General features: G+C 36.4%; 5 protein-coding genes and 1 long non-coding RNA gene across 9 annotated transcripts in view; 3 read left to right on the top strand and 3 right to left on the bottom strand.

The window, feature by feature from the left end:
* emb (embigin) overlaps positions 1-1,112 on the bottom strand; it is a 4,713-nt gene extending 3,601 nt beyond the window's left edge. Inside the window, exons 1-4 of the mRNA XM_060883930.1 lie at positions 983-1,112; positions 645-707; positions 261-450; positions 1-5 (exon numbers count right to left, since the gene is read on the bottom strand). The exon at positions 1-5 is cut by the window's left edge and continues 84 nt beyond it. Coding sequence (XP_060739913.1) covers positions 1-5; positions 261-450; positions 645-707; positions 983-1,085 — 361 coding nt within the window. The 5' untranslated portion in view covers positions 1,086-1,112. The remainder of the gene's footprint in view (positions 6-260; positions 451-644; positions 708-982) is intronic.
* Positions 997-2,596, top strand: LOC132855163 (uncharacterized). Its single transcript, XR_009649293.1, has 3 exons — positions 997-1,134; positions 1,226-1,358; positions 2,104-2,596. It is a non-coding gene; the product is annotated as an uncharacterized LOC132855163 (long non-coding RNA).
* Positions 2,597-15,669: 13,073 nt separating this feature from the next.
* malt1 (MALT paracaspase 1) lies at positions 15,670-31,223 on the bottom strand. Of its 2 annotated transcripts, XM_060883102.1 has the most exons (17): positions 30,745-31,223; positions 30,498-30,661; positions 29,265-29,392; positions 28,523-28,670; positions 27,751-27,929; positions 27,423-27,519; positions 27,241-27,294; positions 26,358-26,381; positions 26,229-26,252; positions 25,426-25,629; positions 25,120-25,297; positions 24,821-24,892; positions 24,583-24,710; positions 23,208-23,357; positions 22,891-23,045; positions 22,696-22,815; positions 15,670-16,438 (listed from the first exon to the last, which is right to left on the bottom strand). In XM_060883102.1, the coding sequence occupies exons 1-17, from the start codon at positions 30,903-30,905 to the stop codon at positions 15,983-15,985; spliced, it is 2,442 nt and encodes an 813-aa protein (XP_060739085.1). In that variant the 5' UTR covers positions 30,906-31,223; the 3' UTR covers positions 15,670-15,982. The 2 variants fall into 2 exon arrangements, with proteins under 2 accessions (XP_060739085.1, XP_060739086.1); XM_060883103.1 differs by lacking the exon at positions 27,241-27,294.
* A 2,638-nt stretch (positions 31,224-33,861) lies between these two features.
* On the top strand, positions 33,862-45,036 carry prlrb (prolactin receptor b). Of its 2 annotated transcripts, XM_060883344.1 has the most exons (9): positions 33,862-33,994; positions 37,150-37,321; positions 38,406-38,538; positions 39,025-39,194; positions 40,749-40,930; positions 41,097-41,238; positions 41,647-41,743; positions 42,252-42,321; positions 43,082-45,036. In XM_060883344.1, exons 2-9 carry the CDS (start codon positions 37,255-37,257, stop codon positions 43,769-43,771), a joined length of 1,551 nt encoding a protein of 516 aa, XP_060739327.1. In that variant the 5' UTR covers positions 33,862-33,994; positions 37,150-37,254; the 3' UTR covers positions 43,772-45,036. The 2 variants fall into 2 exon arrangements, with proteins under 2 accessions (XP_060739327.1, XP_060739328.1); XM_060883345.1 differs by lacking the exon at positions 33,862-33,994 and having other exon boundaries at positions 37,211-37,321; positions 38,357-38,538.
* A 520-nt stretch (positions 45,037-45,556) lies between these two features.
* Positions 45,557-53,928, bottom strand: LOC132854714 (selenocysteine insertion sequence-binding protein 2-like). Of its 2 annotated transcripts, XM_060883291.1 has the most exons (18): positions 53,777-53,927; positions 53,207-53,305; positions 52,935-53,121; positions 52,677-52,746; positions 52,363-52,562; positions 52,194-52,284; positions 51,988-52,112; positions 51,297-51,437; positions 51,054-51,137; positions 50,876-50,986; positions 50,029-50,152; positions 49,008-49,174; positions 48,748-48,907; positions 48,464-48,608; positions 48,117-48,337; positions 47,655-47,809; positions 47,188-47,356; positions 45,557-46,879 (listed from the first exon to the last, which is right to left on the bottom strand). In XM_060883291.1, the coding sequence occupies exons 2-18, from the start codon at positions 53,224-53,226 to the stop codon at positions 46,752-46,754; spliced, it is 2,298 nt and encodes a 765-aa protein (XP_060739274.1). In that variant the 5' UTR covers positions 53,227-53,305; positions 53,777-53,927; the 3' UTR covers positions 45,557-46,751. The 2 variants fall into 2 exon arrangements, with proteins under 2 accessions (XP_060739274.1, XP_060739275.1); XM_060883292.1 differs by lacking the exon at positions 50,876-50,986 and having other exon boundaries at positions 53,777-53,928.
* A 2,250-nt stretch (positions 53,929-56,178) lies between these two features.
* ptrh1 (peptidyl-tRNA hydrolase 1 homolog) lies at positions 56,179-60,203 on the top strand. The gene is made up of 5 exons (XM_060883267.1): positions 56,179-56,514; positions 57,215-57,434; positions 57,605-57,704; positions 59,237-59,282; positions 59,376-60,203. The coding sequence occupies exons 1-5, from the start codon at positions 56,398-56,400 to the stop codon at positions 59,655-59,657; spliced, it is 765 nt and encodes a 254-aa protein (XP_060739250.1). The 5' UTR covers positions 56,179-56,397; the 3' UTR covers positions 59,658-60,203.
* The last annotated feature ends 3,137 nt before the right edge of the window (positions 60,204-63,340 follow it).

Raw genomic sequence — 63,340 nt, forward strand, 5'->3', positions numbered from 1 at the left:
TAAAGCTGAAAGAAATTAGCGTGATAATATAGAACTGGTATTGATCATTTCAAATATAGGGCAGTTCTGTGTAATCTGAACTAATCTGACAAAAATTTTTCTTGATTACTTTCAATCAATATTTATTATCCAAAATCACCGTTACAATCACCTGTACGGTGCTCAAAACAATAAACAAGTTTATAGCGATGTGACTACATTTGATTAATACAGTAAACTACCCAGAAGCCTTTTGTTTGAAGAGGTCAATTCATACTTACATCTTTTTAAGGATATAATGTTCATTGTGCCTGTAAATAGATTGTTGGGAGTTTTCAATTTCATCTTCATCTTTTCTCCAAAAGCCCGTTATATTTGAGTGTTGACTAGGAATGTCAGTCAGGTTACACAAAAGCTCTATGTTTTGGGGTTTCAGGATTTCCAGCTCTTGAACAGTGACATGACTTTGACCTGTGTGTTGAAAGATTACTGACTTATAAGCAACAACATTTAAAAAATAATGAAAGATAATGAACATTTAATACCATGTTACTATGCTGAATATAAAGGTCTATACAATTACATTACTTAGTAAACATTTAAGTCAAGTGTTATTTGAAATTTCTAGATTTAACATGTGCATAAAACATGATAAACTAGTTTACCTTTATGTACTATAGTCCTACGTGATGTTATAGCATCGTCAGTCACTGGAGAGAAGGTGGTCTCTTTATTTATTAAAAAGACAGACAAAACGTAAAGATGTAACAGATTAAGTATTCACTTCATTGTGACTCATATTTCATAATCAGTTGCAGATTAATGAATATAAATTATTACAATAAAAATATCATCCTTTAATTCTAAATGTAAAAAAAATATATAGACATATCTGTTCACATACTTTTAACCTACTCCATATAGAAGGTCATTGATACTAAAGCTAAACATCCTTCCTTAGTCATAATGTAGATAGAATAAATTATATAGGAAATACAAATACCTGTGTTCACACCTTGCCAGTAGAGAAAAACAAGAAACAAAAGCATAGCATTTACATAACAGCTTTCCTTGTCTCTCCTCTGTGTTTGTCCAGACTGAGGCATTTCAGTGCTTCCTTGTCCGAAGCAGGGCCTGCGAGACTACTGCACCTCTGTATGTGCGTGCACACGCGCACACGCGCACACACACACACACACACACACACTACCTACCTCTCTCACACTCCTCCCCCCTCTCTCTGCAGCCATGGTGACTCGGCAGCAGTGGGATCTGCTTGTTTTAAATGAATCATGAGGATGGAGGCAGCCAGCCACAGCCCAGCTTGTATCAAATGATCCTGCAGCAAGCCCACGTCACGTAGCCTACTGCTGAAAAGAGTGAGTTCGTGTTAAAGAACAAGTGTGTTGTGGAAGGCCTGTGGGGAATAATGGAGCATAATTACAGTCCAGTGGTGTAGTCGGGGCCATACGCACGTATACAGCGTATGCTTACTTTTTCCCCAGGGCTGTTTGCATATAACGACTTCTATGGCTTAAAATTAGCGTATACCCTCGGTATACCCACTTGTTTTGCTGCTTAAAACGTCCATAATTTACCCTCGTCTTTTCTTCCCCTTTAACTGCATCGCAAAACTTCGTTGTAATTGGTTCATTGTTATTTGAATTCCGCCCCCTTTCCCCGCCCCCTACAGCTGTCGTGTACCAGCTTCACCGAGCGTTTACTGGGAGGAGAGTTTACTTCATCAACAGAAGCTGGTGTCATGCTGAAGCACCGAGTCAATAACTCCTGAGCTAAACGCTCCTATTACACAAATAACACCTCTTTTTCACCGTAGTAATGTAGAGAGGCAGCTACAACCCAATTTTCCTCAAAATCAGCTTTCCTCCGCGGTGGACAAAATACATAAGTCTCTATATGCAGACGACTGAGAAACAGATTCCAAGGGACCGTCTGCAAAGTGCAAAACCCGAAAAGCGAATATTAAAAAACAGTCAATAACTTCACTGTAATAGAAATTGTAATACACTGTCACCAAATTCAGCTCACACATCACTGATGTCCTGATAGTTATACTACAACACTTACTTTGAGAAACCTTGCTTTTTGTTTATTTTTATTCAGGGTTCCCACGCGTCCTGGAAAACCTGGAAATTCTGGAAAATTAATGACCAATGTTCCAGTCCTGGAAAACACATGGAAAATGAAAGAAAACATAAACTGTCCTGGAAAAAATCTTGTTGTCCTGGAAAATTATTATTTTTAAATGTTCTTGATCATTTAAAGATCATCTTGATCATTTAAAAATTAGTAACAGAAAGCGCTCTCTTCAGGGACGCTGGGTTTTGACGGGTTTTTTGTTATGCTGTTTAATCTCGCTGTGACGGATGACGCTGTCTTGTGTTGGCGGTTTCCGGTGCTAGGAATGGTTTAAGTGCTCGAATGTTTTCAGCAAATGGTGACGGGTAAGCAGGTTATATTAACCTTGTTAATCTGAATATCATGTGCAAGGGGAATGCACAGCAAACTAAAGCATGCATGACGGCATTGGCCTGAGAAAGGAAAGGGTATTAATATATGCGGTCTTTTTATTTTATAAATGTTGAAATTTCATTCACATGACAAATTGTCTTTAAAAGTATAGTTAAGTAATAGCCATAAAGTGTACGTTGTTTTTCTTCTGGAGAGAAGTACATATTACTTTAGGCAGTGAATCTGTGATCCTTTTTTTTTTTTTTTTTGCTAAATTTGAAATGTCCTGGAAAAGTCCTGGAAAATGATCTCTGAAAAAGAGTGGGAACAATGTTTGCATTATAAACAATATACAACAATATACATTTCACTGTGATGCAAACCTCAATGTGTAAATCAGCTTTTGTCAAACATATGTGATCCTGCTGCTTATATAAGAGCTATTACAGATATTGTTAAACTCTGTGGTCTCTGTACTTGCTTTAGCTCAATGCACAATGCACAATACCAAGGGATATATCTGCTCGGTATTTGTGCTTCTGTCATCTTAAGGCATTTTATGTGGACCCATTTTGTGCAGGTTCCACACTGAATCTATAAGGGGGGAAATATGTAAATTATATTTATAAAATATTTGCTTTAGGAATCCTGTAATGCATAAACATATTGAAATATTTAATTACTTTAAATTTATCCATACACTCCCTGACAAAAGTCTTGTTGCCTATCTAAGTTGTAGGAACAACAAATAATAACTTGACTTCTAGTCAATCATTTGGAATCAGAAGTGGCTTATATGAAAGGCAAAGGCCTCTAGATTAAGCTTATTTTATCATGCCTTGATTTTTAATTATTTAATTAGGACAGAAAGGTGGAGGCTGAAGTATGAGAAGGAGCACCATCCTGCTGAAGAGTTTGCCCTCTCCTGTGGTATTTAATGGGCAGCAAGAATGTCTTGATACCTCCCGCACGCCCCCATACTGAATGTAACCCCAAACAATGATTTTTCCTCCACTGAACTTGACTGTTTTCTGTGTGAATCTTGGGTCCATGCGGGTTCCAATAGGTCTTCTGCAGTATTTGTGATGATTGGGATGCAGTTCAATAGATGATTCATCAAAAAATCAACCTTATGCCACTTTTCCACAGTCCATGTTACAATAGATAGAAAAAATGTTTGGAACATACTGTAACTGAACAAACAATGCATAATTGAATGTCAAAATAGTTTTTATATAAGTGTATGAGTGCATTATGGTAGACCTTTACGTTAGCATCGCAAAGGTTGTGGGTTCGATTCCCAGGGAACACAGATACTGATAAAATGTATGTAACTCAAATGCAATGTGAGTTTCTTTGGATAAAAGTGTCTGCTAAAGGCATTAATGTTAATGTCATGTAAATGCAAACACTGAATTCTGTGTGTTGTTTTTGCTTTTCTTGTTTTGGCAGCGTGGCAGGGAACAGGGGGTTTATGAGGTGGGCGGGGGTAGTAGTATACCCCTTTTTTTTGAGGACCACACCACTGGTCTTGATACATTTTGTTTCATTTTCTAAAGAGGGCGGCCAAAGAGAATAGAAATGACCTGGATTATTTTCATGCTTTTAATTAATTCTTCCTGTATTGTGTTATTGAGAATTATTAATTTTGACATATTTCATTAGGAGTTCTAAACAGTTTAAATATCATTGTTTTGACTTAATATGACACAACATAATATAAAAAATACATTTACTTAACTTATTTATGCCTTACTCGTGGTTCCACACTATAAGTCTGTTTTCAGCCGTGTTAGAAATTTTCTTGCATAGTTGAACAAATATTCAGTTTTTATTTTTCCTCAGTTAAAAAAAACTTGTTAGTCTGCACTTGTCTGTAACAATTTTGTTTTATAAGTTTAATAAGTGCATATTTTATTGACGTTTTCTGTCCACAATAAACAATGTTTTTGCACAATTGTCTGTATGGTGTATATTGATTTGGTAGAATGTTAACTGTGCAGGAACAATTTAGGTAATTTCTTTCAATAAATACAAATCAATATTATATATGTTAGTTCAACTTGATTAAATAGACATTTTAATGTAAATGAGCTACATGCATAATCTAGATTTGAATTTAAAACAAGAAAAAAAATATTTTTTATTTTTTAAGTAATTTAGTTGCTTAAACTCACAACATTGTGTACATTTTACAAATACTTTGTTGTTAGTTTTATTTAAAACCTATCCAAGTTGAATTTACTTAAAAACTGTGATGCAAAAATGGTTCCTACATACTGTAGTTTAAAATCCAACACATTTTTTTACACTGTAAGCACGACATTCACATAACTTAGTACTTAAAAAAACAGCAAACAGAAATAAAATATGAATTAGAACAATTATGAACAATTAAGAATAGAATAAACAGAACAAATATAATATACTAAAAGATTAATAAGGGCATATTTTATTAAAGTTTTCTGTCCAAAATAAACAATGTTTATGCACAAATGTCTGTATGGTGTATATTGATTTGGTAGAATGTTAACTGTGCAGGAGCAATTTAGGTAATTTCTTTCAGCAATTACAAATTAATATTATATATTATGTTAGTTCAACTTGATTAAATTTTTTATGTAACTGTGTCTAACATTCACCATGAGATGAATTTTTGAGCGTTTATTCTTACAACATATGCGTCTCACCCACAGCACGTCACTTCTTCCTTGTTCTACTGCACATCATTCAAATCAGCTCGTAATAGCGCCACAGGCGCAGCCAATAGGAAGCGCGCTCACATTAACGCAGGATTTAACTTTAACAACCCTCGAACTTATCACCTTATATATACTGCTGAAAAAATGAAGGGCACACTTCTATTACACACCGGATCTCGATAAACCAAATATACAAGCAAAAACTAAATACTTCACTAATCACAAAATCGTCTGTCTGAAATGTTAAAACTAAATATCCTCAAAAACAAATTCTTCTTCACTATGTTGACCTACAATTTACTACACAGCATGAAATCACTTTATGATTGTCGCAGTCTCTTGTTTCACTCTGATTGGACAGATCCAAGCGAGTACTTATTCAATATTTCTGAATGACGTCAGAAATTCTGCGCGTCCACTTGTTTGCATTTAAATTTAAACTCCAGAGGTCCGCGAGTGCTTAAGAGTTTCAGTATAAACGCTTTACACTGATCCTACACTGACTTTAAAGGCTTCTGAAAATGAGTGGAAACGTCGATTCAACAGAAGGAGCCGAGATATCAGGTACTTTTATATGATATAGTCAGATATCAGAAATAATCCGATCGTGTTTCTTTTGTTTTTTAATTTATTTTCCACTCAGGAGGCGAGAAAACTCAGGAGAGCTGCTGCTAGCTTGTTGATGATGACAATTTTTGAGTTCTTAATATATACTTAATATATTCTTTCTTTCTTTCTTTCTTTCTTTCTTTCTTTCTTTCTTTCTTTCTTTATTTCTTTATTTATTTATTTATTTTACAAATCATTTGTTAATGAAGATGGATGACTGTGTTAGATAGCCGCCCTGCTAACCAGTTAGCGCTAGAGATCAACTGTCACAATCTAGTTAGCAATTGTCTAGCTGTATAAACATCTATAGTTCAATAACACTGAGCTCCTATCTGTTGTTTACAAATCATTTAGCTGGGATGGAAGTCCGGATCAACCGAAGAAACTTTCCCATCAACTTGTGGCATTTGGTGAATGATCCTCAGATTTGTTCAATCTGCTGGGATGACAGTGGGGAAGGAATCCTGATCTGTCCAGAGGCCTTCAAAGCTGAAGTGCTGTCTAAAGCCAACAAGGAGAAGATCTTCAGAACAACTAATTTCATCAATTTTGTTCGTCAGCTAAACCTGTATGGCTTCAGGAAAGTTTGCCCTGACTATAAGATCTCATTGACAGAAGTGAGCTTCATACAGCACTATTTTAACCCCAACTTCAAACGGGCCAACCCGGAGCTTCTGGCGAAGCTAAAGAGACTCACAACTTCCAACAGGACCAAGCTTGCCACTGGGCAAGAGATCTCCAACCACCCAAGTACTTTTCATCCAGTGCTGAATTCACCTGACATCTCTGCTGTGGTCGGTCAGTAGATGTTCAGAACAAGCTATAATTTATTCTTTCATTTATATATTATTCATCTTTAGTAACTACTTTACTCTGGTCAGTTTCAAAGTGGCTCCAGAGCCTATCAAAATAAAACTGGGTGCTCTGATTGGGATGCCAGCCCATCACACACATACACAGCAATATGCTATTCATTAGCAAAACCAATTCATTTCCTGGCATGTACTGTAGGGGGAGGATGTAGGAGGTCTGAAATCTAAGTACATTAGAGGGAAGGAAATTGGGTATCACGTTTATTTTAAAACCTGATATTTCACCTTGACAGAAGTCCAGAAGATGGACACCAGGAGCTGCATTGTATTGTAATATTGTTTCAGAATAACGTATTAGTGAGATGTGGTTAACATGTTACTCAACACTGAGCCCTTTGTCAACCTTCATTGTTTTGTGTTCGTTTTGTTGCAGAGAACCATTGCTGTATCCCAGGCTATTTGGATTCCAACATGCCCTGCTCCCAACAAGAAGTTGCCTCCTCCGCGCATTGTGGCTATTATCCTGTGAGAGCTGAGAAACTTTTTTAATTTTACAATAAGCTACAATAAGGTTTGGTAGGAATGTAAACTTTAAACCTTAATGTGTGCTATAACACAGAACCACTTATTGTCCAGGAATCATTTAGCCACCTCCAGTACACTGGCCAGGATCCCAACTGGCAGTCAGCTGATGTCCAGGACGACTTATTTAGCCACTTTCTGTACACTGTCCAGGATCCAGATCCCAGGAAGAGTCACATGAACCTGGACACTGTATTCAATGCAGAAGATGAAATGCAGGTCAGGTTATACAGAAAGTATTAAAATACAGTTAATTCAGATTAGATGATCCTCCCTCATTAACACCCACCTGTGCTAATAGTCTGTGTGTGTGTGTTTGTGTGTTTTCTCCCTATTCAGGCTGCTGATTTCTTCACTCTGCTTGACTTGTGAAGACAGTTAAATATAATTAATTATTGATATTATATATATTTTTACATTTATTAAATAATTCTAATCATTAAGCCAACTCTTGTATTATTCTGAATCATTTCTTTAATAAAAAAAGACATGAATATACCAATAGCTCTTGCAGAGGCATTTATTATATCCAATGCAATGTGATATTTGTATGAATTTAAAATTTGTACTTCAGTCTAATCATCAATCAATATCAACTATTGATATTTAAGAATAACTATTTTTTTTAAAAATTGCATGTATTGATCATTCTTTTTAGATTTAAATATAAATTTAGTGGTACTTTGACAAGTATTATTTTAATGCAAATTTGACTTAGCAATAAATTCTAACCATATCTTAAAGGTGAATGTATGAAACAATGCACAGAAAAGTGGGGCCTGATGCACGAAATGTAAATAAATGATTTATTCAACAAAGTAATTTATTTTTTGTAACTTCTATACACTTATTTGGTAAAGATTTGGAAATAAGTTATGAACAACGTTCTAATATTTAACAAAAGATCTGAAACAAGAATCAATGCAGAAGAATACTGAATATGCACAGTTTTGCCTAAGAACTATATATGCTGATGGTGGTGTAGAATATGCATGAAGCTTTAAACAGTGCCCTAGAGGTTTAACTTCTAGAAACTGGTCAGTCATTGCAATGTGCTCTAAGCGGACATCATTTGGATGACATTGAAATTATTTTCCTGCACACAGAGCAGTAAAAGAGAGACAGTAATGAATCTTGTAGTTGTAGTTGAGCTCCACACACAGCAGTTCTTCCTTCCTCTGCTGCTCAGTCTAACAGTACACTGTAAAAAGTCATTTGTTCTCTCAACAACTATAAAGTGATATGATGGGGTGCTGTTGAGCAGCCAATGGAGTAAGTCGTGTGATTTGAGACTCCTGCAGAGTTTATTGTAATTGTTATTTTATATCGCAATTTAGATTATCTTTTTGATATATTTACACCTAGGATATTTTGTTAAAGCCTTTTTAAGCCACTTGGACATATTATCATGGCTGGTAATACATCTAAAACCCCTGCCACAGTGACCCAACAACTGAGGCCTGCTACACAGGTAGCGACCCTGGACCCTGGGGCTCCGTCTTCACCCCGCAGCTCCACTGAAGCGAGAACTGCTGTCCGTTAAAGCAAGACATTGCTGAGATTTTTAAAACCAAACCTCGAGCGGCACCGGATGATGATTTGTCCACAATTAGAGCTGATCTACAGTCGGTAAAAACACAGCTGGTGAATGATAAGGCCGCTTCAGACGCAGAGTTGGCCGCACTCAGAGGTACAGTGGGAGAAATGGGGGATTCTCTCTCCGTCTGTACTGATGATGTAGCAGAGCTTAAAAACAAACTCGCACATTTAACCACAGAGTTTGTTTCGCTGCATTAATATGCATTTACATTAATAGAATTGCCTACTGTTCAGTATTAAGACTCTGTGGGAGTTATCTATCTCTGCTACAGCTTAGTCTCAGGCTATTCTCCGAGTTGATGTCACAATCCCGTGGCATCAATGTTTTTTCTCTCTTGTTTTTGTATAGTTGTCTCCCTTTTGGAGACTTTTTTTTCTTTCTTCTATTCCTTTTTTGACTTTTTTTCTTTTTTTTTTCTTCGGGGTGTGTATATATTCATGGGTCTGCGTGTGTGTGTATTGGGGCGGTGGGCCTGGCCATTTGGTACAATTCATGTGTACTTAAATGAGTACTGTTAAGGTGAATTCCGGTAATCCTGGTGTAGGCCCATCTGTTCGTTTCACTAGCTGGAATATACGTGGCATGAGTAAGCCATCTAAACGTGGTAAAATTTTTAGCCATTTGAAACGGCTTAATTCCGACATAGTGTTTTTGCAAGAAACTCATCTCAAATCTAAAGATCATTATAGGCTGCAGGCTTCTTGGATAGGGCATGTCTTTCATTCTAACTTTAGCTCTAAATCAAGAGGAGTTGCTATTTTGATCAGTAAAAATATTCAGTTTCTACCTACTGATGTTATTGCTGATAGAAATGACAGATACCTTATGGTTGTAGGCATGTTAATGCAAACAAAGGTGCTGTTGGTAAATGTCTATGCACCTAACTTTGATGATGTTGAATTCGCCAACAGATTACTTAGTAATATACCTCATATAAATTCTCATTTGTTGATTTTTGAAGGTGATTTGAATTGTGTACTTGACCCAGTGCTAGATAGATCTAGTTCACGACCAATATCTCAGTCAGCTATGTCAAAATCCTTTTCTGACTTTATGAATCAGAATGGGCTGGTTGACCCTTGGGGAGTTCGTAATCCTTTAATTAAAAAATTCTCCTTTTTCTCTCAGGTTCACCAGACATACTCAAGAATAGATTATTTATTCATAGATTACAGCTTGAACTCGTCCGTTGCTGCCATTGATTACTCAAGTATTTTAATATCAGATCATGCACCACTATTTCTGGATATTCAGCTGTCCACACAGAGATCTACCCCACCTGGAGATTTAATTCTCTATTGTTGGCAGATAACACATTTTGTGAATTTCTGGCTAATTCTATTGATGAGTTTCTCCTTTTTAATCAGAACGAACTTACATCATCATCTTTACTTTGGGAGTCACTGAAGGCTTTCCTTAGGGGGCAGATTATTTCATACTCTTCACATTATAATAAAAACATAAGGCCAAGCTTACAGAACTCACTTCTGCTATTGGTATCCTTGACCAAGAGTGTGCATCCAATCCCTCCCCAGAACTCTTTAAGAAACGTCTTAACCTTAAGACAGAATTTGATCTTATCTCCACTAGGGAAGTAGAGCGATTGTTATTGCAGACACTTACTATGAACATGGGGATAAAGCGAATCGACTATTGGCTCACCAACTGAAACGTCAATCTGCCTCACGTTTGATACCTAAAATTAATAATAATGTTAATGTAATTGTAACAGACCCAGTAGAAATTAATGCCACGTTCAAATCATTTTATACCTCTTTGTATAAATCTGAATTTCCGGCTGATACTGCTATTATGAATCAGTTTTTGGACAACCTTGAAAACCCTACCATTGAGTCTGACCATGTACAAGAACTAGATGCCCCACTCTCCCTGGAAGAAATAAAATTCTCAATTAAAGCGATGCAGTCCAATAAAGCCCCGGGACCTGATGGGTATCCTGTTGAGTTCTTCAAAAAATTTGTTAATAAATTAGCACCTCTACTTTTGTCAGTGTTTAATGAATCCTTGGAAAATGGTTTGCTCCCAACTACTATGACCCAAGCTTCGATAGCTCTTCTTTTGAAGAGTGACAAAGATCCAACTTTGTGTGGTTCCTATAGGCCTCTATCTTTGTTAAATGCTGATGTTAAAGTTCTGGCAAAAACTATAGCTCTGCACCTAGACAGAGTGTTGCCCAGCATTATTTCTGAGGAGCAAAACGGTTTTATTAAGGGACGTCATTTATTTTTTAATACTCGCACTCTTTTAAATATTATTCATACAGTACATTCCGAGACGGTACCTGAGATTGTGATTTCAGTGGATGACGAAAAAGCATTTGATAGGGTAGAGTGGGAGTATTTATTTGCTGTATTAAAAAAAAATGGTTTTGGTAATAAATTTATTAGTTGGGTAAAATTACTTTATACATCACCTCAAGCTAGCATTCAAACAATGTGCGCTCAGAGTATTTTCCATTGAAACATGGGACACGTCAGGGCTGCCTTCTCTCTCCATCTTTATTTGCCTTGGCATTGAACCATTGGCCATTTCATTACGATCCTCTACTTCATTTAAAGGCATCACTAGGACTGGCATCGAACACAGACTATCATTGTATGCAGATGATTTGTTGCTCTGTGTATCTGACCCTGTATCTGGTCTACCTGGTATCTTGTCCACTCTTGATACATTCAGCTCCTTTTCTGGATATAAATTCAATTTTCAGAAGAGTGAATGTTATCCAATTAACACAACTGCTTTGCAACTTAAGCATCTGGACAAAATCAGTCCCACTGGATTTAGATATCTTGGTATTAATGTGACACCTAAATTTTCAGGTCTTTTTTCTGCAAACTTTACTTCACTCATAACTAAAATGAAGTCTGATCTTCATAGATGTAATAGTCTGCCTTTGTCTCTGATTGGGAAGATTAATGCTATAAAAATGAATGTTCTGCCTAAATTTCTTTTTTTTATTTCGATAAAACGATTAATGCTTTCATTTGGTCTGGGGGATGTCCCAGGGTGCGTAAGTCATTACTCCAGAGATGTACAGTAAGTCTAGCGGTGGTCTGGCACAACCAAATTTTCAGTTTTATTACTGGGCAGCACACATTCATAAGATACGGTGCTGGATTGAGTCACCTCATTTAGCATGGTCTAAGTTAGAAGCCCAGTCATGTTCTTCCTCATCCTCTATACCTGCTCTTATATACTCTTCTCTTCCAATTAAAACTTCTTCGTATGTTAAAAATTCTGTTGTATTTAATACTTTAAAAATCTGGTATCAATTTAGGAAACTTTTCAAGTTTGTAACTGCTTCTCCTTTAGGTCCTTTATGTAGCAATCATCTTTTTCCCCCTTCATGTCTGGATTCTTTTTTCTCAGTGTGGTATAGCAAAGGTATACACTGTTTTCTTGACTTTTACACAGAGGGATTTTTTAACAGTTTTGCTAATTTGTTGTTATTGTATGGGCTACCTGCCAGCCACCTCTTTAGATATTTTCAAGTTAGGCATTTTGTTCAAAAATGTTTTCCTGGCTTTCCCTCAGCATCACCTCTAGGGTTGCCACCTTCAATACAGAAAAATAAGGGACGCCTGCCACAGCGGGGGCCAAACCCCTCGGGGCCACGATGACCACAGTCCCGATGGCGTGCCAGTGGTGGTATATCATAACTTAAAACATGTATTCATAAAAATATTAAGATTGATACCAATGGACATTATAATAAGATATCTGCTATTGAAATCAGTGTGAACAGATGCACTCAGTCTCTCACTATCACAACTTAAGTGGTCATATTGAATACACAGCTATGACAAGAATAAATATACGCCAACAAAGTGTGACTGAGAACACAAAAAATAAGCTTTTGGAGGAACTTGTGAGATGTGAACCATATTTTATTAACTTATTATTAAATTAACAGATCCATAACTTAGTAATTATAACTTGCAAACTTGTAAAAGATCTTCCATGAACCGGCGAGGCGGCGTCCCGCCCTCCTCTGACTCTGATTGGCCGTGATTCACGGCCCGTAACCCTAAACAAACCAATCAAACCAACGATGGCAACGAGTATTACCCAATCAGGGGCAGAATAGGACGCGTCTCCACACAATACGGGTGGGGTGATTTGCATGGGATGCTGTATAATGTGGACCTATGTAAAATACGGGACAAATTGCGTCCCTTATTGATTTGATACGTGACGCGTCATTTTGCCTGTAAATACGGGACGATTCCGTATTTCACGGGAGGGGTGGCAACCCTAACCACCTCTTCAACAGTGGGAAGGTTTGATTACGTATAAATCACAACGCGAGGTGCCTTTTCTGAGATCTATAAACCAGTGGTGTAGTCGGGGCCATACGCACGTATACGGCGTATGCTTACTTTTTCCCCAGGGCTGTTTGCGTATAACGACTTCTATGGCTTAATATTAGCGTATACCCTCGGTATACCCACTTGTACAGTCAAATAACTTCACTGTAATACACTGTACTGTCACCAAATTCAGCTCACACATCACTTATAGTTATGCTACAACACTTATTTGGGAGAATTGTCTTTTTGTATCATTTTTATGATTTTTCATAATAAAAAAAAACAATAACTTCACTGTAATACACTGTACTGTCACCGAATTCAGCTCACACATCACTGATGTCCTGATAGTTATACTACAACACTTATTTTGAGAAACCTTGCTTTTTGATTATTTTTATTGTTTGCATTATAAACAATATACAACAATATACATTTCACTGTGATGCAAACTTCAATGTGTAAATCAGCTTTTGTCAAACATATGTGATCCTGCTGCTTATATAAGAGCTATTACAGATATTGTTAAACTCTGTGGTCTCTTTACTTGCTTTAGCTCAATGCACAATGCACAATACCAAGGGATATATCTGCTCGGTATTTGTGCTTCTGTCATCTTAAGGCATTTTATGTGGAACCATTTTGTGCAGGTTCCACACTGAATCTATAAGGGAGAAATATGTAAATTCTATTTATAAAATATTTGCTTTAGGAATCCTGTAATGCATAAATATATTGAAATATTTAATTACTTTAAATTTATCCATACACTCCCTGACAAAAGTCTTGTTGCCTATCTAAGTTGTAGGAACAACAGATAATAACTTTACTTCTAGTTGATCATTTGGAATCAGAAGTGGCTTATATGAAAGGCAAAGGTCTCTAGATTAAGCTTATTTTACCAAAATAAAATCTTATCATGCCTTGATTTTTAATTATTTAATTAGGATAGAAAGGTGGAGGCTGAAGTATGAGAAGGAGCACCATCCTGCTGAAGAATTTGCCCTCTCCTGTGGTATGTAATGGGCAGCAAGAATGTCTTGATACCTCAGGCTTTTGATGTTGCCATCCACTCTGCTGATCTCCCGCACGCCCCCATACTGAATGTAACCCCAAACAATTATTTTTCCTCCACTGAACTTGACTGTTTTCTGTGTGAATCTTGGGTCCATGCGGGTTCCAACAGGTCTTCTGCAGTATTTGCGATGATTGGGATACAGTTCAATAGACGATTCATCAAAAAATCAACCTTATGCCACTTTTCCACAGTCCATGTTACAATAGATAGAAAAAATGTTTGGAACATACTGTAACTGAACAAACAATGCGTAATTGAATGTCAAAATAGTTTTTATATAAGTGTATGAGTGCATTATGGTAGAGCTTTACGTTAGCATCGCAAAGGTTGTGGATTCGATTCACAGGGAACACAGATACTGAAAAAATGTATGTAACTCAAATGCACTGTGAGTTTCTTTGGATAAAAGTGTCTGTTAAAGGCATTAATGTTAATGTCATGCATGTAAATGACATGCATGTAAATGCAAACATTGACTTCTGTGTGTTGTTTTTGCTTTTCTTGTTTTGGTAGCGTGGCAGGGAACAGGGGGTTTATGAGGTGGGCAGGGGTAGTAGTATACCACTTTTTTTTGAGGACCACACCACTGCTACAGTCCAAATATATTTTTGATATCTATGGACTGAAATCTGCTTGATTAAAATATAATTTTAGTATTGGAAAATGTAAAAGTCAGCTACTAGATAAAAGATGATTAATACAAATGTAAAGCTTGGAAATGTAATAAAATGGACCTTTACAGCATTTGACTGATGCCCTTATGAAGAGCAACTCACTTTATCTTATTTTATACAGATGAGCAATTGAGGGTTAAGGGCCTTGCTCAAGGGGCCCAGCATTGGCAGCTTGGTGGACCTGGGATTTGAACTCAAAACTTTCCAATCAGTATTCCAACACCAAAACCACTAGGCTACCACATCATAAATTTATTTTAAATTTATTAGCTTAATTACTCATCTGGGATTGGGGGTTTGATTCCTTCCTCCATCATGTGTGTTTAGAGTTTACATGTTGTCCCTGTGCTTTGTGGGTTTTCCCCAGGTACACTGTTTTCCTCCCTCAGTCCAAAGTCATGCATTGTAGGCTGATTGGTGTTGGTATCTATCTATCATCTATCTATTATAATTACATATATATCTATTATACATAGTGTAAATATATATGCAATTTTTCCCTGAAATCGGTTGCCAGCCTGTCCCTGCCCTGTGTAGGATAAGTGGTTCAGAAAATGGATGGATGGATGGATGGATGGATCTATGTAATGTGTACCATTATTCATTCATTTTCTACCGCTTATCCGAACTACCTCGGGTCACGGGGAGCCTGTGCCTGTGACATCTCAGGTGTCATCGGGCATCAAGGCAGGATACAACCTGGACGGAGTGTGTACCATTATATCTTCTTATTTTGTTATACTATTGTAATAATTTTCAGAAAGTCTTTTTTTTGTTTTCCTTTTTATTGGATACTATGAAGAAGATATTCTTCCTTTATATACTATATATTAAACAGCATAACATATTTTCTCGGTTATTTAGAATATGACATTTTAAATAATGATATATTAATTCTCATGCACCTTCCTTAATCAAAAACAACGCAAACATTTAGGAAAATACACATTAGACCTCGTAAATGGTTACCCACAATATGAACCACTATCAGATTCAAAATATCCCATATTATAGTGCATTGAATGTAAGAGATAATATAACAGTTTATATACAGCAACTAATATTTAACATTATCACATAATCTAAGACATTTAACATGAAAGAAAATATTTTCTTCCTGGGTTTTGTCCCAGCATATGTAGTTCAAGGCTGATTGTATAAATGTAAGCTATCCATGAACCTATTCTGCATATCCTCAACATCTTCAGTGGCTTCAATGGGCACACTGGGGAGACGCATATAAGGTGAATCGGAATTATCATCATAGTGATATGCATAATCATCCTGCTGAGAGTCCCCATAAGCCCCAGCAGTTCTGTGTAAGGGCTCACAGACGTGAAGGAAGGGGCTGCTGGACTGTGAGTGGTGACAGGGGATGCCCTGGAGGAGCAGTCGCTCAGCTCCTGGGCTCAGGCTTGGGCTGGTGGATGGGCTATGGGGCATTAGGCAGGTCTGTTGACAGCTGTTCCTCCTGGTGGGTTTGTGCAGGTCCAGCTTTGCTATTAGGGGCTTGCCAATGTCCACATCTTTCTTCCACTGTACCTGCTCATCTAAAGATGTAAATTCAGCCTGCAGACAGACTGTGAAAACCAGGTTCTCCTGTGGGTTGGAGGGTGGAAAATGCTTTCAGAGTGACCCAGTAAGTGTCCAGAGAATATTTAATAATATAAATATATATTTGGGTGTTTGGATCAGCAACAGTAATATTTCAGTAGTGAAATGAGGTTTATTGGATTAACAGAAAATGCGCAATATGCATCAAAATGAAATTGGACAGGTGCATAAATCTGGGCACCCCAACAGAAAAATCACATCAATATTTAGTAGAGCCTTTTTTTAGCAGAAATAACAGCCTCTAGATGCTTCCTATAGCCTGTAATGAGTGTCTGGATTCTGGATGAATGTATTTTGGACCATTCCTCCTTACAAAACATCTCCAGTACAGTTAGGTTTGATGGTTGCTGAGCATGGACAGCCCGCTTCAAATCACCCCACAGATGTTCAATGATATTCAGGTCTGGGGACTGGGATGGCCATTCCAGAACATTGTACTTGTTCCTCTGCATAAATGCCCGAGTAGATTTTGAGCAATGTTTTGGGTTGTTGTCTTGCTGAAATATCCAGCCCTGGCATAACTTCAACTTTGTGACTGATTCCTCAACATTATTCTCAAGAATCTGCTGATACTGAGTGGAATCCATGCGACCCTCAACTTTAACCAGATTCCCAGTACCGGCACTGGCCACACAGCCCACAGCATGATGAAACCTCCACCAAATTTTACTGTGGGTAGCAAGAGTTTTTCTTGGAATGCTGTGTTCTTTTGCCGCCATGCATAACACCCCTTGTTATGGCCAAATAACTCAATCTTTCTTTCATCACTCCACAGCACTTTATTCCAAAATGAAGCTGGCTTGACCAAATGTGCGTTTGCATACCTCAAGCGACTCCGTTTGTGGCGTGTGTGCAGAAAAGGCTTCTTTCGTATAACTCTCCCATACAGCTTCACCTTGTGCAAAGTGCGCTGAATTGTTGAACAATGCACAGTGACACCATCTGCAACAAGTTGATGTTGTAGGTCTTTGGAGGTGGTCTGTGGGCTGTTTTTGACCGCTCTCACCATCCTTCGCCTTTCCCTCTCCAATAATATACGTGGCCTGCCACTTCTGGCCTTAACAAGAACTGTGCCTGTGGTCTTCCATTTCCTCACTATGTTCTTCACAGTGGACACTGACAGCTTATATCTCTGTGATAACCTTTTGTAGCCTTCCTCTAAACCATAATGCTGAACAATCTTTGTTTTCAGGTCATTTAAGAGTTGTTTTGAGGCCTCCATGTTGCCACTCTTCAGAGGAGAGTCAAAGAGAACAACAACTTGCAATTGGCCACCTTAAATACCTTTTCTCATGATTGGATGCACCTGTGTATGAAGTTCAAGGCGTAATGAGCTCACCAAACCAATTGTGTGTTCCAGTTAATCAGTACTAAGTAGTTACAGGTATTCAAATCAACAAAATGGCAAGGGTGCCCAAATTTATGCACTTTTATGTCTAATGTTGTTTTGATGCATATTGCACATTTTCTGTTAATCCAATAAACCTCATTTCACTACTGAAAAATTACTGTGTCTTTCAGTTATTTGATAGATCAAAATGAAATTGCTGATCCAAACACCCAAATATTTATAAGTGAAAATCATAGAAATTGTCAGGGGTCCTAAACTTTTGCATACAACATACACTGTGTGTGTGTGTATGTGTATGTGTGTGTGTGTGTGTGTGTGTGTGTGTGTGTATATATATAGATATATATATACATATATACATATATATATATATATATATATATATATATATATATATACATATATACGTATATATGTGTATATATATATATATATATATATATATATATATATATATATATATATATATATATATATATATATACATACATATATATATACACACACACACACATTCATTCATTCATTCATCTTCTACCGCTTATCCGAACTATTCTCGGGTCACGGGGAGCCTGTGCCTATCTCAGGCGTCATCGGGCATCAAGGCAGGATACACCCTGGACGGAGTGCCAACCCATCGCAGGGCACACACACACTCTCATTCAGTCAAGCAATCACACAAACTACGGACAATTTTCCAGAGATGCCAATCAACCTACCATGCATGTCTTTGGCACGGGGAGAACATGCGAACTCCACACACACAAGGTGGAGGCGGGAATCGAAACCCCAACCCTGGAGTGTGTGTATGTGTGTGTGTGTGTGTATATATATATAATATATATATATATATATATATATATATATATATATATATACACACACACAGATGTGGGAGTAAGTCACACATGTGCAAGTCACAAGTAAGTCTCAAGTCTTAACCTTCAAGTCTCAAGCAAGTCCGAGTCATTTTTTGTGAGAGTCAAGTCAAGTCAAGTCAAGTCACTGCTTTATGTCAAGCAAGTCAAGTCAAGTCTTAGCTTGAGTCAAGCAAGTCACTGGCAAGTCATACAGATGTTTGATAATTTACCCAAATGTATATATTAAACAAAGTTAAATCTACAGTATTTATGGACTATGAGAGTTTTATTTGCAACAAAAATGATTATATGCATTTATTTTTAAAAGGTGTCCACATACAGGTGAGTTGTAAATACAATAAAAATCTAAAAATGAATAGCTGTATGTGTAAAAAGTACAAAGGTTTCTTTGCAACCAAATGGCATTTTTTGAATAGGCATTCCCTTTTAATGGGACATGAACACATCCTTAAATTAGATCCTTCCTTTTTAACAACAGAATAACAACAACAATCAATCACGTCAACCAAAAAACGTAAATCATTGAATCCCACAAACCTTGAAGTTATTTAACTATTGGAGAGAGAGAGAGAGAGAGAGAGATGATTGGAGTGTAATTTATTAATTAAAGGGATAGTTCACCTAAAAATGAAAATTCTGTCATCATTTTCTCACCCTCATGATGTTACAAACCTGTATAGATTTCTTTGTTTTGATGAACACGGAGGAAGATATTTTGAGGAATGTTTGTAACCAAACCATTCATGAGCCCCATTCAGTTCCATAGTGAAAAAAAGAATACTATGGAAGTGAATGGGGCTCATGAATGGTTTGGTTACAAACATTCCTCAAAATATCTTCCTCCATGTTCATCAAAACAAAGAAATTTATACAGGTTTGTAACATCATGAGGGTGAGAAAATTATAAAAGATTTTTTTTTTATTTTTGGGTGAAGTATCCCTTTAAATTGACTGTGTGTGCATGTGCATGCGAGACAAGAATATGGCTGTGCTTGCAACTCTGAAGTTTTTTATATTTATATTTATGTTTTTTTATATATATATGTGCATCCCCATAAACAATCCATACGCTTTTCACTCAAAGCCTAACACTGAAGACCAATTATAAGTGCTATTGCAAAAAAGCTGACATTTCCACATAAACAGTGACCAACCATTTACACTACATTGCGCTTGCAAAAAATTAAATTTGATAGAACTTTGTCATTCAATTGTGAGCGATGTGGTCGCATACTGCTGTTCTTTTCTTCTCATCTTGCACAAAATCCCGGTACCTGAACTTAATTATTTTGGGTGTAGCGCATTCCATGTTTCGCCACTGTTAAGGTTTATTAGTTAGTGCGCGTGCTCCCTCTGCTTGCCTGCTGCTTTACGTGGTTAGATTACACTCTTGAGTGTGTTTAAAAACAGATTTAAAAACAAAATGGACAAAAAAGATAAAACAAAAACAAAAAACAAGTTATTTCGAGTCATTTAGTCTGAGTCAAATCTCAAGTCATGAATGTCAAGTCAAAGTCAAGTCGAGTCTTTTTTTAATATTTGTCAAGAAAGTCTCAAGTCTCAAACTTGTGACTTAAGTCCGACTCGAGTGAAGTCATATGACTCAAGTCCCCCATCTCTGTATATATATATATATATATATATATATATATATATATATATATATATATATATATATATACATAGTTCTCCCACTTGGAAATCATGGAGGGGTCTGAAATTGTCATCGTAGGTGCATGTCCACTGTGAGAGACATAATCTAAAAAAAAAATCCAGAAATCACAATATATGATTTTTTAACTATTTATTTGTATGATACAGCTGCAAATAAGTATTTGAACACCTGTCTATTAGCTAGAATTCTGACCCTCAAAGACCTGTTAGTCTGCCTTTAAAATGTCCACCTCGACTCTATTTATTATCCTAAATTAGATGCATCTGTTTGAGGTCGTTAGCTGCATAAAGACACCTGTCCACCCCATACAATCAGTAAGAATCCAACTACTAACATGGCCAAGACCAAAGAGCTGTCCAAAGACACTAGAGACAAAATTGTACACCTCCACAAGGCTGGAAAGGGCTACGGGGAAATTGCCAAGCAGCTTGGTGAAAAAAGGTGCACTGTTGGAGCAATCAATAGAAAATGGAAGAATCTAAACATGCAAGATCTCACCTCGTGGGGTCTCAATGATCCTAAAAAAGGTGAGAAATCAGCCCAGAACTACACAGGAGGAGCTGGTCAATGACCTGAAAAGAGCTGGGACCACCGTTTCCAAGGTTACTGTTGGTAATACACTAAGACGTCATGGTTTGAAATCATACATGGCACGGAAGGTTCCCCTGCTTAAACCAGCACATGTCCAGGACCGTCTTAAGTATGCCAATGACCATTTGGATGATCCAGATGAGTCATGGGAGAAAGTCATGTGGTCAGATGAGACCAAAATAGAACTTTTTGGTCATAATTCCACTAAACGTGTTTGGAGGAAGAAGAATGATGAGTACCATCCCAAGAACACCATCCCTACTGTGAAGCATGGGGGTGGTAGCATCATGCATTGGGGTGTTTTTCTGCACATGGGACAGGGCGACTGCACTGTATTAAGGAGAGGATGACCGGGGCCATGTATTGCGAGATTTTGGGGAACAACCTCCTTCCCTCAGTTAGAGCATTGAAGATGGGTCGAGGCTGGGTCTTCCAACATGACAATGACCTGAAGCACACAGCCAGGATAACCAAGGAGTGTCTCTGTAAGAAGCATATCAAGGTTCTGGCGTGGCCTAGCCAGTCTCCAGACCTAAACCCAATAGAGAATCTTTGGAGGGAGCTCAAACTCCGTGTTTCTCAGCAACAGGCCTGAAATCTGACTGATTTAAAGAAGATCTGTGTGGAGGAGTGGGCCAAAATCCCTCCTGCAGTGTGTGCAAACCTGGTGAAAAACTACAGGAAACGTTTGACCTCTGTAATTGCAAACAAAGGCTACTGTACCAAATATTAACATTGATTTTCTCAGGTGTTCAAATACTTATTTGCAGCTGTATCATACAAATAAATAGTTAAAAAATCAAACATTGTGATTTCTGGATTTTTTTTTTTAGATTATGTCTCTCACAGTGGACATGACGATGACAATGGCACCTACGATGACAATTTCAGACCCCTCCATGATTTCTAAGTGGGAGAACTTGCAAAATAGCAGGGTGTTCAAATACTTATTTTCCTCACTGTATACACATACATACACACACAGTGGTGTGAAAAAGTGTTTGCTTCCTTCCTGTTTTTTCTTTTTGCACGTTTGTCACACTTTAATGACTGAGATCATCAAACAAATTTTAAATATTAGTCAAAGATAACACAAGTAAACACAACATGCAGTTTTTAAATGAAGGTTTTAATTATTAAGGGAAAACAAAATCCAAACCTACATGGCCCTGTGTGATTTTGTTTTCCCTTAAAAATAAAAACCCTCAAACTTCAATTTGTCTGATGATCTGAAACATTAAATTGTGAAAAACATGCAAAAAAAAAAATAATCAGGAAGCGGGCAAACACTTTTTCACACCACATATATATTCATTCATTCATTCATTTTCTACCGCTTATCCGAACTACCTCGGGTCACGGGGAGCCTGTGCCTATCTCAGGCGTCATCGGGCATCAAGGCAGGATACACCCTGGACGGAGTGCCAACCCATCACAGGGCACACACACACACTCATTCACTCATGCAATCACACACTACGGACAATTTTCCAGAGATACCAATCAACCTACCATGCATGTCTTTGGACCGGGGGAGGAAACCGGAGTACCCGGAGGAAACCCCCGAGGCACGTGGAGAACATGCAAACTCCATACACACAAGGCGGAGGCGGGAATCGAACCCCCAACCCTGGAGGTGTGAGGCGAACGTGCTAACCACTAAGCCACCGTGCCCCCCCCACATATATATATTAAGATATATAACTAGGAATCTGATTTCAAGCCCAAATCGAATGAGTCGTACCTTAAGCTTCTGTAGAGAACGGAGTCTGGTATAAAGGCAGTGCTGGGGAAGGCTGTTTGAGAGCAAGTAACTTCCTGTTTCCTCTGGGGTTTCTTTATTCATCATCTTTGGGTCAAGGTCCTGCAGGAACAGATACAAATGCTTCACAGATTTCTGCTACAACTAAAGACATTCGGAAGATTATCTTGTGCTTACTGAAAGGTCGATGAGGTGAGCTTGACATGAGGACATCTCCTCTGGCTTCTTTACAATGTTGGTGTAGATGACCAGCACGTTGGAGAACTCGGCTGCAAATCCCATCTTTAGCTGAACGCCACATTCAAAGTCCAAAGTCATGCTTTCTGGTAGCTCTGGAGCACAATAAAAACAAACAGATTTCACAGATATACGTAATATTTTTTTCTGAAAGCATATCCACCATAGAGAAATCACCTCTTTACTATTACAGCACAGTGTATGTATGTATGTATGTGTCTGAGTGTGTGTGTGTGTGTGTGTGTGTAACAATTTACCATGCGCTTTAGCCCAGAGGAGGCTGTGAGCTTGGACCAGATCTGAACACTCTACATGCAGGATGGGGTCAGTTAGTGAGCGTCTTTCTGACAGGCTGCTGCGGATCTCAAGAGCCTGCTTCCCCTTAGTAGGATCAAACTGGCCCATGTCTATAACACAACCCAACAGAACATAACGAGCCACACTGGAATGTGGTACTGTAGGTATGACTACCAGTAACACAGATATCAAAACAAAATTATATTCTTATTCAATATTACCTATGTTATCAAGGTCTTTTGCTTCAATTAATGATTTCTGTGACAATTTTTTTCATAAACCAGTCCTGGTTATCATATTGATGTCAGAAAGGTCAGAAAGGACTAATTTATAGGTGAAAAGTCAAATATCAGTGATGCCAGGCATGGCCAGAAGCCCAAGGAAGCAAAGTTATTGATGCTCTCAGGCAGAGAGGAATGGCTTACTCTCTCCCCATCAATCACAGTCATACCAGCCAATCCTGTGTGTCTGTGAACTCATGCATGTGAAAGTGGGTGAAATGAGAATGTTTTTTTCCTCTGAGAATGCAATGCCACATTGCAATGAGCAGCAGTTAGATTGCTCAACGTGTATTAATGGGTGGAATGACTAAGCTAGAGAAAAACTAGGCATGACTAAATTAGAGAAAAAATCGGGATTAATTAAAACACATTATTTAAGAGAGCAATTATTTAGGCCTCCTGGTGGTCCAGCAGCAGGATCCCACACTCTCTCCCATGTAGGGAAATAACCAAGCCACTGAAGAGTTAACTCTCATGGCTGGTTCCAAGCCCGGAGAAAATGGGAGTGTTGTGTCAGGAAGGGCATCCGGCGTAAAACCTGTGCCAAACCTAATATACAGACCACGAAATCCAATGTGACCTCAAACAGGGAGCAGCCGAAAGAAAAAAAAGATTTTAAGGAGGCATTTATTTGACATTTATGATAGGAGTTTCCAGTGTCAGTGCTGAACCATTGAGTTACTCAACATTGAAAGTTCTTCAGGACAGAGACTTTGTGTTTTCTAGTTTCTCAGTAAACATCTTACTAAGAGGCTGATAAGGGAACAACTATTTATAGCACTTATAGCTGTTATAATGTGAACCAACTTGTACAGTGAACCAACTTGTCTCATTGATGTTCACCAACATTAAATTATAACAATAAATTGTTAAAACATATAATATGTCATTCACTAATAAATAAACTAAAAACAAGCAAATTGCTGTGGGAAGTATCACAGTACCTGGATGTTGACTGGCTCACATTATCATGTTTAATTTCTGTCATAATGCATCAATTCCAAATGAATGGTTATTTACTGCGGTGTAATTGTACAGTATAAGATCTCCACACCTTCTGCCACTCTGTCCAGGAGCACAGTAATTTTTTCATCTTCCAGAAGGCGCTCTTTTAGAAACTTGATGAAGACACCATTGGTGAATCCACTGGAACTTAACTCAAAAGCTTCTGCATCTTGACAGCTTCAAGAGTAAGATATTAAGACATTTAGATTTTCTGGACTCAATTCTCTGCATTTAAGTATTAAATCGTCATGGAAATGACAATAAATGACAAATCGCTGGGTACTTACGTAGCATAACCAAACACGATGTTAGCTGTGACTTTGAGTGTAACATTTGGCATGTCCTTATCATGAAAGTTTCTGTATGGACATTTACAGCATTAATAACAGAAAGATTAAACCTTATTAGCGAAGACAGACAAAATATGAAATGCAGTATTAAAGAATGATTTAATTAAGGTATTGAATCACATTTGGATTAGATGTAACCAACTACTTTATAGTCACTTTATAGTTATATTTATTAATTAATATTTGTAGATGCTTCATAAACATGTTTCTACACAATACAACAAATTACAACTTACCTTTTCCTGCACATATCGAGAAGGAAGACATTAAGGCCAGTCTCTTTTTCCTGCATCAGTTTCAGAATGCTTTGCACACACAAGCAGTTTGCTGATCGGTACGGGTTTGGGGCATCAACCGGCACCATGAAGCTATTTCCAAAGTTCTCATACCCGTGTCCAGCATAGTACAACAAGCCTGTAAAACGGAACTTAGTGTTGTCCTTCAGTGTACTAAAATAATGGAGAGCTGCAAAACTATATCTTGGTTTAACCCCAGACTCATCAGACAGTCAAACATGTTTTACAAAAATGAGGCTGCAGTACCGTAAACGCCTTTGTGCAGCAGGGAGAGAAACTCGTCTACAGCGTTACGCATCTCTGACTCAGTCAGGTCCAGCAGTGAGACCACTTTAAAGTTGAGCTGGCGAAGCAGGTTGGTGAGGTCGTACACATCCACCATGGGCGCTTTCAGCTTAGGGTGGTTCTGATAAGACATGTTCCCTATCAGCAAGGCCACTTTGTCTGTGGCTGTGACAAAAAACAAAAGGTGTTCAAATTGTGCCAGGAAGCATTGGTGTCATAACTGGCATTATTACAGGTTCCATGACTATGACCCCCCCCCCCCCCCCCGCTTTTTTTTATTAATTAAAAAAAAAACTGTATTCTTTATAAAAAAAAAAAAAAAATCATTTGTTTTGAAATATCTCAGAAAAAGGTTTGTTCCTTTTAAAACAACTAGAAACAGTCATCCCCTCAACAGCTTCTATTTTAATTAATTTTCTTAAATGGCACAATTTTAATGTCATTCTATATTTTTTATGCTTTCAGTTTATATGGACCTAAGGATTTCACCGTATAGATATCTATCAATTAGCTGTTACTACAGAAATGATAACATCTAATTAGCGTCAAGCATTCAACAGTGCAGTTTTATATTTAATACCTTTCATTATTGAATGGAATATTATTTTATGTTAAAAAGAACAAATGAACATTTTGGGTTTTTTATATTCTATTGTATATTTTTGTAAATTCTCAGGAAAATTTACTTTAAACTTTTAGGAATTAATTTCATTCACAAATAAACTGCTACATTAAAACGGGGACTGAATTCCTTTGCTACTCACCATAAGGTTTCTCAAGGCTGTTATCTGAAAATTAAACCCGGAAAAATACAATTAGGTAAAAATAATTCACTATGCTTGAAGGCAGGTTTTGAGGGACCAGACTAGTATTGTAGAAGTGAAAAAACTTACACTGTCCGATGGCTATGAAATCATCTGTTAAAAAAAGGAAGAAATAAATTGAAATAGCTCAATATAACCTGACACCAATGAGAGAAGCAAAGCAGGAAATAAGAATAATTAACAGCCCCCATCAGAAATCATAGGCATTTCAAAGACATGCAAATCTGATTTCTTGTTTCATTAATTTGCTCATTTCATTAATTAAAGGCTTTTCATGGCCAGGAACAGGAAAGTATGAGCTAGGCAAAAACAACTCAATGAATGACAAAGCGGTATTCAGAGTTTTCCTGCTTTCTTATCTCCTTTAAGAAAAAAATATATAAATAATGGAAATGTTGCACACTCTTAGAAAAAAGAATTCTTTCTTCTTTTTCTGGGTAGCCTAGGATTCATGATAAAGGTCTAATGCTGGAGAAACACTCTTTTGTACTCTTCTTTCAGGGTTTCCACAGAGGGACAAATCACAAAATGCTTAAAACAGCTAGAGTTGGGTTTTTCCAAGAGTGTGGCATGTGCATGCACTGAAAGTATGAACACATTAAGAGACTAGAAGAACCCAAAGGTGATAGAACCATATTTCAGGTTTAGTATGCATGCATGCACACAAATGACTCTTCCTCACCACTATATCCTGTTTTTTGAACAGACGCTCCGCTTCATAGTGAGGTCTTTAATTGTTGCTACCTTCATCCCACCAGTTAGCAGAAGAATATGAAAAGAGTGTTGAAGAGAGTATTGAAAACAAAGTATGAATATCATGTTCAGCATGCACAGAGTATGAGATGATTAGAACTGGTTTCATAAACGTCCAAGATCAAGACTGCGTGAATTAAGTAAATGGCCAAAATCACCAGAAAGCGAGAAAGGAAGAACATTATGTCTTACTGAATACCTTCAGAACACTCCGTTGCCCCTGTAAACTGGAAGGCTGTCTTCGGCCCTTTTACTTCGGAATAAAAGCAATTACTTGAAGACTAAACTATTGGATTGTTTTTAAAGGTATGCTATAATAAACCCTGAATAGCTTTATAAATCACTTGCAATAAGACTGATGGGTGTTTGTCATCATCTCACCTATAAGGATGTCTACTTCATTACTCCAGGTCCGCTCATTGTTGCAAGAGATTTCACAGCGATATCTTCCCTGGTGCTCCAACATCAAATATGGGATCTAATCCAACAAACAAGAATTTGACTTCAAGTACTTATTTATTACAGCAGACCCTTTACCTGAAAAACAATAGTGACTCTATTTATACAATAATGCAGAAGCTGCATTTTACTGCATATAATATGTAGCCCAGCAAATTCGCTTCATAGCCACATAGTTTCAATATAGCCAGACACAAACATTTGTATAGAAATCCTAAGTGTATGTGCATGCTCTTTACTCGTCTCTTACGCTGAGTTTCCTCTTGGTGGCATTCTTTAAAGGAGCCCCATTTCTGTACCACTGGTAGCATGGCAGTGGTTTTCCCACAGCTCCACATTCCAGATACAGAACATCTCCTACCAGTAAAGACTGAGGCTTGGGCTGTATCACCACTCTCAGTCTTCCCTCAGAAGGAATAGACATTAACCCTTGAATAAAAAGAAACTCATAAATTACTATACAAACATAAAATTATGTATTTACTTTTTTGGGTCAGATTACAATGTGACATTTTATAAGCTTGTGGTAAGTAAATTCTTTGATGACAAATTTGTAAAGTTATACAATTTAATACATTAAATAACTATCATACTAGAACATATGCAAATATAAAAAAAAGTTAAAGAACAGACTAGTGGGAAACACTTTCCTGATGCTAGGGTCGAAATAACTAAAAAACAGGTTGCTCTTTGTGATATCTGCCATCTATACGTGCAAGGTGACATTCTATTTCAACACTTCCAACACTTTCAACACAAATGTCAGCAGAAAAACACACAGTCTCACAGGCTGATGAGCTACAAGCACAGACTAATGTATAGAATTTCAATATATCTAGATATTTTTATAAAAAGCTAGAATTGATCACATTTTGTGTGTGCTTCAGAAATCACACGCTGTGTGTGACAGTACTTCTGAACTCCATACAGTACCTACTGTACTATCCACATATTCTGTGTAGGCAATTAATCTAGCTAATAAGCTAGCTAAAAGTGAATTCTTCATACTGAAGCATACGTACCGTATGTTGGCCTGACATCCAGCACATCAACTTGAACCCAGCGGCTAAACTCAAAGTAGTCACCACAGCTCACCCTGCAGATGTAGAAGCCACCGTCTGTCAGCTGGACAGAACTCAGCACAAGGTCAGAAGAGAAGCCACCAGGAATCTGAAGAAATTAAACACAAAAAAAAAAAAAAAACAACAATACTGACTGCAAATTTATAAGAATATATCTAAAGGTAGCCAAGTGATATGAACATCCAATATAATCAAATTCATTCAATACAAATATTAATATTGTACTTGATTATAATTGACTCTTAACTATACAAATACATATTTTTACTTTGCTTTACACTTGTCGGGTTTGGTTTTGTATTAGATACAAACAGAAACAGAAAAGCACCTCAGAATGCAAAACATGACAAACTTTGAAGTGGATGGACTACAACAGCAGAATTAATCTCAATTTCTGCAGAAGCACACAGATAGTAAAGTCAAAATTTGGTGCCACCAGCATGAATCCATGGACCCAACCTGCCTTGGAATGTATACTTGGCCAATTGTGGGACTTGGTTAATACCAATCAATCATCATTTGAATGCCACAGCCTACTTAAGTATTGTTATTGAGCATGTGCACCCCTTCATGGCCACAATTTACAGCCTGTCATATACTTGCCATGTCCAACTCAGATTAGTTCTTATTTAATCCGACATATGGATGTTGATACTGCCAAATATCTCCTCTAGTAACATACCTCTTCTTTTGCTTTGAACCACTGGTACTGCATGGAGGAGCTTGAGGTGGCAGCAGCATAGCAGCTGAGACGAACACTGTGTCCAACTATCACCGCCACGGACTGTGGCTGGATGAGGATTTGTATCCCTGTTGGCATCCATTAAAATTATTAAAGGCTGAACAGACTGATGTTAATTCCAATAATCATTTCCATTTTACAGTAATGTTCTACAGTTAATAAGGGTTAGATTTACAATGTGAATGTGTTTTTTAAAACTACTTAAAAACTCTTCATGATAATGTGAATGGTTGATTCAATTTACAGTCATTTGAACTGTACTGTGAGGTTTAAATGGGGAAATTGTTCTTTTTTTTTTAATAATAATATATCCACACAATGGGCTGAGCCAGTTAGGTGAGATAACCAAAGTTCTCTCTCTCCCTCTTTTTCTCTCTGGGTCTTTACTGTGTTATCCACATATATTTAAAAACAAACTATTTTAAATCTAGGATGTGGTAGCATAGTGGATAAGGTGTTTGATTACTGATCAGAATGTCATAAGGTGTTTGATCAGAATGTCATGAGTTCAAATCCCAGGTCAACCAAGCTGCCACTGCTGGAAATGTGTATCATGTTTAGAGTTGTAGTTTTCCCTCTTTTCCGATTAGTTTCTGATCATTTTGTTCTCTAAAACCAACACGTTAAACCTCCACTAATGGTGGTCTTTTAGGGTTTGGGTTTTACATTTATTTCTGTCTTGTTTATTAAGCAAGGTCCTTAACCCTCAATTGCTCACTTGTATAAATCGAAAGAAAATGTGAGTTCCTCTGGATAAGAGTGTTTGCTAAATGCCATTAATTGTAAATTATTCATTCATCCATTCATCTTCTACCGCTTATCCAAACTACCTCGGGTCACGGGGAGCCTGTGCGTCATAGGGCGTCATAGGGCATCAAGGCAGGATACACCCTGGACGGAGTGCCAACCCATCGCAGGGCACACACACACTCATTCGCTCACGCAATCACACACTAGGGACAATAATGTAAATTATACCTGACTTATCTTGTATCCAAGCACCCAAAACAAGCTTATAGCTGGTGTGGGAAAATAGCAATCACCTTTGTGTGTGTGTGTGTCACATCCAGGGTGTTGTATTATCACCTTATGCACAGAGTTCCCTATAGGCCCTGGAAAATCCTCACACCTTATTTAAGATAAATAAGTGAACAATGGACTGGGAGAATGTACCTGATTTAAGACACTGCAGAGCTTCAGTGTGTCCCATCATTTTTAGGAACTCCATCAGGTCTCCAACTGTGCAGCCTTGTTCCCCCATGAGTCTCAGCAAACTGCGTGCTGGGCTTCCCTCCGCCTCCAACACCTTCAGCGAGCACATCTGCATGTTTCCCAAACTGAGAGAGAAACAGATGGAGTAACAATGGGTACTGACTGAAGATCCTGTTTAACTCTGTGTTGCAGTGATCCTGGTCTTTACCTGACTTTGAAACGCCGGCCACTGTTTACAGTCTCCCCGAGTTTTCTCCATCCTTTATTGTTTGCTTTATCAAGAAACTCGACGAGTCTTTTTAACACGGATTCTTTTAGAAAATTTATGTTCATTGAGCTGTCATAATAATCCTGGGACATCTTGTTCATTTAGAACCTAATATGATTTGGCAAAAAAATTAATAAATAAATAAAAAATAAAAAAGATAAACACTTAGGTCTTTAGAGCTAGAAAGTTTCCACTTAACTAAGAACGGAAACGTCTCGGTGTAGAGATATAAACAAGGCAGAAATAAATGTAAAACAGACACTAAACCCAAACCCTAAAAGACCACCCATTAGAGGAGGTTTAAGGAGTTGGTTTTAGAGAATAAAATGATCAGAAATTAATCAGAAAGAGGGTAAACTACAACCCTAAACCTGATACACATTTCCAGGTGAAGGTGAAACACTGCTGTTTTCTTTGGGGGAAATCCACTCAGAACAATCCCAAATTCATCACTATGTGCTATAAAGGTGCACTAGGTAGGCTGCAGAAACCATGAATCCACACCCTTCGTAGTGCACTTGCATAGAAAATAAACAACAGTTTGTAATGGAGCCTCTGTGTGGGTGTTCATTTTTCACTTCCTGATCTTTTGCTCTCAGACGGAGCTGCATCACTAGTCAAGACGCAGAATCCACTCAACACTACATGCAAAGCATAAGGACCAAAAGCATGATGTGTTTTAAAGTATTTAATGTTTTAATGCATGCTTTATATTTAGCACAGTGGAGCACTTATATAACTTATTTATGTCTATAAGCTATTTCTCATAATAATGACTTTTTCTTCCTGCCTCTACATCATTCCCCTGTTGTAAACACCAGCTTGTTCTGAAATTCAATCTTAGTTTTCACAAGTCCACACATTTCATCTTACTTTTTGGTACTTTTGGTACTCTGGGTACTTTTGGTAGATAAAATAGGGCAACTACTTTGTTCACACGTGATCATTTTAAACCAATCAAATAGAGACAGATTTATTTTAGCTTTCATTCACTATATTAAATGAAACATGCATACAATGAATAGAATTTGTTTTTTTTAAAAGAAGATTCTCGAGTTAAAAGGGATTGCAATTGATTTCTGGAGCCTTTGATACCACAGATTTCAAGGGAGAAAAAGGAAATATAAGGAGTTTGTGGCATTTGATTCACTGTCAAGCAATTAGAATTAATGCCACATAATACAGTATAGTAAATTACATCATAAATACAAGTATTCGGTATGAATGTATTTAGCCTAATGGTGTATTTAATCACTGGCCTCCAGCTTTAGCCAGCTAGTAGGATTTTCTAAATGCATTAATAGGCTAAAACGTAAATTTTGCAATAAGAGTGGCTAATTAATAGCTTATTATGCTGTTATTTATTCACTGGTTACTCATAATTAATATGTTAAGTTTTAATTAATATAGCCCATATCTCATATAGCCCACTGATTAACTAATGTGTATATTTTCCCATATAAACGAGTAACACAATTCGCTAGTACATGTACTTTACTCTTGGATATTAAACGTGCTAGTAAATATACAGTACAGTGATTTATTTATTCTGAGATTGCATTAATTAACCACAATTCTGTCTGTGACAATGTGTTGTTTAGATACCAGATCGTCCCTCAGCATGTGAGCTGTCTGTGTTAAACGCAGATGTTTTAAGCGCAAAGTTATACTATGGGGTAAAAAAAATAAAAAAATAAAATAAAATAAATATTTATAAATATATATTTAATTGTATTTATTTGTGAATGGCTTCCTGCTTATTTGTGGATTGCGTTCTGTGCATTTGTGGATTTGAAACATTTCTAACGTCAAGACGTGCACAAGAATCCACAAATAGCTGGACTCCGCCCACCGTCTACTCCAGCCAATCGGACAACGGTCTCGTGGCGCTGACCAATCGTAGCACGGTCTACCTCCAACCAATCACGTTCTGATTTACTCGCAATCGCATGACTCGAAATCATGACATTATCTAATGTGAAATACTAAAAAATAAAAATAAAAAGCCCAGAAACGGAGATTAACCTTTTCAGACAAATATTGTAAACTCCTGATAGAGATAACATGCATGCTATCCTTATTAATCGGTCAAGTGCAGGTCATTTAGAAACAGACGTTTCATGTGAAATAGCATTCAGTGTCAACTCACTGTACACCTGTAAACATCAGTAAACACTGTACACCTGTAAACATCAGTAAACACTGTACACCTGTAAACATGGCTCACATTTTGCTGATTGAAAATGTACTGTGTGACTTTATTAAAGTAAAAGCTAAAGGAAGCAGGATGCATTATGCTTACAATAACTCTTAGGTTTCATCATTCAAGGTATCATAATTCCTCTATACAGCTTGTATACATTAGAATAAAATGTCATTTCTTCATGACCATAATGCTTTATATAACGTAGAACGATGGCACACAGGGCTAAGTCATGTACGTGCAAGTGAAAGCATCAGTATGAGAAAAATGCAAAGTAAAAAAAAATCATGAGACTGTAAATACATGTGAAAGGGCACACAAAATAGAACAAGAGAATCGTACTGGATGAAAAAAACGAGTGCAAACGAGACCGTTGTCCGATTGGCTGGAGTAGACGGTGGGCGGAGTCCACCTATTTGTGGATTCTTGTGCACGTCTTGACGTTAGAAATGTTTCAAATCCACAAATGAGCAGGAAGCCATTCACAAATAAATACAATTAAATATATATTTATAAAAAAAATTTTATTTGCAAATCCCATTTTATTTATTTGTGAATTTCATTTCTTTTTGTGAAATGTGTAACATATATTTACGGTTTGCTTATTGTGCATTTGTTGATTTAAAAAATATTTGTGAAACTCTTTATATTTATTTGTGGATCATAGTATATTTATTCAGAATAACGAAACAATTCTGACCCCATACAAAGTACTGTATTAAAGGGTTTATTACAGGACCGGACTGTAGGTGTCGCTTTTGTCTCCTTTCTTCCATCTTGAACTTTCTCACTACTTCCTTCTTCAGGATTTCACGTTGGTTAAAAAAAGCTCCCACTCATTTCTGTTACCCTGATCGACCTGTCAACATGCAACGCTTCGCGCACACACAAACACACACGCGCGCGCACGCACGCACGCACACGGCAGTACACTAACTTTTACAGAAACTAAAGCTGGGGTATTTTGGATGTCGACACACAACCAAGGTAAATTCAAACCTTATATTGTATAGTATAAAAAAAATGTGTAGTAAACTTGCATTGAATTACCTTTATTATACTCTATTTAATGGGCTTTTATTCATTATTAAATTAAGTATCATGCAAGTTGGGAATGAATTCAAATGCATGATCTAAATGTGAGTAAATGTTAAGGGCTTTGTTCCCCGTTTGTTATTAATTCTCTTGAAACCTTAGTGTTTGAACTCCTTGGTTGTCGTTTCAAGAGGATTTTGTTTGTTTGTTTGTTTGTTTGTTTTGTTTTGTTTTGCACACTGTACTGTACTGTACATGGTTTCAGAAGTATTTAAGTATTATTATGCGATTATGTTTTTGTAACAAATAAATAGGTGTGTAATGAGCAAGGGCACTTTCCAAAAGGCAAAAAAAAAAAATAGATATAAATAAGCTTTTTTACCTGTAAGCAAAACATGTTTTGTTAGTATTTCCAGAGGTCTAAGGGATATAACAGAAAGAAGCCCTGCCCCCTTTTCCTCTAAGATCATTAGTTATTTCAGGAGCTACAATTCAAAATTTCTCAAAATTAATTTAATTACTCAGTAAGTAAAAACTTTTAACATAATCTGATTTATCACCTAGAACATCATTATTCAAATGTTTACAATCATATTCTGGCTATTGATCAGATCCTTAGCACTTTTCTTCCTGAACATTTACTAAAACTGCACTTTTTATATCAAAATTGTCATTCTTTATCAATTGTCTTTCCTTTTGAGATTTTGAGGTTCAGATTAAACCCATTAAGTTCAAGAAAACAGTTTAACTGGCAAAAAATAAAATATGGACTTACCATGGACATAAATTACAAATTTCAACGTCAGAACATGTTTGCTTGGTAAAATGTATTATTTTTAATCATTTATTTGTTATGATGTTTTGTAAAAAAAGTAAAACACATGTTATATGTACTGTATAGGCCCTACTATTATTATTAGATTGTAGCTGAATTTTAACTGTGTGAATGCACCACTAATACTAATAGCTTATTGCATAAATAAAGTAAGTGATTTGAGATGTAGCTTTCATCTGTTCCTGAATCAATCAAGAATTTCTGGCTCTGTCCTAAATCACAAACTTCCATACTAAATTGTAGATCATACAGTTGTTTTATTAGTTAGTATATATAATATATTGACTATGTATGATTTTGCCTATACTTGTGGTGGCACACTTGTATGTAATATATGCATTTAACGGCATATACTGTACGTATTAGGTGCACACCGAATTATAAATATGTGTTTAAACATTCGTGCAATAACTAACGATTTACAGATTATCTTCTTTTGGAGAGATAGAGGTTAGTCCAGGTTCACCCTGGCTACTTGCAAATGTTGCCCTGCTCTTGTATGAGCCACAGTGTTCTAAATAATTAGTGGCAAGATGTGGTAAATAATTCATACCTTTTTAAAGATGAATGCCTACTCACACATTTGATTATTTGTTAAGCAACAGAAGACCTGTGTGTATGTGGATGTGAAAGAGAGACAGGGTGATATTGTTTTATTTTGTAAATGTTGATTGACGTCATGTTAGTAGGCAATTGTCTGTGCCTTAAACTGAAAACACTGAGTTTACATCACAAATGTATATACCATGATGTCAAGTATGTAAGAAGAGAAAACCCTTCTGCTTGCAGTCTGTGAGAGCTGCTCCATGGCCCTGGGAACACCGTGTGGTCACTGTTTTACAACTCTGTTAGCTGAAAATAGAAAGCTAGTATGATTAAATATTTCTAAGAAGAGAGTTAAATACAACTGTAGTTTACTTTCTCTTTAGTAATAACAGCAAGGATTTCTTTTTTAAATCATGCATGTGGTTTGTTTTAACATTCCATGCTGAATTAGTACAGTATAATAATTCATTATACTTCATTAGCTTTCTGGGCCATTATTTGCCCTGAAGGAGGTCTAAACCCCTGGGCTTTCCATACCTCCATTGCCTTTGCGTATACAACAGACTTGGACATTTCCATGTGCCAGAAAAACAATAAACTCAATAATGTGTCTGTTTTTGGTGAAAGATTAGTTAAAACACGAAAACATGAATATGCAAGAGCCTTCTGCTGTATTGGAGCAACAGTTTTCACCTTTTCAGCTTCAGTTAATGTTTATATGAAACTAGAATGGCAAAAATGTGTTTATTATGAAAATGTGATCAAATGAAATTATTTTGATCCAGGTCTGTGATGTAGAAATGCAGTGTTGATAAGAGAGATCAGAGGAGAATGGCCTAACTAGTTTGACCTAGCAGGAACATTAAGGTTCTTAATAACAGCTCTCTACATCTGTAGTGATCAGAAAAGCAGCTCAGAATAGAAAACGCTGGGCCGTAAGGCAGATGGGCTACAACAACGACAGACCACATCGTCTTTTACTTCTGTAGACAAAAACAGCAATCAGCTCTTGACCTGTATCTGCATGATTAGTTAATTGCTTAAATATGCAGATTTGAAGTCAGCTTACATTTTTCATTGATACCTTAATATGGTTAGAACTGCATTAGGTACTGTAACCACATCTATAGTACCTTGCATAAGTATTTCAGCCTTTGAACATTTCTAAAAAAAATCTTTTACACTTTTTGTCACTGCTTTTGATTGATAGCATTCATTTTTTAATTTATTTTTTATAATGGATTTAATAGTGACCTGAATTTAAAACCTGGGATATATTTTTTAAACAAACCATGATTAATTTTTTCCCCAGACCTTGTCTCTTTCATTTGCTCTCTGTATGAGATTTGTATGACATCCCCAATTATATCAATGAATTACAGGATGTAACACAGAGGTTGAATATTTTTATGCATGGTGCTGTACATGCATTAGAGGTTGAATATTTTTATGCATGGTGCTGTACATGCATTATAAATAGCCATAATGTTACTTTTATCAAAACTGTTTTATTGTGCAAGAATAACACACTTCCACAGCTATACAGTAATAAATACTATTATTTATGGCTATTTATTAAACAATATGTGTATATTTGAATGTTCTGCTCCTACATTTTCAAATCCAACAAGCTTTAATGTTGTCAATGAAAAGTGTCCCCCTGGCTTATCTCAAGCCCAATTGCAGTGGTGTTTACACACGCTAAACACTTGTTTTCCACTTCTAGACTGATATTTGGTGTCAAAACAGTCCTGCTGAGCTGGTGCTGTGCTCTGTGTAGATACCTCCTTAACTCTGCGAGCATCTTTGTCTCAGCTGGGCCTCAAGCAACATGCAGAGGGACACTTCACGAGTCCTGGCTGCAACGTTCCTACTTTACTGGATTCCACCTTGTGCATGTGAGTGACAGTTTTTAAAATGCATAGACCAGAAATGAGAGAATTGCCTATACAGATGAGTTTGTAGGTTAATAATGGATTTGCTGTGTGAGCTGAAGCAACACACATTCATAAACATTGGATAAAGGTGTAAACAGATTAGGGCTCCATTCAACATGCTGGCTGACAAACCTTCTTTGTATTTCAAATAGAAATGGAGTAAATTGGATTGGATATGCTGTGAATAAAACATGCAGGGCTGCTCACAGAACAGACAGTAACATGGTGTCATTGGATTTTAAAAAAACAAATCAAAATCTATTGCTAGTTTTATTGTCAGTGGTGGATGTCAAAGACGCATGGATAATATTCACTGAGGCTCTGCAACAATACCTGGATTTGGATATTTTTATAGAATACTAAAATCAGAGGGTCGACAAATTGCCAACAAATAGTCTAGAAAGTCCTTTAAAAAATAATACAGTATTAGGTTAAAAAAGCACAAAAATTCAGCATTAAGTATTAAGTTAACAAAAAAATAACAATTTAAGATAAAAAAGTAAAAAGAAATATCTACCTTTTAAAAATCTAAAGAATTGTTTTGAATTAGATACATGAGCTAGATTCATTTTTTATTAATATTTATTATTTACTTGAATTAGCTACCAATTATGTTTTGTAAATTAGTTTGCCTAATACAACACAAGCCTTTTCTTTTGTTACATATATAAAAGCACAGTAAAGTTCATTTTTTACATTTCTAAACTTTTGGAAGTTTGGGTCAGAGCATGGGTTAGCCATGATACAGCACCACTGCTGCAGTGAGGGCTTTGCTCAAGGGCCCAACATTGGCTGAACCCTGAGCTTCCAATTCTCAACCCCACCACAAAATAGCTAGTTAAATTTTATACATTTGTTTATTATTTGCTAATCTGACTTTTATTCATTCCAAAGGTTGTTATAGATATGTTAATGGAAATTCAGTTTCCACTTGAGTGTTTAAATGTATATTTCTGTGTCTACACCTTTCTCTCACCTTTTTACACCCCTGCTTAGTTTTAAAGTTTCAAGTGTAGTTCTACACTTTATCTTTGGGGCTACGCAGGTCACTCAACACCAGAACGACCCAAACTCACAGGTTGTCGATCTCCAGATAAAGAGACCTTTAGCTGCTGGTGGGAGCCTGGCTCAACTGGTGAACTGCCAACTACTCACCGTCTTTTCTACAGAAAAGAGAGGTAATATGGTTATATTATACATTTTACACTGTAACTCAATCTACTCCTTAATTTATTTACTGTAATTTTCCCACAGTTCAGGTGAGAGTTAACTATTTGCATACTGTCCATGGTCCGGCTTTTTGGCCCAATTGTAAATAATGGTTGTTGATTTTGATAGCCATTTTCATATTTATTGTTTAAACAAGGCTTCCAGATGTTTTTGCCAATTCTGGAAGTAAACCATGGCAGCCCTCAGGACACATTTAAGAATAACATACCCAGCACTGGAATTATAACCTGCATGCATGATCATTGTGTACCGAACCTAATTTATTATTTATCTTCACATGATGTTTTTCAATGCGTGCTAACATGGCCTGTTGTGAATATCTTGCTTTAAATGTTTATGAAATACCGTTTTAGGCCTATTTACGAGAAAATTTGCACACAAAATATACAAATATGCACCTGACATTTAGTCTCAAATCGACTCTGATTTTTCAGATCTGAAGAGGTCTTTGAATGTCCAGACTACCACAGTGCAGGGAACAACTCATGTTTCTTTGACAAAGCCCACACATCGATATGGATCTTTTATAACATCACAGTCATGGCCTCTAATAGCTATGGCAACACCTTTTCTGAGCCAGTAGAAGTGGACGTTGTGGACATTGGTCAGTACATTTTGTGTATGCTTGTGTGTGTGTTTTTGATGATGGAAATTCACTATGGCATTCAAATCAGTTAACACTGTTAAATTATTCCGCATTTACATAATAAAGGCTGACGCACTAACATCTCTAGGGCAATGTTTTTATGACTGCTAAAAAATGTCACTTCAGTTAAGCTGGACCTAGCAGAGGGGAAAAAATCAATACACTTTTGAGACAATTTCTGTAAATGGAATACAGATAATTGTGCTTTTAGTTAAATAAGATTAAAAAGACTTTAGAAAGAGAATATAGTCTGCTGTATATATGTGCACAAAAAAAGCAGTGTGTTGTTACACATTTACAGGAATGTAGTTGGTTTCAGTGTGGCTGGAAAGCAAATCATAGATAAATTAGTGCACATATATTAAGCAATATCTCACGAGTAAGAGTGAATAACGGCACTTTAGGATAAAAGTTTGATTGCTTGTTGATAAAGTTAATATCGAATTGAAAGAAAAGTTGATGTAGGTAAAACTGGCTTCCCTTCTTCCTTAACATCTTCATCTGACAAGATTGCATGTGGTGAATACGGATGAGCAAACAGTTGAAATGCTTTTGGAATGCTTTCAAATTAGTGCATTTGGTATTAACTGTTGCAATGGATGGGACGTGGTAGCCTTGTGGTTAAGGTGTTGGACTACTGACTGGAAGGTCATGAGTTTGAATTCCACGGCCATCATGCTGCAACTTCTGGGCCCCTGAGCAAGGCCCTTAACCCTCAATTGCTCAGTTGTATAAAAATGCAAGATGCTCTGGATAAGTGCATCTGCCAAATGCTGTAAAAGATAATGATAATTTTAGTGGCAATTTACACAGGGTCTTGTAAAGCAGATGCACCACAACATAGTTCTCCCATACTTTTTCTCCCTAAAAAGTATAAGTTTATTAAATAAATTGAATGTTAGCATTGTTAAATTGCTGTTGTATAAGAGGTGTAAAATAATTCTGTCATTGCTTATTTTCTTCTTACAATATGTCTGTCGTGGTTTATTTGTATTATTTTAATGTTAAATAAACATTGAGTGCTGCCTTGATTGTTAGTGAAATGATCACAGGAAATAGAGTGACAGTATTTGCATGGGGTTTTGTTCTAAGCATGCTAAACCCTTGCACTGTCGTTGTCTTCAATATATTAGCATGTTTGCCTCAATCCTACAGGGTTGGGGGTTTGATTTGCACTCTACTCCGGTTTCCTCCACCAGTCCAAATGCATGTGTTGTATTCTGAGTGGATTCTCTAAATTGTAGTGTGTGAAACGGTATATGAATGTGAGTGCAATAGTTTCCTATCAAGGGTGTGCCTTGTGCCCTGATTCCGCTTGGATAGAGTCAAGGTTTCGCACGACTGTGATAAGTGACACAAAAAAAGGATGGGTTCATTATAATACATTATAGTGCATAATAAGTAATCTAGTAATGAACCGAATCACTGTGGATGAAAACAGTGGCATTTGGTTAAAAGGTTTATCTAAAGACGTTTATGTTCCTTTTTTTATTCATATTTTTTTTCATGCAGTCCAGCCTCACTCACCAGAAAACATGACTTTGTCTCTGATGGGATTGAAGGACCAACCATATTTTCTGGTGAAATGGGAGGCGCCACATGACATCGACACTCATTCAGGCTGGGTTACTCTCAAATATGAAGTGCGAGTAAAACAGGAGCATGGTGGACAAAAGCAAGTCAGTGATTGGGAGGTATGTACTAAGTGTTATCCATAATGTCTTTGCATCTTCATGTGCTTTAATGTTATTTCATTTTGAGGAAATCATAATTTTAACATTATTTTCAATTATGCTCAATGAGGTTTATTTTGTTGATTGACACAACTGGGAGATTCTGAATTGAATGTCTGTTTTATAGATGTACCGTGTGGGTAAGCAAAAGGAACTGAGTATCTTCAGTCCCAAACCTGGAGGAAATTATACTGTACAAGTGCGCTGTAAACTAGACGAAGGCCTGTGGAGTGAGTGGAATTCTCCAATGTTCATCCAAATGCCATACAGTAAGCACTAAATACAATGAGATTAGTTCTGTTTTTATTCATGCTCAGATCAAACACACCTTCTATCTGACTTAAACACGCTATGCAAGGAACATGTAAGATATAATTTGTTTACCGTGTTTGTCAGATCGAACACACCTTCTATCTGACTTAAACACGGTAAACAAATTATATGTTACATGTTCCTTGCATAGTGTAATTGACCAAAAGCAAACCCATAGTGTAGAGTACTGTTACCGTCACGTTAAAAACATTGATGTTTCAAGAAATCTTTTTTGTTGACTCAATTATCTAATTCTGATTCTGCAATTCTGCAGCTTTACTTAAATATTTGTCAATTGAATGTCATCAATAGAATCAGACTGGATTCCATTAATTTTTTTTCTTTGCTTTGCTTTGTTTTTGCAGACTCAGAAAAAAAGAAGCCAGTTTTGATCTTCATAGCTATTATTTGTGCCTTCATTGTGTTGGTCACTGTTGGAATATTAACAGCCAAAAGAAAACAGTAAGCATTACACAATTATTAAAAAAAAAAAAAAAAACAAAAAAAAAAAAACATACTGTATATGGTAACAAGTCTTTTTGTCCTGTGACAATGATTATTATAGTCATAGACCCAGAGCATTTTTTTTATATTCGAAGGAACCATCTATTACGAGGTCATACTGACTTTTTAGTTTTGACCTTCAGGTACAAGTCTGCATTGCAAACACTCATTAATGCCAAAGTCGTTGTGTTTATGTTATTATTTTACTTATTTATTCATTTTAATTTAAATAAGACAGTTTAAAAAGCACAAAAATGAATTAGTACAGCTGACAATTTCATAACACGTTAATTCAGTACAGAAATAACAACAACTAGACAAAATGACAACAAGAAGAAAAACAGCTAAAGCAAACAATAAAAACAGAAGCTGTCCTGGTTGATCAACCACACATAAGAGGGAAATAATGTAAATTTATGGTCAAACCTTTCATTTGAGTTAATGTTTTGCTTTTTTTCTCCTCTAGTGTTAAGCATTTCTTACTTCCCCCTGTTCCAGGACCAAAGATCAAAGGCTTTGATGGCCAACCTTTAAAGGTAGTACAAAATCTCATGCACAGCATGCACTCAGTTTCACCGTAGCATTGCAAACATTTCTAGCTTTTACACAGACTGAGAAAACATCACACAATCTTTTATAGTCTGGTGATTTAAAACAATATTACTAATATTATGATAATCATACAGCTCAATTTCAGGTTTTTTTGGGGGGATATCAGTGTATCTGCTTACAAATTCACATTTTCAAGGTGACATTAAAATGACATCCACAAGCATTAAATTCTTAGACTAGGGACTGTTTTTAAAACTGTGTTAAAACTTGTTAAAAACTCCCAGTCGCTTAGATTTTATGACATGGACAGGTCATAACTGGAGGTAATATGAATGTAGTGGTATTGTATTAATATTAAATGTAACATATTAAATGTTTTCATGAGAACAAAATGATATTTTAACAAACCAAAAGTATTTAAATTAAAATCTGACACACTTGACACTCTTTTGTTGTTAGCGCTAAGAATTTAGAGATGAAAGAAATATCAACAAAGGCATCATATTTTATTAATCTCAAAAAATTTACAATAACCTCGAAAAATAATGGCTTCTATATTGGTGCCACATATCAGCATTCATCCCATTTTAGAGTACGCCTGGTTTATATTGCTAACAATCGTGATTACAAATAGTGAATAAGTGATTACAAATCTATCACAATATGAGCCTAGCACTACTGTTCGAGTCTTAATCTGGCTTCGAATCTGGCTTAAGATAATATATTATCTGCTATCATTCACAGATAGAAAAGCCAGAGGATGTATTTAGTACCTTCAACTTGCAGAGCATCCTTCCAGTGTCAGAGTGTCTGGGGCAGGTGGAGTATATTGTGGTGCTTGACAGCGAGGAAGAAAGTGAGAACCCAGGAAGTAAAACTTGTGCGGAACGACAAACAGCAGCTCAAAATACATCCGATCAGCGGGCACGGAATAAACTTAACCTTACTGATCACAGTGGCAAATGGAAATTACAAGCTCTTGCATACAACCATCAAGATTCTGATCCTGAATCTACAGCTTTAAACACATCCCAACACCCAGATCATTTTAGCACATACAGTGTGCTTCAGCATAAACCTGACATTTACCAAAATGACCCTTGTGTCATATTTCACAAAAACATGGCATCGAGCTCTCAGACAGACAGTGTTGAGCAGAATGAAATCAGAGTCACTTCAGCTGGACTGACAGAGTGTGCTGAACAAAAGCAGAGGGAGAACTGTAAGCAGGAGCTCACAACAGAACAAGAGGAAGACTACAGTAAAGTCAGTGGGATTTACAGGGAAACTGTCCTTGTGATTCAAAAAGACAGCAGCCCTGTTCAGAGACACAAAATGAGGAGCAATGATGATCCGAGCAAAGAAATCAAGCTTCAATTCACTTCCACGTTTAAGGATCTATCAGGTAATCAGGATTACGTGGCTACATTGTAGGATACGTTTTCAATGGGGAAATCTGAGATTGGGCCTATGAGCAAAATTCAGACACTTGTTATGTATATCTCAGACCTCTGTGAACATTTCTGTGTATCGTTACTATTAATACAAACAGTACTGATACCTGTACATTAATTGGACTGATTTATTTATTAAAAAGTCTGGCATGACTCCTTTTAAACAGCAGAAATATTTATATCGATGTTCTTTGTACTCAGTTATGAAAATGAACGGTTACAAGGTTAAATTCACTCACTGTCCCTTCATGTCTTGTGAGGATAAAGTGTAAAAAATGAACATGTGAAGGATACAAAATGGTATAAAGTTGAACGAATCCAACAATTTAAGCGTACCGTATTTACAAAACCTACAGAACACCACTGTTAAGCAAATCAGCACTTAACATTGTCAGTTTAAAACTAAGTTCTAAATAACAAAGCTGTAAAAAAAAAAAAAAAAAAAGCTGCTCATGTTTTACACAATGGAGTAATTCAACTCAACGTACCTATCAACTACTGACTAACAAATCCGAAGGTGTTCAGACAGAAGTATTACCAAAAGTAATTCAAATCACAGGTTTATATTAATGCGTTTGTTCTCACGCAATAACAAGTTCTCTTAAAATAACAATAACACAATCACAAACTAAAGACAAAATAAAAACATGCTGTTATTTAGCAAAGATAAAGGTCTAATTGTTGTTGATATGATGGAGGAGGTGATTATTGAATATTTATGCAAGGACTCAGGTGTCAGTGCTTGGCAACGGTGCACTTTGTTTTTAGTATCACAAGCAGAGTGTTTTGTTTTTTTGTGTTATTACCTTTAATAGGAAAAAAAGGGAGGCTGAGAAGGGAATGACTATAACTGCAGTACCATAAATGACAACAGGAACTAAATTATCTTGCAGATGTACCACATTAAATCAATACTGTACAACATTAAATATAACAATTCACTGATAAAATGTATGACATGACATATGATGGTAATTAATTTAACAGCATATAAATATGTTAATTAAAATTTTTTGAATATGAGGTGCTGCGGTATAAGAGGAAAAACACTTCAAGCATACCTGCCATGTTTATATTCCTTGAGGAGTGTTCGAGTGTGTGTTTTTTTTTTTTTTTTGCATTAATACTCATGTTATCCACAGGGTGTTTACCCATAACATGCCTGTCTAATATCCATGCCGTTAAATGTAAACACACAATAAATCTATGAAAATATGTAGGCTTAAATTTTGTAGCGTGGTCTTGACTCCAATGAAACAATGAAAGTTTTGCAGAAAAATAAAGATTTTTCCAGCTAACTAATTATTACCATCCCTGCTATATCCGTCCATAATATACCTTAACCAGTTTTTATAAGCAGCCACCCTGTTGTTCAAACATGATTTGTAAATGCAGGAAAAGGTCTGAGGATCATGTGAGGATAATGCAGGAGGAAGGCGTTTAAATACGTTTAAAGCAGACAACATACAAACTCAGGGTTGAGTAGCTAATCCCATTGTCACAAGCTGGAATTTAAGTGTTATAATAAATAATAAGCAGCATTACTACTTGAACCGAATGCTGACCTTTCTTCATCATCATGGTGCAAAAAGAACCTGGTTTCATAGGACCACACACACCTCATTGGTCCAGTCTTAATGGTCCTTTGCCTACTAGACAAGTTTTCTTGTTTTTCACTGACATTTCTCTCAAATTCTTTGAAATGCGGTAAGATATTACATATTGGGAGATGTTAAATCTGAAATTAGCTGAAATCACAACATGATTTGGACAGTAAAGGACTTTTATTAGCCAGTGTCACCAGTTGATGATGCAGAAAAAATAATGGCCAGATGCTGTCCAGCAGACATATAATCCTCCCTGGTACACACAAGGCTGATTTACAGATTTTGAAAAGTAAAAGAAAACATAAAATAAAATAAAAATTATTTAAATTCATTTCATAGTTATAACGTCATATAATTAATTAACTCATTGGCTACATTACTTTAGAGGCAGTGATATTAAATTTTAACTTCAAAAATGTTTGTGCAAATTTTGTAAACATTTCAATAAAAATATTGATGATTACATGATAACTAATTCACATATAGGGTTGTAATGATATCAATAAATGTAACAATTATACACAAGTCTCTCACTTCGATACGGCTGTGCACTGAAAAAGACGATCGACACCCTGCATAATAAAGTAGGCTATTTCTCATAAAACAATGCATACATCATATGAGGTGTAACAAACATAAACATAAGCCCATATTCCATCTTCTGAAAAAATAGCTTCTTCTTTATCTAAAATCTGATTCAGTTACAGGGGTTTTAAAAAAATAAAGCACACTTCTGCTAAGCAAACTATTTTTCACAAGATAATACACTTAATTGTGTACTAGCGTATTATATCGAAGCATCGAAAGCACTTTGGCTTCCTTGTAAATTACGTCGCTGTCAGACAGAGAGTACAATTTACCAGTGTTATTACTATAAACGCATCGAACGGCATTCTTTTGTAGAGGTGGTGCAGAACGCAAGAGTCAGAAACATGTCTAGTGCTACAAAGAGCTACTTGCATTTGACTGACAGCATGAGAATTAAACAAAAGAAGATTCAGAAATTAAAACTCAGTGCTTTAGACACACCCACTTTAGAATCAAACCAGATTAGCCAGACCGCTACTGTTTAACTAGACATGTTTTACTTTTGTTACGTTCTATTTCACACCTTTTGTTTTAATATACGCTACTAAGAATCTTTACGGATCATGTTATTTAGATAGAGTCTGTAATAATGTTGAATGTTCTAATCAGTTGTAAACCTAAAGGCACATACCCAGGAAATGCTTACATTTGTTGTAGTGAATATGTATCATAGTGGGGACATCATCACAACATATTTTGATCAAATTAGAATTGTGTGTTTTGTTATACCCCTTTTCACAAAGTCCTTATTCAATTAGTGAACCATCAGCTTCCTCCAAGGTCATTCGGATGGTTGTCCAGATCTGTGCTGATGGTCACTGAAGTGAACTGCTCTTCAAAAGGCAGGAACTTGTGGTTGTAGTCTTTCTCCAGCATCTTCTTCCAAATTTTAACTAAAACAATACACAAGGACATGGATTGTAGGACATTTTTTCTCCAGTTACCCCTCACTGCAGACCCAAAAGTGCAGGGTATGGAGGTGGATCTAATTCGGCTCGTCCTACCTGGGAAATTCACAAGTCCAGGGAGGAGACATTTCAGTGTGTTCGGTTGTTGCATGTTCTAAAGCATTTTATAGTTTGGAGTTTATGGGTTTTATTTTTGGGGTTAGGATTACAGGAGGAGTTGGATCAGGATCAGCACCAGCCCATGAACTTTTGGTTCTGCAGCAATGACCAAATTATTTTTACTAAAATCTTACTGTATTCTGGTTCTTCTGCCTCCGGGGTGTCTAATGGTGGCTCCATATGCTGCGGCGTCTCATCCTCCTCTCCCGGCTGCTCCTGTAAACTCACCTCAACGTTGCCAATCATCACCTCGTAGGCTTTCCTTGCCTGTGATGTGAGCTCAATCATTTTGTGGTAATGGTCCTGTGTGCATTATAAGAGAAAACTGTAAAATTGTAATAACTGGGAATCAGAGTCAGGTGTGTTAAAGAAGAATAGGAATACTACAGGATGAGAAGAATAGGAACTCTACAGGATGACAACACACAATGAATTAAATGCACATATAAGGCAACACTCTCACACACACTCACACACAATGAATATAGTATTTGCCTCATTTTGTCTAAACAATTTATTATACAGAAAAGAGAAAAGGCACTACAATGACTCCCATTTGTGGAACTATACTGAAATAGTAGCTTGATACAAGATCCCATACCTGTGCTCCATCATAGTTGAAAATGCCCACCAGACTGACAGGAACAGCTTTGTTTACACAGCGACCCAATGACTTCCTTGATAAAGCAAAGACGAAAGGAACACCTTGTTCCCGACATGTATCGATGATTGTGTGTAGAGCCTCATCAAGACCACCTGCACAGGAAAAAAACGGTGTGAATGTCATGGAAAACAATTTATTTTGTTTAGGTGTCAATTTTTTTTTTTTTTATATATTCATACATCTTTGAGCTATTTTTCAAATACGGTTAAACTACACTAAAGTTATTCAAAATTTGGAGTGGAACTAAAAAAAAACAAAAAAAAAACAAACAAACAAGCTAATAAACAATGCAGTTTTGAGCAAAAATATATCTATAACATAAGAGTTTATTGATGCCACTAATTGCCAGTATTAATATAAAGACCTCCATTATTAGTAATTGTCGATTTGTCACCATACCTTTAGACTGTACACGTTCACAGTTAGGAGAGATGATGACACACTTGACTTTCCTGAGCTTCAGGTGTTTCAGCACCTCCCTGAGACCCATGACCAGACGCCTCTTCATCCTGGCCTTCATCGGATCCTTCTGGTAAAGCCGGTCCTGGAACCTGACCAGTTCCTTCAGCAGAGTGATCACACACTCATCTACGTCCTTACTAAGCATCTGGCTGCAGTAGCTGTGGTATTCAAATAGGTTTTAAAAAAGTTGGTCAGATATTGTCCTATATATATCGCATTAAGCACATATCTATCATGGTTAATGCCTTAACCTGACATTTGTGAGTAATATTTCTCCCCCTTACTCTCTAAATTTCCGGCTGTGGATTTTTGGATGATTGGGGGTGGAATTTGATTCCACGTTTTTAGACGGCACATTTTCTTCTGCAAGGTTGTTCAGGACCTCCAATGAACCCGTTTGTTCAGCCTCCTCATCACCACTTTGGTCACCTTACATCAAAATCAACCCATAGGTCATAAATTCTTTTACTCCTAATGATTCATTTAAGATAAACAGCAATAGTTTAACCTAAAGATTCACTTTAGTCAAACACAGAATGATGCGTATTGTATTTAAAGACATGATTACTTGTTGGTTCATGACACTGCTGCATTGCTGTGAAATGACTGCTCTCAACAAGATTTTCACTGGCTTGTGGATTTTGACTGCCTTCACAAGTCATTCGCGTTGGATCTCTTTCTTCTAGCAATCGGTTCTGTTTCCTTTCTTCTCTCTCCTTCAAAATGACCTGTGCAACAGTCAGTGCAGGTGACTCACTTGTGTGGTACACAAAAGAGCTTACAGGTCCTTTAGACTGTTCAATAAGTCAACAGCTATAAATAACTTACTTTTTTAAGGGGTGTGGGCTTTTTCGCTTTAGGCACCTCTCGCTGTTTTCCCTTTTTCACTAAAGGGCAGGTAGAATCCAGAGGGTTGTGTGCTATTCTATCTTGTTGCCATAAATGCTTCTTTTGAGCCATTGGGTCTTTGTGAACAATTGGTAGAGCTCCTCCCACTGGGACAACAGCAAACATTAATCATAGTAAATTATTAAGCATACAGTAAAACAATTATTAATTATAAACTATAAAGCTGAATTATTCAAACAGTATTCCAGGAATATCCCTAATAGTTTTAGAAATAATTCTTTTACTTATAAAGAGTGTACAAACCCGATTCCAAAAAAGTTGGGACACTGTACAAATTGTGAATAAAAAAGGAATGCAATAATTTACAAATCTCATAAACTTATATTTTATTTACAATACAATATAGATAACATATCAAATGTTGAATGTGAGACATTTAAATGTCATGCCAAATATTGGCTCATTTTGGATTTCATGAGAGCTACACATTCCAAAAAAGTTGGGACAGGTAGCAAGAAGAGGCCGGAAAAGTTAAATGTACATCCAGACTAAAGAGGACGAGGACAGCCCAAGTTGTTATCAGCGCTCAGTTCAGAAGCCTGCATCTCTGATGGTAGGGGTTGCATGAGTGTGTGTGGCATGGGCAGCTTACAATGCTGAAAGGTAATTTCTAGGACAACATATGCTCCCATCCAGACGTCTTTCAGGGAAGACCTTGCATTTTCCAACATGACAATGCCAGACCAAATACTGTATCAATTACAACATCATGGCTGATTTATTTAAAATCAACTTATTTTTCCCTTAAAATGATACATTTTCTCAGTTTAAACATTTGATACGTCATCAATGTTGTATTCTGAATAAAATATTAAAATTTGAAACTTCCACATCATTGCATTCTGTTTTTATTCACAATTTGTACAGTGTATCAACTTTTTTGGAATCGGGTTTGTATAAAAACTCATAAATGAATGAATGGCTCTAGTCAGCGAAATACCTGAAAGGGTTAATGGTTTTACATCTTGTCTGGACTTCTGAGACTGTTGTTTTTGCTCCAGAACTGCCAGCATGTTCCCGAGGTCAAGCTGAACAAGTGCCTTGCTCTTCTTCTGACCTACTGGCTGTGGGTCACATAAATATAATGTGACATAAATGCATAAACCGTTGGTGACCATTTATTGGGACACAGTGGTTAATTCCTAAAACAGATCTTGTGAGATTTAAGTTGACATTATGTGTAGACCTATTTGTTTTGAAGCCTTGAATTAAACCATTCAATTAATATGACTAATAGCTTTAAATAATATACTTAAAAATTAAATAATAAAAATACCTTTGTTTTTATTAATAATAAAATAATAATACAAGTACATTTTTAATTCAATTTGATTTCTCCCACTTTAATAAAATCTTAAAAGGCAATAATAAAATCATAGACCCCTCCTTGATGAAAACTAATGTAAGATATTCATTAATAACCAGCAAAGCATAGCTATCCTACAGCATAAAGTGTACTGTTTAAAATATCTTAAATTATATAGCAATTTAATCAGCAGTAAGCATACTTTCGGCTAATATGTGGTGATTAATTAACCGCAACAAATAAACGATGTCTGATGTCTGAATAGCAACAGGAAAAAGTCATTACTGTTGCTATCATTTTTCACCCTGCATGTTTTTTTTTGTTTTTTGTTTTTTTAAGTTCACTCAGTATTAGTTTCTGTGTGTAGTGTATCTGTATGCAGTAGTCAAGATTTCATGGAAGCATGAGATTTAGAGTTACACCTTGTGTGTTAGTAAATCTTTCTACAATGGACCAAATATATAATCGTTTCACATCCAACCTGCACTTTCTTTGAAGTAGCAGATCCAGACTTTACATCGGTGGCTTTGCTTTTGTTTATATACTCCGATTGCAGAACTGACCCATCTTTCTCAGGGATCCTAGTATTCTCCTGTGAAACAAAAATTTAGGACCAAATAAAGCACTGTGTCAATATCTTCTCACTCTAAAAGGATTACCTGTACTCCAGGAATTGACAACTGCCTCTGTGCTTTGCTTGGATTAACAGACAGCAAAGAAAGATCTGGAAACTCCTCTTCATCCTGAAAATAAAACAATTTAGTAAAGGTTTCTGGAGAAAAAGTGGACTTGACAAATCAGAAAGCATGACATAATAGAGTGACAACAGAGACAATAGAGTTAAACATACCTGTCTTTAAGGTTATGGTTAAATACATATGATAATCATTAAAATTCCACACCTCAAACTTGGGAGGCTCCTGTTGTTTCAGCACCATATAATGGGTCTCTGGATCTACATCCTTACACCCTGGTTTAGATTTCTTCTTTTTCTTCCTTTTCTTCTTATTGGTTTGTTCAGCCTCTGGCTGAGGCACATCGTCCTTAATAGAAAATGTAATAATTATATTTCCTGTAATTATTAATACATTTCCTGCAACATCTACAGTGGAATTGTGCTATAGATACACTGGGACACACAAAGGGTAAAAACTTGCAAAACATGCAAAGGAAATGTGGTATTAACCCACTTCCAGGGTACACTTGGTGGAGTCTGACTGCACTGAAAACACGATTAAACACTGAAGTTCATCAAGCAAAGCAAACATGCCATGCATTTCGGTTTCATGGAATTTACTTCAACATGAGAAAAACATGAGTGCTTGGGTCAAATTTCAAGTGCTGCAAATTCGTAACGAAGTTCACAAATTGCTGATGTTCTTCAATAACAATATGCATATTCTTAAACAGTAGGCTTTCTTTTTAAATTTAGCACCAGATCCAGGTTCCTGTGATTGATTTCCATGCTTTCCACAATGATTCCTTTAACAATTTTCCATCTCCATACATAATACTCATCGCTGTATGAAAGATTAAAGTGGGTCTGATTTTAGAATTTTGCAAATAGAACAATAAGTAAAAAATGTGCTTTACCTGAGAGGATGCATCTTGTGCTGCAGGGCTTTCTTGCATGACTTTCGGAGGCTGAGAGGCAATGCTGGCCCAGGATGTTGCTGGTGATCCATAAGGGTTTGGTAACGGAAGTTTAATATCTGCACCTAAATAATGAAACTCATTATACAACCAGAGGCATCCATACAAGCACACTGATAATGATTTGTGTACAATGTCAATTCTACCTGCTGTGGCAGTCAATTTCTGTTGAGTCATTTCAGTTGAGATGACATGCTCTATTGATTTCTGTTTTGGTCCTTTAGTTCCTGGTGCCTCCTAAAATATGTTACCATAAGATCAGTTTTTGATTTAAAATTTTTATTTAACAATTTAAATTTTTGCCTGCCACTGTACCTTAAAAGTGGCTGCTGGAGAATTGCGATTAACTGATGATTTGACTGAAACCCAGCACTCTCGAGCATCTGGGCTTGCAAGTGGCTTGGCATCACACAGTTCAGGAAAATCAGACAGTTTTACTTCAAACTGCCAACTTTTCCTATCCTCTGATTTGGGTAGCTCTTCTGATTTTACAGCAGGTCTGGCACCTCTATAACCTTTTCAAAAAGCAGAAAAAAAGTTTGGACCATATAATGAGGCAGAGATTATTTAGTCTTCATCTAGGACTTTAGACCTCATGTATTCTTGGGTATCCTTGTATAACAGATTACCTCCTCTGGCCGTGTCTGATGGTCTTCTGTTTATTCTGTTTTTATTGTGGGGCTCAGACTTTTGCATTGGCTGTGAGATTCAAACAGACAAATAAGAAATGACAAAATAATAAAAAAAAAAAGTGTTAATTAAGGAGGTCACATTATTTAATAAACTAAAAATGAATTATTAAGAACTGTGACACTATTTGGAGCTGAGGACTATGTTACGCACTACATTTTAAGTGTCATGAAGAGGAGCTACAGACTGAAAAGCACCTTTCCTGTGCGCTCTGATGTGGCTTTCTTTTGGGTGCTGTCATTCTGGAGACTTCTGCTTCCTCCTGGATGCTGGAAGCCACCGGGAACGAGTCTCTTTTGTCCGCTGCAGCCTGGACTGCCTGTTATTGCTGACCGCTGTCTTCTCTCAAACCAGTTGTCATTAGAGGACTGGCTTTGTCGATCTCTAAAAACACAAACCGTAAAATATTCAGATATTTAAAAATGACACTCCATACCAGCTGGTTATATTTTCAGTACAGAACACTCACCTTCTCAAGCTTTCCTGCATTTTGATTTCAGTTTGAATCTTTGTTCTGGGTCAGTCTGATATACCTTGTATATGTTTCTGATCCTCAGACATTACTAAGCTTTGAAATAGAAAAAGAAGGACAAATATCATCTGAAATCATATGCTGGCTGTTTATCTCCCATTATTGTTTTTCCAGTTTAAAAGCATGCTAAGTGACACTAACACACCTCCATAATGCTTCATGTGACTAGCTGGTTGATGTTAGATCTTTAAAAAAATGTATGTTAAAATAACTATTTAGCTTGACAAGGAGTTTTGCACAAAACTAAGTTTTTCTAGCTAAACCGCTGCATAACTTTATTCTGTCCCGTTTTAAGGTACACAGTTCTGCATTCTGCAGCTCTGCAGTTAGCTAGCATGGCTGTTTCACACTTGTGGTACTGAGGTGAGCTAAACCTGTCTGACTGAGTGGCAAACACATAGTTAGCTTAGTTAGCTAACCTGCTAACCTGCTAAACAAAATCATAATACAATCTGAATACTGCGCCATCTCTTAGCATGCAGCTAGCGAGCTAAATGTCAGACTTACATTTGTCTTTTGACAGGATTCTTTTCAACAGCTGGATTCTGCCTTTCATATTTTCGCTCCGATTAAAAAATATCCGCTAATTGCAGTTCAACAATCTGTCTAATGAGGTCAAACTTCACCACACAAATAACGCAACCTGTTGGACTTTTATTTTGAAAGGTTAAAACGCCGGAAGTGGCTAATGCTAAACAAACACCCATACGTTCTACTCATAGATATATACACTAGATGTCGCCTTGTATAGGGCAGTACATTGGAGCGAATGCGTCAACTGAGCCGCCATCTTGGTACGGGGGACCCCCTCCTCTTAATGCATTAGCGTCAATATAGGCAAAGAAATAAAATGACCATAAATCGTCATGAATGCGATTTCTAGTTTTTTTTTTTTTTTTGGTTTGTTCCAAAGGTCAGACATGTATTTATAATTAAGCCCAGAGAAAAATTAAGGTTTTGATATTAAGATAATCTACTTTTTCACAATATAATGCATAGTGCTAGTAGGTGTAAGTTTATTAGTTACATTCTTCCACTTGAGTAAACTTCAAATGAATAATCACTACTTACCTTATAGCCTACTGCATACAACACTGCTACAATGGTGTGACTATACATGTTCATTTAAACGTTTAAATTGTATTGGTTTATTAAACATGATACACAAAGCAATTTGCAGGTGGAAGCAAATCATAAATTTGAGAGGAACATAATGTGAAGGTTAGATAGTTGAGGTGCCAAAGACTGTTGAATCTTTTATTTATTCTTTTCCCACAATACTTTTGCCACATTAAATAAGTATGTACTAAAATCACATAAACCAAAAAAAACAATTTTAAACACTCTGTTTATCACTTGGGAATCTACAAACAGATTCAGATTCACATTATTTTATTTAATGCCATGTCAGCAATCAAAAGCTATTTTCATGGCAAAATTCAATTACAAAAACACAAATATCATATAAATGCAATAAAAACAAAACAAATATAAACAGCAAAGTCATATTATACAATTTTTTATTTTAATTAACATACGATAAACGATGTCTTTAAGTGAAGTAACTTGATAAAAGAGCATTCTGCTTGTGTTAAGTCCAGGACAATCTAATAAAATATGTTTAACAGATAAGGGAATCTTACAAAACATACTTAAAGTTGGGTCTTCACCTTTAAGCAAAAAAGCATGGGTCAATTTTTAATGTCCTTATTAAGAGCTTCGGAATCTACAAACATTGTCTGTTTTCCTAACTGTCAAAAACTGATGGGTAACTAACATGGATTAGCTGTGGTCGTTAACCAAGGACTGTAACAAACCAACGGAACAAGAAATATAATTTCCTACCATTCAATATCATTAAACACATTCTCACTTGTGAAATGTAATCCCTTACTGTCTGGTTTTTAGATTTCTTTCGTTTGAACAACCAAATGCAGCACAGAAGTCCGGCATCGTCCATGCATTTGAGGTAAAGGAGCACCGTACAAAGATGGCGGCGGTTTTGACGTATTTTTAGGACCCCAATGCGACATCTAGTGTATAGATATCTATGCGTTCTACTGTGCAAAATAAATCAAATAAGTAAATATAAAAATATTTTTTTTACTGTTAACTTATAAAATGAACAAATAAACAACATTTTATTAAAAATATACAAAAAACAATATTTAAAAAAGTAATGTCGAGGCCCTGAAACACTCATAATAAAGCCAGTGATAATAATAATAAAAAATTACAATAAATTATTCATCTTTACTTATTTAATAGCCAAACACGACATGTTTATTTCAGGCAACTCACATCTTGTATCTTACAGACAAGATAAACTGAACAGGTGAATTTAACCACTGAAATACCTACCTGAGTTTTTTTTTTAAGATGAAGATTATTGTGAAGATTATTTGTGCTCGAATCATTGTTTAATCCTCTAGATGGCGCACTCAGCATCAGCGTCTAACAATGTTCCTGTCTGATGACGCGCTTTAAACCTAAGTTGCCATGTCGTGGAAAAAACAAAGTATGCGTGCAGCAGGTGTTACAGATTTAATATGGGTTTTTAACGAAACATAAATAAATAAATAAATAAATAAATAAATAAATAAAGCAGGAAAGCAGTAGACACGCAATAACAATGTGAAATAATCTTATATTTATTTGTTTCCACCTCTATCCTCGTACATCACTGCATTCTATTCTATTCTATCCTATTCTATTCCATTCTATAATCTATAGCACAATTGTACATACCATTTATTTGTTTTTTTCAATTTCTTTTTTTTTTATTTTTTTTTTTGTCTATTCGTATTTACATATGTGTCTTTTTATATATTATTTTTTATTCTCATATTTTTTGTATGCGCATGCGTACTTGTATTATTCTGATCCTGATATGTGTCATTTGGCGATATCTGGCATCCAAATGCTAATGCTAACCGGTAATGCTAACATCTGTCAATGTTCTTTACATGTGTGAGTTTTACTGGAAAGGAAAAGGAACGTTTTGGATGAAAGGATTTTCCTTAAAAACTACCAGCAGTTGGATTTATGAAGGAGTGGACTGAGTGTTAGGGAGCTGTGTTCATTAACATTACAGTCAAAATATTACACTTCATCAACTGTCCCATGACATGAGGAGGATCATAACTAACATGGTTAATCAATTGCTTTTGGGCAATTCAGCTAGTTTACATTGTGAGAAGATGTCTAGTGAAATAACACCAATCACTTCCAGAGGGAAGAAACTGGTAAGTCATTTTCAGCTTTGACTTTTTTTAAAAAAAATGCCTTGTTTGAAAGTATATTCTATTTTTCCTTTTCATTCTCAATTTTTCTGAATAAAGATGACTAAATGTTGGGTTCAACAGTAACACATTGATTAATTAACTTACTCAATTAACATTTTCATAACATACATTCAAAATGTCCCCAAACAAGTTTAAGATTGTAAACAAACCAGGCTCACTATATCTTAAAAAATAAATAAACAAATTGTATTAATTGTCTAAAAAAATGGATAGGTTAATTAAAAAAAAAAAAAAAAGATTGAAAGTCTCTGACAGTAGTTACGGATATAACATACAATAAATGATAGGTTTATATTAATGGTATTTATTCTGTAATGTTGTTTCAGTAGTATCGAGTCATACACAGAGACTTGTGGGGTTGACATGCTTTAATCATGAACAAGTTTTAAAAATGGGTTTGATGTTGCCAGGTGTATGAAGAATAAATCATCATGTGTCATGCTGTTATAGGAAATGAATCACCTTAAAGATAGCTACTCCATCATTGATTGATTTTCCTATAAGAGAGCCCCCGTCTCTCTGCCCATTACATTTTTTCATTTATTTCTTACTTAATCTGTTTCTTATTGTATTGAAACGAAACTGAAGGAAAATCCACAGGGAACTTCACTTCTCTGATCTGTGTATGCTATGTTTTCAGGTGGTAGGACTCGGGAACCCTGGTATGAACGGCACACGGCACAGTGTTGGCATGGCTGTGGTTGCAGCACTGGCAGAGACTCTGCAAGTGTCTGATCAGTGGAAACCAGACAGACACGTATCAGGAGAGGTTATTGTTACGGCTTTTCAAGACACACAAATTGTGCTTCTCCGGCCAAAACTGCTCATGAATGTCAATGGCGTGAGTGTGGCGAAGGCAGGTGAGTGTGAAGTGTCTCACACATACATTATTAAAATATATACTTAATATTCACAAATTCAATTTATGAGTGAATTACTGTATTGGTTCATGGATGTTTAAATAACCTAGGCAAAGATCTGGGTATTATATCTGTTTTATTTTTTACTGTTGTTGATTTTTGTTTTTCAGCAAGTAGATTTTCTATTCAACCTGAACACATTGTCTTGGTACACGATGAACTTGACAAACCGCTTGGAAAACTTGCCATCAAACATGGAGGGAGTGCAAGGTCAGAAACACTTGTTTAAGATATTTTACATAAAGGGAAATTAACACTTTAACTTGGGCAGTTTCATCATGTCACTTGTCAAATCCCAGATTAAAAACAGATGCTGAATTTGTTTATGTTGATCATTCACTAGAGGCTAACACTAATGGAACACTAATTGAACAAGAGCCTGTTTTTTTTTTTTAATTTAAAAAAATTTTAAATTAACATTAACTAATTTTATTTTTTTCTAATTTTTTTTCTAATTTAATACTAGTCCGTTATCGAAAAAAAACACAAAGTGTGTACATGTGTATTAACAAAATCTAATTTAGTTAAAATAAACTAATCATTCTAGTACACAAGTGGGGATATGGTAGCTCAGTGGTTAAGGTGTTGGACTACTCGGAAGGTTGTGAGTTCAAATCCCAGAGCCACCAAGCTGTCACTCCTGGGCCCCTGAGCAAGCCCCTTAACCCTCAATTGCTCAGCTGTATAAATGAGATAAATGTAAGTTGCTCTGGATTGAGTGTCTGCCAAATGTCATAAATGTAAATGACAAATACTGAGCTGTGACCGTTATCTTCTCACCTGTTTGCGATTTACACTCATTGGCACAGTTTGCAGAATCTATCTTTCTGCCTATTTTTGTGCCGTTTTTAGTGCTTTAGAGTTCTTGAGCCTTTTTAAGTTAGTAGACTAAATCGTATCATTTGTCACTCATAAAACCTGGGTTTTACCATTGGGAGCATGATTCAGAATTTATAGTGTTATGGAAAATCTGGGAAAAAAGAGCTTGTTACTTTTAAACAGGTAGACAGAGATACGAAGCTTACAAGACAAAGACAAGATTCATCACCAAGACAAGATTCATTTATCTTCAGTAGATAAATTTTTCTGGTCAAGGTCAAAATGGGGGGGCACTGTGGCTTATTGGTTAGCACGTTCGCCTCACACCTCCAGGGTTGGGGGTTCGATTCCCGCCTCCGCCTTGTGTGTGTGGAGTTTGCATGTTCTCCCCGTGCCTCGGGGGTTTCCTCCGGGTACTCCGGTTTCCTCCCCCGGTCCAAAGACATGCATGGTAGGTTGATTGGCATCTCTGGAAAATTGTCCGTAGTGTGTGATTACGTGAGTGAATGAGAGTGTGTGTGTGCCCTGTGATGGGTTGGCACTCCATCCAGGGTGTATCCTGCCTTGATGCCCCATGAAGCCTGAGATAGGCACAGGCTCCCCGTGACCCGAGGTAGTTCGGATAAGCGGTAGAAAATGAGTGAGAGAGAGGTCAAAATGCATCTGTTTATATTTCGAGAACTAGAAGCAGCAAATTAAATAGGGACTATAAATGACAGGTGTAATCAAAAATAATAACTGTGGAGGCTAGAAACAAGTCAGAATTTCTTCAGGACTGGGATTTTTAAAAATAGTCCTGTGTACACCTCTTATAAGCCTTAATAATCATCCTAATGGAGTCTGTGAGTCAGGTGCTGATTATACAATAAAATATAAATGTTCTTGCACTGAGACTTGTGTCTCTCTTATTGTTTTATTGACAGGGGTCACAACGGTGTCCGGTCCTGTATCGACTGCCTTCACACCGATGTAAGTCTCCAATTGCTTTGAAAACCAATATTGGAAAAAAACAAGTCCAAAGGTCATATCTGAAGTTTTCATACTGTGTTGTAATTGTCACAGGTTATGCCACGACTGCGAATCGGGATCGGGAGACCCTCAGGAAACACACCCGTGAACAGACATGTTTTGGGGAGGTTTTCTAAAGAAGAGCAGAACACGTTAAGCTTTGTCATGGAGCAGAGTGTAGAAGTTTTATTAAAGCAAATCACAGAGCAACAACTCCAACCAACTCCAGCAGGGGGCAGTAGAGAAACACAGAAAAGGAAAAAGAGGCCACCTTCGTCAGTAAAGGAGCCTGAGGAAAAAACCACACACAACTTACCTGAACTGCCAATAAGCTAATGATTATAAACTCATGACTCTGCTGATTGTGGATGTTTGTATTGTAAAATTGAATAAATGACAGTTCGGTTTTAAGTGGACATTTGGCAGTGTGAGAGGGAAAACAGTTACTCAACACATACAGAAAAGTTAAATCCTAATACCTGAGAACAATGTAATTTACTTTAGGCTACTGTTAATAAGAGTTATTAAAATATATATAATAGTTGTGTAGAAATGTTGTGTTAGTTAAACAAGAGGTGCCAAATTTGTTTTAGGAATTTGTATTCAGTATAGTCCGGTGTCAAGTGAGCTGTAGCAAAAATATCAGTAGTTTTACCAAATTGTAGATGATTTGATATGCAATACCACATGAACTCATCAGCTCTTCTAAAATGTATTCAATTATTGAAATGTAACCCCTGAATTAGACATAGTTACAGTGCAGTTTAGCTTGCTGATGAAGAATTCTATATCGTTAGTTTAGTCAGTAATGAGTTTGCCATGACTTTTCACATCTGTGTTTATCACAAGTGGAATTACAGTGATTGGTCCTTCCTTTAAAAATTCGATTCAATCATTTTTTAAATGCTGATTTTTATTTAGAACACAGATTCCAAACTGATTTATAATTTACTTCTATGTATTTTTTATTTCATTTATTTATATTGTAATATATTTGGCCGACCACGATTGGAACCTTTATCAGACGTTACCAGACTCTGAATGTAGATTTGATCTCCCTGTGTTAGTCTGCAGCTTCTGCTCTATTTTCTTGTAGCTTTGTCCACAATGGTGTATTTTACAATGACATTATTTATTTGGCAGGGAATAAATGAGGCAGAATAGAGCTTATAAAGGAGCTGACATTGAGCTAACAGTGACAAGTGCTGCAAGACACCATTTCTTCCATCTGAAATAACTGATGGATAGCAGTACGGAGAACGTGTCCAAATGTGAGGGTTGGAGTAAATACTATTACTTTTAGGAATGACGCACCTAATTCCAGACAGGCAAATAAAGAACAATATAAGCTTTAAAGAAAGTTCACTTTTAGTAGTATAGTGTAGTAGTGTAGTGTTTATGTACTTATAGCATCTTTGCAGGCGCCTTATACGGTTAAATTTTCTCCTTTCTAACAAAAAAAAAACTATGGTTTCCCAGAAAGGGCAAGTGAAGGGTATACCATAAGGTAGGTAGGTAATTGATAGCCTTACTAGTTAATGGAATAAGTATTAATACCTAGATATAGTTTTATGTGAATGTTTGCAAAGAAACCCTTGTCCTGTTCTAACACCCGTTTGTATACGGAGCAAAGAAAACTAAAATCCTGCTTATTTATTTTGCTTCTTGACCTGCCCCAGTACCAATTTCAGTTTTAGTTCTTTGCTGAAAAAACTATTTTTCTGTTGCCTTTTGATTTAGATTGTTGTCTTGTTGACACAAGATTGACATTTTAAATTTCCTAATTTTCCAATGAATAGATACACTGTAAAATAGAAGTACACAGAGGAATGCAAACATTTTATTCAGTACATTCACATGTATTTTGTTTCTGCGGGATGTGCAGAACATGTATGAGTGTGTATGAGGGGACCAGTATATAGACGTATATCATAAAGTAAAAGCAGGAATAACATACAGAGGGTTTGCCCTGTATGGCCGTGCACAGAAACGGGATTATGCTTCATTTGTGTATTCATTATAGATTCACTAGCATCTGGCAACAGGAACTGGTAGTAACATTGGTGTCTATTCAGTGCATTTAAGTCAAGTTAAGATAAGTCTTAGTTAAGATAAGTTTAAAAAAAAAAAAAAAAAAACAGGATAAAATGCCTTTGTACTAAAACACATTTTTAAAACAACACACGTTGTATCTCAATTATGCAGGTCATTCTGCGTGTCATTTAATCCAGCCCAGCCAACTTGAATAATCTTTATATAATTACCATGTAATCTTTAGTTGCATCCAAAATACATTTTATAATGCTGAAAATGACTTCTTAAATGACTTTTTTTTTCGTTTTCTATATTACACACAATACTGTGTGACTCCCTGCTGATTGTGATGCCAGTGACAATTCATTTCTACCTAAAAAAAAAAACTTTAGTCTGTTCAAATCTCTCATCTTCTCATCTGTACATTCTACTCAACAGATCAGCTTCCAAAGCTATAACCACCATCATGCTGTCAGGCGCGCCATCTTGCACATAAATACAAGCAGTAGGTTTCTGTCATAAAAGCAAAACATCAGTCAAATCAGATAGAAACAGGAAGATGTTTTGTTACTTTGTTGGTGAGAAAAGAGTGCATGGTCTAGTTTACTGAAATCGCCAAAACTTTCTACACAATCATTTTATTATGTTTTTGTACACATTTGTTCATTGTTAACAAAAGATAAGTCCAATCATAAGGTATTCATCGGTTCTTGGGATAGTTTGTTTTTTAATATAAAACAGGCACAAATTTTGTCAACTGTTCACACAGCTCTTTTAGTGACAAATGTGTTGTAATCAAAATCATTAATAAGATACACTCATGCACAATGAAGCTCTAATTCAAGCCGGTGTTTTAGAAACTTGAAACACATGAAAATGTGTGTAAGCTTATAAACCAGGGTGTTTCATCAAAGTCTGGCAGCAAATCTAAATTAAAACTCAAGATCAGACATCAAAAGCTCTTCCTTCACTAAAAGAGACAATAGTGGAAGGAAAACAAGCCTTACTTCTAATACTTATGATAGATCTCTTGCATTCTCTCTTCAGAGCCTTGAAAAAACACACTCTTTTCAGCTTTTCTCTTTCACACACTTTTCCCAGCTTCACTGAGTGGCAGCTTTGGTCAGATCAATCATACTTCTACCAATCCTTCGCTAGGAGGTCAGAGGTCATGGGCCGGCTGGTCACTAGGCTAAAAGAAAACTGTTAATTTATTCAGTAGAGAGTCTAGTGTGGCTCACTGGGGGTGTCCACAGTTTAGCAAAAGACGCTTGCAAAAGCATACATACTCATGGTTTGAGTTTATGTTGCAACTGTACAGTACTCATTATTCAATAGATCATCTTTATTAAATACAAATTTTTCAGTTATATTATTATTATAATTATTCAATTCTAACCATCTAAAATTTAAGGCTAGTACACTGTAACTATTAATTTGTCTTTAATTTCTAAAGTGGGACTTTGCTGAATTATTGAAACATATTTTGGGCAATTTCTTTCTTGAACCTTTCAGTGTCCATCTTAAATGATAAACCGAAGAACTCTTAAGGTGTTAGATGGAGCGTTTCCCTCTACAAAATGATCTGTTCTGTAGACAAAATAATGTTTAAAAATGACCAGACAAATTGATATTTTCAGGGGGAATTAATAATGACAAAACCAAACAAGAAAGAAAGAAAATAATCATAAATCTCCTAGTAGGATTCTCTCGGCAGTGTGTCTATAGGGTGAGTATTTAAAAAAAACATGCTACTGTATGTACAAAAAATCTGCTGTTAGATACTTAATATCCATCAAATCCATAATCACAGTCCACTTTATGATCATCTTCTATACACTTCTTTCCAGTGTATTGTATTGATGATTGTGAAGCTTAGTTCACTATTGTATAAACTATTGTTTTGCATTTATTTGTGTCTGTCACTGTTACTTCTCCTCTTGTCTCATGTTGTCTCTGTGGAACTCAGTGTGAGTCCAGATGAA

The sequence above is a fragment of the Tachysurus vachellii genome, chromosome 12 (assembly GCF_030014155.1).
Source record: "Tachysurus vachellii isolate PV-2020 chromosome 12, HZAU_Pvac_v1, whole genome shotgun sequence".
NCBI classification, from domain to species: domain Eukaryota; kingdom Metazoa; phylum Chordata; class Actinopteri; order Siluriformes; family Bagridae; genus Tachysurus; species Tachysurus vachellii.

What these genes read in the sequence shown, in the direction of transcription:
- malt1 (XM_060883102.1), bottom strand. Translation starts at nt 30,905, where the DNA reads ATGAACAAGATGTCCCAGGATTATTATGACAGCTCAATGAACATAAAT. An exon ending in GGCCGGCGTTTCAAAGTCAG is followed by an intron (nt 30,662 to 30,744) that starts GTAAAGACCAGG and finishes TTTCTCTCTCAG; the next exon opens with TTTGGGAAACATGCAGATGT. An exon ending in CCACCAAGAGGAAACTCAGC is followed by an intron (nt 27,520 to 27,750) that starts GTAAGAGACGAG and finishes TTGTTGGATTAG; the next exon opens with ATCCCATATTTGATGTTGGA.
- prlrb (XM_060883344.1), top strand. Translation starts at nt 37,255, where the DNA reads ATGCAGAGGGACACTTCACGAGTCCTGGCTGCAACGTTCCTACTTTAC. An exon ending in AGCAAGTCAGTGATTGGGAG is followed by an intron (nt 40,931 to 41,096) that starts GTATGTACTAAG and finishes TCTGTTTTATAG; the next exon opens with ATGTACCGTGTGGGTAAGCA. An exon ending in TTAACAGCCAAAAGAAAACA is followed by an intron (nt 41,744 to 42,251) that starts GTAAGCATTACA and finishes TTTCTCCTCTAG; the next exon opens with TGTTAAGCATTTCTTACTTC.
- LOC132854714 (XM_060883291.1), bottom strand. Translation starts at nt 53,226, where the DNA reads ATGCAGGAAAGCTTGAGAAG. An exon ending in AGCCCACACCCCTTAAAAAA is followed by an intron (nt 48,908 to 49,007) that starts GTAAGTTATTTA and finishes ACTGTTGCACAG; the next exon opens with GTCATTTTGAAGGAGAGAGA. An exon ending in GCAGTGTCATGAACCAACAA is followed by an intron (nt 48,609 to 48,747) that starts GTAATCATGTCT and finishes TTTTGATGTAAG; the next exon opens with GTGACCAAAGTGGTGATGAG.
- ptrh1 (XM_060883267.1), top strand. Translation starts at nt 56,398, where the DNA reads ATGAGGAGGATCATAACTAACATGGTTAATCAATTGCTTTTGGGCAAT. An exon ending in CTTCCAGAGGGAAGAAACTG is followed by an intron (nt 56,515 to 57,214) that starts GTAAGTCATTTT and finishes CTATGTTTTCAG; the next exon opens with GTGGTAGGACTCGGGAACCC. An exon ending in TCGACTGCCTTCACACCGAT is followed by an intron (nt 59,283 to 59,375) that starts GTAAGTCTCCAA and finishes TAATTGTCACAG; the next exon opens with GTTATGCCACGACTGCGAAT.